At 43.5% G+C, this 54,109-nt stretch overlaps 1 protein-coding gene across 11 annotated transcripts; it reads left to right on the top strand.

The window, feature by feature from the left end:
- Positions 1 to 7,219: 7,219 nt before the first annotated feature.
- On the top strand, positions 7,220 to 37,565 carry TAL1 (TAL bHLH transcription factor 1, erythroid differentiation factor). 11 transcript variants are annotated; one of them, XM_061632909.1, is made up of 7 exons: positions 7,220 to 7,383; positions 10,806 to 10,900; positions 14,820 to 15,386; positions 16,812 to 16,903; positions 21,877 to 21,930; positions 28,120 to 28,239; positions 31,803 to 37,565. In XM_061632909.1, the coding sequence occupies exons 3-7, from the start codon at positions 14,821 to 14,823 to the stop codon at positions 32,216 to 32,218; spliced, it is 1,248 nt and encodes a 415-aa protein (XP_061488893.1). In that variant the 5' UTR covers positions 7,220 to 7,383; positions 10,806 to 10,900; position 14,820; the 3' UTR covers positions 32,219 to 37,565. The 11 variants fall into 11 exon arrangements, with proteins under 11 accessions (XP_061488893.1, XP_061488892.1, XP_061488890.1 ...); XM_061632908.1 differs by having other exon boundaries at positions 10,743 to 10,900; XM_061632906.1 differs by lacking the exon at positions 10,806 to 10,900.
- The last annotated feature ends 16,544 nt before the right edge of the window (positions 37,566 to 54,109 follow it).

Raw genomic sequence — 54,109 nt, 5'->3', positions numbered from 1 at the left:
GGCTGGGGCTGATGCGAGTTGTACTCCAACAACATCTACGTTGGCCACCCTGCCTTAGCTAAGGGAGATAGAGTTAGGGTCATTCAGATGGCTAGGCTTGACTACCTTTACCTGTGATGCTCTGACTGACTTCCATCTTAGACTGATATGCTTAGGGAAGCTTATCTGCCCCTCTTCCTTCTGACCTTTCCCTTCTTCTCTTCTTCAACTGTTTGAGAGAGAGGAGACACCTTTGTGTGTTGCGCCTCCAACTTAGTTAGAACTTTGTTTGCCTTTCCTATCTTTTATGTATTCCTATAAATAAAGTAGCTTTTCTTATTTTACTAAGTCTTAAGTCTCAGTGATCCTAAGGCAGGGTAAAAGCCTGCCACTTAGGTAAATGCATACACTGGCACATACACATCTCAGACCCTGAGGATCTCTGCTAATATCTCTATAAATTTACATAACAAAGAGGACCTGTCAGAGGAATAATCTGGAGCAAACACATCTGGAGACCTCAACTTTAGGACCATCAAAGCATTAGGTTAAAGACTAGGCGTAGTCTGAAGACATATAATACATGAAGAAACTTTGCTGAAGCAAAGCAGGCCTTGGTCTGCTCAGTGCTTGAAGGGAGACCTTTTCCTACCTCAAGTTTGTTGTTGTTATATGCCTTCAAGTCGATTATGACTTATGGCAACCCTATGAATCAGTGACCTCCAAGACCATCTGTCATGAACCACCCTGTTCAGATCTTGTAAGTTCAGGTCTAAGGCTTCCTTTATGGAATCAAGCCATCTCTTGTTTGGTCTTCCTCTTTTTCTGCTGTCTCCTATTTTTCCAAGCATTATTGTCTTTTCTAGTGAATCATGTCTTCTCATGCTGTGTCCAAAGAATGGTAACCTCAGTTTCATCATTTTAGCTTCTAGTGATAGTTCTGGTTTAATTTGGTCTAACATCCAATTATTTGTCTTTTTTGTGGTCCATGGTATCCACAAAGCTCTCCTCCAACACCACATTTCAAATGAGTGGATTTTTCTCTTATCCGCTTTTTTCATTGTCCAACTTTCACATCCATACATAGGGAATACCATGGTCTGAATGAACCTGACTTTAGTGTCCAGTGATACATCCTTGCATTTGAGGATCTCTTCTAGTTTTCTCATAGCTGCCCTCCCCAGTCCTAGCCTTCTTCTGATTTCTTGACTATTGTCTCCATTTTGGTTAATGAGTGTGCCGGTATTGATAATCCTTGACAAGTTCAATGTCCTCATTGTCAACTTTAAAGCTACATAAATCTTCCGCTGTCATTACTTTAGTCTTTTTGATGTTCATTTGTAGTCCTGCTTTTGTGCTTTCCTCTTTAACTTTCACCAGCATTCGTTTCAAATCATTATTGGTTTCTGCTAGTAGTATGGTATTGTCTGCATATCTTTAATTATTGATATTTCTTCCTCCAATTTTCACACCTTCATCTTGGTCCAATCCCACTTTCCATATCATATGTTCTGTGTATAGATGAAACAAATAGGGTGATAAAATACACCCCTGTCTCACACCCTTTCCGATGGGGAACCAATCAGTTTCTCCATATTCTGTCCTTACAGTAGCCTCTTGTGCAGAGTATAGGTTGCGCATCAGGACAATCAGATGCTGTGGCACCCCTTTTAAAGCATTCCATAGTCTTCCATGATCTACACAGTCAAAGCCTTTACTGTAATCTACAAAATACAGGGTGGTTTTCTTCTGAAATTCCTTGGTCCGTTCTATTATCTAACATATGTTTTTGATATGATCTCTGGTACCTCTTCCCTTTCTAAATCCAGCTTGGACATCTGGCATTTCTCGCTCCATATGTGGTAAGAGTCTTTGTTGTAGAACCTTGAGCATTACTTTACTTGCATGGGATATTAAGGCAATAGTTCGATAATTACTGCATTCCCTGGGATCCCCTTTCTTTGGAATTGGGATGTATATGGAATGCTTCCAGTCTGTGGGCCATTGTTTAGTTTTCCATATTTCTTGACAGATTTTTGTCACAATAGATTGGATAGATTGAGTCTCAGTAGCTTATAACAACTCTATTGGTATGCCATCTGTTCCTGGTGATTTGTTTCTTCCAAGTATTTTAAAAGCAGCTTTCACCTCACATTCTAAAATTTCTGGTTCTTCATCATATGGTTCCTCCATGAATGAATCTGTCATCCTTGCATCTCTTTTACAGAGTTCTTCAGTGTATTGCTTCCATCTTCCTTTTATTTCACCTTGGTCAGTTAGTGTGTTCCAACGGTTGATTATTCAGCATCCCTACTCTTGGTTTAAATTTCCCTTCATTTCTCTAATCTTTTGGAATAGGGCTCTTGTTCTTCCCTTTTTGTTGTCCTCTTCTATTTCTATACAGTAACTATTGTAATAGTTCTCTTTGTCCCTACGTACTAGTTGCTGTATTGTTGCATTTAGGGTTCTGACTGTGTTTCTGCTTCCTTTTGCTTTTGCTTTCCTTCTCTCTTTAACCATTTTAAGAGTTCCTTCAGTCATCCATTGAGGTCCTTCGCTCTTTTTAACTACAGGTATTGTCTTTTTGCATTCTTCCCTGGTAATGTCTCTGACTTCAGTCCATAGTTCTTCTGGTTCTCTGTCAACTATGTTTAAAGCCTCAAACCTGTTCCTTATTTGATCTTTATATTCTTCTGGGATGTTATTTAAATTGTATTTTGGCATTATGATTGTTTTGTTGCTCTTCTTTAGCTTTACTCTGATTTTTGATAGGATCAGTTCATGATCTGTACCACAGTCTGCTCCTGGTCTTGTTTTCGCAGAAAGTATGGAACGTCTCCATCTTCTGCTACCAATTATATAATAAATTTGATTCCTATATTGACCATTTGGTGATGTCCACATGTACAGTAGTCTTTTCGGTTGCTAAAAAAATGTGTTCGCAAGCAACAAATTATTGTCTTCACAGAATTCAATAAGTCTTTCTCCTGCTTCATTTCTGTCTCCTAAACCACATTTCCCCACAATTCCTAGTTCTTCTTTGTTTTCTACTTCTGCATTCCAGTTCCCAGTGATTATCAGCACATCTTGTTTTGGTGTGTGATCAATTTCTTCCTGTACTTCTGGTTAAAATCTCTCCAATTCTTCTTCTGTGTTTACTGTTGGAGTGTAGACTTGGATGATGGTTATGTTGATAGGTTTCCCATTTAATCTCATTGATATCACTCGCTCAGACCTTGCGTTGTAGCTCCTAATTGCTTTTGCTACCTCACTTCTCACTATTGAAGCAACCCCATTTCTTCTTAATTTCTCATTTCCTGCATAAAATACTTTGTAGTTGCCTGATTGAAAATGTCCCATTCCCGTCCATTTTAATTCACTCACACCAAGTATTGTAATGTTGATACGTTCCATTTCTTGCTTGACAATTTCTAACTTTCCCTGGTTCATGCTTCTCAGGTTCCATGTTCCTACTGTGTGTGTCGTACAACTCCGGACTCTCCTTTCGCATCTGTGCGCATCAGCCTCGGCTCTGGGCTTCCTTTCAGCTTTGACCCAAGGCGGGATATACATTAATATTATTGTAGTTAAAAACACTTTCAAAAGGTAGATCAAGGTGAGTGAGTAGCCCCATCAGGTTCTGGGACTGGATGTTCCTTCAGACAGGTGAAGTGGGAATTCTAATTTGGGCTATTGGTTGTGAGAAGAGAACCAGGCAGCATGACTGCACGCCTTAGCATGCCCAGTGATCATGTTCCCAAAAATGGAATGGTAGGGACGCAACTGGGATGATGAAAAGCCAGCATCAACTGATCTACTAAATTGGGAAAGCATTTGTATATGTATTCCAGTTGTGTACACAAAATGACTTCCCGTAGATCAATTGCTCCTTCAACGGTCCAATCCTAATTATAAATGCAGTCATAGTTCATCATCCATAGAAGTTTCTGTCTCTCGGGAATGTTATGAAATCAAAAGAAGAGTAGGGGGGAAGGTACTCTGAAAATTATCAGCAAATACTGGTTTGACTTACTGGAGGTATATCGCTTGATCTTTAAAAAAAAATCAAGCGGTTTCTCAGAGACTGTATAATACAATAAAACAAGATAAAACCAATACATAATAGTTGCTATATGCTAACGACCGGACTGAGTAATTGTAACAAGGATAAAAATTAAAGTTGCCCATAAGCCTGGGAGAATAAAAATGATTTTTTTTAAACCCGGGGCTGAAATGGTCGTTAGGTTGGCACCAGGCATTCCAAAGGGAAGGAGCTACTGCAGAGAGGCCCGCTCGTTTGCGGCACCTTGAAGACGAGCATCTGTTGCGCTGTGTGGCATGAGCTTTAGTGGACTAGAGTCCTCTTCCTCGGGTGCATCTGATGAAGTGGACCGGAGTCCACCACATCTTATGCCGCAATGAATGTCCTGGTCTTTAAGGTGCCTCAAGGACCTTTGTTGTTTTTTGCGGCAATGAACTTAACAGGGCTATCTCTCTGGAAACTGAAAGCGAACAGTGTCTGTTGTATGCACACCAAGGAGGAGGACGAATGATTTCAGGAGCTGTTGTTATCGTTAATTACATTTATTTGTCGCTTGCTACAAAAATGTCTCCAAGCGACTTACAATTAAAAGGCTAGCTTAGCTGAAAGGTTACTTTGGCACATTACAGGGCCAAGATCCTTCACTGTTGTCCTTGCTTCAAGAGACCGGTCGTTCTCGGGTTTAATTTTTGTGGGTTCCATAGTCCGATGCACCGGAGGTTTGCTTCCCAGCCTAGCAGGATTCGCAACATAGCGTTTGTGTAGGTGGTGTGTAGGTTTACAATGGAAGACGGAGAGGCTGTATTATGTGATGAGGTGGAACTCCGCTAAACCGATTCGTCTGGGTGCGGCGTAGTAGTTAGGAGTCCCTGATTAAGGCCTGGGAGACCCTCGTCCAAGTCGCCACCCACCCACATCCACCGCTTAACCCACCTCTCATAAGGTAGGTGAGAAAATGCGTCTGTGTTGGAATTGCTTTTTAATATGCTTTTTAAAACCTTTCCCCAGCTAAACAATATGTTTTAACCCTTTTTATTTAAGATGTTTTTAAAGCTTTTTTTAAAAAAATGTTTTTAAAGTTGTTTTGTTTTAAAGTATTTTAAGGTCTGTTTTTATGATATTTTAAAGTGTTTTTAGTGCTTCTGTTTGCCGCTCTGGACTCCTGCTGGGAGGAAGGGCGGGATAGAAATCAAATAATAAATAAATAAATAATAAAATGGGCGGAGGTGGGGCGTGCACGCTGCCCTGAGTTCTGAGGAGGAAGAGGGTGACAATGAAATAAATAGATACCTTGACCTCTCGGACATCACGTGGAAGACTCTCCTAAGAATTAGTCCCGCCTTCCTGGATCCGACCAACCCCACCCCCACCCCCACCCCCACCCCTTGACAAGAGCACGATGTAGGCAACATGCTACAACTAAGCAGAACACGATGAAATTGTCATCCCGAGCTTGTTTTGTTGTGGTCTCCGATTCCTGGACTGCTTTCAAGAGCACTTGTTTGGGAAGCAGTTGCAGTATGCCTCAAAATAAATATTTAACGCATCCTCAAATCATGCCAACTCCTATTAAACACCACTGAAGAGACTTTGAAGTCCCTTTCATACCTACGGACACCTGGTCGTAGCTAATGTTAGTCCTATTCCGAGTAGACTCATTGAAGTTAATTGACATGTCTAAGGCTGCAATCCAATACACACTTACGTGGGAGTAAGTCCCATTGAACCCAATGGAGCTTACTTCTGAGTAGACTTGGACTGCGTACAGCCTAATTGGGTCCATTCATTTCAATGGATCTACTCTGCGTAGAACTTAGTTGGATATGCCCCTCCCTGGGGCTCCTCCCCCCTCCATTATTTCAATGCATCCCTACAGCTTCAACGGGAATTCTATTATTTAGTAACTGCATCGAACCCAGAAGGAAGGTAGTTACTCCGCAGTAGTTCATCTGGAACACATTGAAATGATTTGGTGTATGTGCATTCCGGCTGACTTCCAGAAGGCTAAATGCACCGACACAAAATGACTTCAGTGTATTGCAGATTAACTATCCTGGAGTTACTACCTTCCTCCTGGTTTGATGCAAATTAGAACCGCTCTTTCCGCACATAGATGTGTGTATTGATAGAAGAGGAAATTTGGTTAAGAGACGTAGTATTTACTGCTAATCAACGTCATTATGTTGACATGAATGGAACACACACCCAGCTAAAAGATGTGTAGAATCCGGGAGGATTGGTGGGAATAAACGGATATGTTTTTCCACCTTCCACTAGCGTCTCTAAGCTGGATCTGATCAAAGCATATGCCTCCTTTTGATCTTAGATCCGCCAACTCAATTTAGTATGTATCTCCAGCGATCGTTCTGTCTCATCTTGCTTTTTTGTGAAAAAGTCTCTCCCCCAATATAGTTTTCTCCTTCGAATTCTAGCTCATCTCCTTCCCATGAAAAGATTAACATGTATTTGCCGGGTTTAAAGTCATCATCATCCTGCTCTCCCATAGGCTTTTATTCTTAAAATAACTCCCCTCCATTTCCTTAATTGCTCCCACTTCGCTCTGTCAGGGATCCAATTAAACGAGCGCATCTCACCCGTTTATGCCTGCGCTGCATTTGGGGAGGGAGGGGTTGGTATTTTTAATATCCATTTCCTTTGTTTACCAAGGTGTACTAGACAGGCCGCTCCCCCCCCCACTACACTTCTCCCGCCTTCAGTATCTCGATCCGTTTTATTTTGGCTCATTACATTTAATTAAGAGGCGGGTGGATGTTCCAGATTTAATGCTGGGGGGGCACCCAGAAGAGGGCGGGAGAATCATAACCTTCAAGAAAGCCCAAATAAAGGATCCTTATTCCAATGTGGGCAGTCCTGGTGAATATTTGATTACCCCCCTCCACAGTTTTTTCTCTGACTTTTTTTGAAGAGCATCTGAACTCTCTCTCTCTCTCTCTCTGGCGCGCACACACACACGTCTGAAAAGCTATAAGGCCTGCATTCCAAAGTCCCTCTCTCTGCATATCCCTGCAATTATTTTCCGCTTTCCTTCGATCAAATTGCCAAATAATAATGAATCATTTCATAAATAATGGGTTTAGGGGCTTATCGGGGCAGGCGGGCCCCTGCCAGCGTCTTATCTCTCTTGGCCACATGTTCCGCTCTCCATACTAAATAGGAAGCTGGACATGGCGGGGGAAGGAGAGCCCGGCGCTGTGAAGCCACCCAGAGCGGGTTTTTTTCCCCTTTTTCTTTACAGTAGAGGGAGGCGGGGAGAAAGGAAAAGGGAGGGAAAAAATGACAGTCCTTCGCCATGAATAGGCCACAAAATGGCTCCGGTCATTTTCACCAATGAAAAGCAAATGGTGAGTAAAGAGAGAGGCGATTTTGACCCGCTCAACACTGTTTTCGCACGGTTTTTGTCTTGGTATCGCGCTTCGCAGACAGACACGGCGGCCGCATTAGCAAAATGTTGCCCAGAATATAGACGGCGGTGGGGGGGCATTACAAGAAGTATGCCATCTATTAAAATAAATATATACGTATATAAATCCCCCCAAGCATTCCCAAAGATCTCGTGTGCGTGCGTGTTCACGTGCGTACACACTCACGGACAAGCACGCTAAGACAGGTAGGGAGGAAGGTGGGACGAAATATCAAATTCTATGTATGCGTATTTTTAAAATCTGCCTTGCAACGAGCTCGCATTTCAATAGCAAAACACCTGGATGTTCTAGGCCGTGTAAGGTTAGCTAACGAAACGAGGCAGGCATCTGTCCGGGCAGTTGCTCTTCGGCTGCTTGGAAGCCAGAACTGTTTGCGATCGGGAAGCTTTTTTAAAAAGTATTTTTTTATTTTTATTTGTGTTGGAGCCCGTTTCCTCCTAGGAGCGGCCTGGCCTGAGTGCAGTGGACACGAAACAAATGCGGAATAAGGTCGAAGCGGGGTGGCTCCCGGGGAACAGACTATTTTTCGGCATGTCTACTCAGAAGTAAGTCCTGTTGGGTTCAACGGAACTTCCTTCTGAGTTGCAGCTGAAATCTAGCCTTGTATATAACCTGAGCGGAGAGAACGAACCAGCTCCATCTGAATCCGGTGTTTTCAATATATATATTTATCTGCGAGAGAAAAAGAACTCCGGCAAAACAAAAGAAGCCAAGACAATCCGTAAGGGGCAAACAGAGAGAATTAGGAGGACTGGGAAGGGCGGGGAGGATTCATATTCCGGGATTCACGATCCTTTTATTTCTTCACCTCTCTCAAGATAATTCGATTTGCCGGGATGGAAATGAAAGGTGGTTGCCCCCCGCCCGTTGCTAGTCGCGAGATATTAAGGGAAGGGGGAAAGGAGGCACTTCTAGGAGGGCTTTGGGAGGAGGCTCGGCCTCCCCCTCTCTCTGCAGATTCCCAAGTGGGGGGGCTAATAGGGCCCAAAGAGAGACGCCCGCCCTGCGCTATTCTGTTTTGTTGATTGCGAAGGTAAAAGTGTGGGAGAAGATATAGATTTCTTTAATAAATGATATTGGTGCAGTGCACATTAACAACAACAATAACAACAACAATAATCGATTTAAAATGCAACATATTTCCGCTTGGGTAATATTAAAGGGGCTGATAGATTAGTGACCAAATGCGGATGTCCCTAACTTCTGCCGTGTTTAGCTAGTGCACGGCTGCACAACAAACAGGGGGGAGGGAATAGAAAGCGGGGGGCCCTTAACATTCGAAATATCGAGAATAATAATTTAAATTAGAATTTGTCAAGCCGGCCTGCTAGCGCCCCCCCCCCCACTCCTTTGTCCATTAGGATTGCTGGTGAGTTTCCTATAAAATGTTTGTATATATATATACATACATACTCCACATTCGAATTTTCACTTAAAACAATATTTCTGAAGATAGATAGAAAACCCAAGAAAAGTTGAGGAAGCCTTTCGAGGTAGCTGGGAAATATACTTAAATATTTCCCTTTCCCCCTTTTTTCTTTTCAGTTCAGTTTTCTCCAGCCAGCAGGCTGGTATGTACAGTCATATAATTCGTCTGGAGGTTAGAATAAATTAAACGGATTATAATCTGTCTACTGAGGTGTCATATATTATTCTATACGGCAGCAAATTGATATATTTGTATCAAAATATGCACACCACAATTATATACCTGAAGGTAACTGTGTGCCTCTAAGTATCTGCCCGCGTATGGGTAGAAAAGAGAGGGGAAAATGCATTGTATTTAGTCGATAGATAGATGAAATTTGTGTGGGAATGTAGAGAGGTCGTCTGGGTCCTGAACGCGGGGGGCGGAGCCTTACCGAGTAGCCCCTCCCCTTTCTATTTGCATGTAGAGGGAGGCATGGAGCTTTCGCGTGGACTGGTGTCCGCGCGAAGGATTTCCAGGTCCTGTGGAAGCCCATACTGAGGCTCCTCACGTCGGACGTTTCCACCCGATCTTTCGCCCTTGATTGCAGACCGCCAAGGAAAAGTGGTGACACCCCAATCCCGTGGAAAATACTTTATGATGTGGTACATGATGTCAATGGCGCCTTGACGCTCCCAAGAATCTTTAAGAATCCGATGACCTTGATAAATTCACCTAGCCTTGGACCTTGGTTTAGTTCATGAATCTACAGCAATCTAACCTTTAAACAGTTTTATGCCATCATTATGATGCCTTAATGATCTTTTTGTAAGCCTCTTTAAGAGTTTTTTGAAAAGCAGCCGATACATGTAAATCTAAAATAAATAAATTTAGCACTGATAAGTGGATGTTAGAGCAAAAGGCAAGAGAAGAGTGGCAGTTTATGAAGGGTCCGCAGTTAATCGCCTTTAACAGGCTTTGTCTTCTTTCATAAACTTGTGTCTCATGATCATCTCCACGTTTTCGGCGGAGTGCCTACCCTGACAGTGAATTCACTATTATATGTATAATCCGCAGGCCTACCTGCCCCAAACGCGCACCCCCCATTTCCGTTTCAGACGTTTCTCTGCCGAACAGATAATCGGAAATGCTCAGGCACAAAAGAGTGGCGACTCTGACCAGATAATTCCGGTTTCCGGCCGCCCCTGCAGAAAGCTCGGCGTATAACAAAATCCCAAACGCAGCTCCCTTCTGCAGATCCCTGCTAAGACGTGAGCCTGACTTGTTCCGCAGCTTATCTGCAGTTTGCAGGCCGCTCGCTTCTCGCGCGGTCGCGTTGTTTGACTCAAAGCTGTTCGAGATTCAGCGCTTGTTTCAGGAGTAGAGGCGAATGGCCTCCGGATGCGCCGCTTCCTCCTAAAAGAAAAAGCTGCATCTCTCCCTCCCCCCCCCCGTATAAAGGGAAGCGACTCTCGAACTAAAGAAAACAGTCGTTTTATTTGCGCCAGAGTTTAGAAAAAGCAGGGCAGAAAAGTAGGCTCCGGAGCCACACAAGAATCTTCATCAGGCCGGATGTGAAAAAAATTATATACGTGTGTATTTTATTTATCAATTAAATTTATATCCCACCCTTCATCCAAAAAGGACCTCAGGGCGGTGTTTGGTAGGAGATAGTAGCTATTCCATAACGTGCAGATTTTTGCAATCTCAAAATGGAATTGCGGAATTCATAAGGCGAAATTATGGGCTCTCTCCAATTAGCGAAATTTTGTGTGAGAAATTGTAACTCCCAACAAAGGTGGTACTGGGGGGGAGGACCTGGGGGAAGTCTTTCCCGGACCAGTAGCTGGCCCCCGGTTCTTTCTTGTAGGAAAGGCACTTCTCACATACAAAGGATAACTGACTCGCATAATGACCTGGAGATCAAAACCAGCAGGCTGACCTGGAAATAAACCATCACAACCAAGAGGACTAAGGATGCTTAGGATGGGAGCATGGATGTGAAGTGTGCCCTTGCTGCCCTTTCAGGTATCCGACACACACGCTTTGCTCTTTTGTGCCCCCGATTCTCTCTCTCTTTCCCGCCTCCCACACCCCGTTTTCTGGCGTCCATTCCCCCCCCCGCTCCCCCGCCCCGCATCTCAGTATCCCTCCCCGCACTCCACTTCCTCGACCCAGTCTGGACGCGGATTTATCCTGTTCGGAGATTTTCCGTGCTCCATGGCAGGCAGCACTCGCCCAGCCCTTAAAGGAAAGCCCCTTTGCTTCTGCCCCGGTCTCCCTTCGCATTCGCATCCTAGAGGTGGGAGGAGAAGGGGCGGCAAAGAGAGGGGCTTTGTGGAAGCAGGAGACGAGAGGTGACTGCGACTTCAATCTGACAAATGTGAATTATGCTTCCTTGTACAGTATTAGAAAGTCCAATTAAAAGTGGCAGGGAGGCGGCGGGGGTGAGGAATCCTGGCTGGTCAAAGATTGTGGTGTGCTTTTTTTTTTTTTTAAGTTTTTCTTACCCTCCAGCTCCCTCCCGCCTCCCCAAAACTGCCACCCAGATATCTCCCTCCACTGCGCACTGGGAGAGGCCGGAGAAATTCAGGTGAAAGCCCCAGCCCAAACGGGAGATTTAGAAGGAAGGAAATTCCGTTGGTGTCAAATAATACTTGCAGCATGTTGAGCTGAAAGGTCCCCGGCAACAACGGCGAAGCTTTCACTGGAATATTTGAGCCGCATCCGGGCAGGTCTTTCCACAAACCCGTGAAACTGGATTGAAATCGATTTCAAATCCGGTGGTTTAGATGGTGCTTGGTGCGGCAGTGTATTCTTAATTCGGAATAGCAATCCTGTACATAACTACTCAGAAGTAAGCCCAACTGAGTTCAGTGGCACTTACTCTCAGTAAACGTGTTCAGGGTAGGATTGCAGGGAGGGGCGCGGGTTTAAATGCTAGATACCCCATACACATTGCTCTCAAATCTTACGGACTAGAAGCACACGCGGTGGAAAACCGGGGCTCCCTTAAAAATCAAAAGGACTTTCTCGGCCGTCCTTTAGGGCTGTTAGCATCTTTATGTATTTCAGAAGCTGCCAGGGGGATTGTAGCCTTCCAGGCCAACAAACCGATGGGGTGAGTTAGGCCACCCACGGGGAGGGGGATTTGAACTTGGGTTTCCTGCGTCCAGATTCTAGCTCTGGCTCTAGCCAGTTGCCTTACTGCCTTTTTAAACGCGAGTGTTGCAGATTCGTGGGCTGCATTGTCAGGGAGTTGCTCTTCCTTCAGAGGAGAGCTCTATCGCGGACAGAAACGGATTCCCAGAGCTGCGCTTTCGGCTTGCTAACCACCAATTTAGGCTCGGTTTTTCTACACAGCCGACCGAGGCCCTGACTGGATTTATACTTGAGGCGTGAAATTGACAAAGCGCCGCTCGGTAGCGAAAGCCACACGGAAATAATTCCGTCGCATTTCAGGGATTTAAACGAGACACGGCCCTAATACAAATGCGTTTCAAATACCTCTATCTCTCTGCTTTATTTTGTTGTCGTTGTTTTAAATGGGAGCCCCGATCTACTACTTAAAAGAAAACACTACTACTTTCTTTAAATGAAACATGCAAACAAACCAGGACGGCAGTTTTAAGGCTGCAATCCTCAACACACGTCACGAGGCCCTAGTGTGTTTGGGACTAAGGAATCAGCCTCGCTATACTCGGCGCGACTCTTGAGGCAACATAGTGCCGCCGATTGGGCGGGCCAGTCCTAGGCGTGTATACTCGGACGGAAGTTCCAGCGATTCCTGTGGGACTGACTGGTGGGACTCCCAGTGCCTAAGACTTTGGTCTCAAAGGGTTCACTGGGCTTCAATAGCAAGTCTTGACGTTGAAGCTTACACCGTAATAGACGTGTTAGCCTTTAAGACACAAAAAGATTCTGGTTTGTGTGCGTGTTTGTTTGTCTGTTTTGCAGCAAGAGGCTAACATTGCGCTAGTGTTTGAGGTTAGAAACGGAGCTGAAAAAAACTAGTCTGGGATTATACCTCATTGATATCCCTGTAGTTTGCCTTTTGCCGTTTCAGCCCCAGCAATTTATGCTTCCAAATATCCTGAAAGTTCATCCCGCTCCCCAGAAATTTAGGGTGGCAAAATGTGTCCGAAGGCCCCCTGAGCTCGCGCGAGCTGTCCCGGCGGCGGCTGGAAGAGATGGTCTGAAGCGCATTTGTTCCGGCTGATTTCAATGCTCCGGCCGATCCGAACGTTTATTTGGGAGAAGGCCCACTGATGTCCTTGGAAACAAAGGCCGAAGCCCAAACATGCGACTCGGACTTGTTGCTTTCCATCGGAGCAGAACAAAAAGGATGGGAAAGTGGGGTGGGGGTGGGGGTGGGGGTGGCGTCTTGGGAGCGCTCATTGTCTCGGGACCCTTCATCTATTTGTGGAGCAAAGTGGATATTAATACATCTGACTCTGTTCTCGGAGCCGGGACAGCAACCGACCTTTGGAAAGTGCCTTTATCTCATGTTTTGGTGCAGTGACGGCAAGGCAAGGGCTGGCCCCGCGAGATACGCCAGACGAAGGTCTCGCTCTGGCATCAACCTTTCTAGAAAAGGTTGATTTAAAAGCTGAGCAGTGCAGTTCTCCGCATAGATACCATAAGAGAGTAGATTAGCCTCGGTATTCGTAATGCCGAACTCCTGAAACACTAAAAGGCTATGTGAGCTTTTACTTTGTTTTATTTTGGACCGATATAATATATTAAAAAGGGAATGTGAATCCAATTACAGCGCGATTTTTACAGGCACAGACAGGCTGGCTGAAAATTCTTTCTTTCTTAAGGCGGCTCACTTTTCCATTGTGATATGATTCCTTATTACAAGGGGGCTCCAACACACACCCACACACCCGCAGTGGCATTAACGTTGAATGAAACAGCTTCTCTTCGAGGCAGGCTGAGTGATAGCGGGCAATTTTCGTCGTCTTCTCCCTCTTTAGCAACAAAGGTGCATGTCTGGGTTTCCTTTTCCTCCCTCTTCTTCCCCGACCGCACAAAACCCAGAGGCCCATTCCCCTTCCCCCTCCCTTTGGCTGACGGGGTCAATTTGCCACCGTCCGCTTCAGCCAAACAGTATATCTGATCCTCTGGCCTCTTCCTCAACCACCCACCTTCCGCTATCACGGCCTGACCCTGGGCCATCAGCTCCATTCACACCGCACCCGCGCAGAAAGCGCGGCGTGTGTGTTTCTGGCGGCTGCCGAGTGAGCGGGATGGTGGCGGTGGGATTAAAGCAGCAAGTGGGATGAAAGGGCAGTAAAGAGATACGGGCAAGGTGGGGCAAAGAGTTTTCCCGAAAAAGAAGGGGACGGGAGTTACAGCGAAGATCCCTCCCCACTCCGGGTTTCTCCTTTCTCCTAGGAGGCGCAGGGAGGTCCCAGGACCGCTTAGGGCAGGTCCCCTTTGCTCTGGACCCTGACCCCCTTCTTCGGCCCACGTGGATGTCCCCGGACTTTCCCGGGCCACCTGGCCACCAAAGACTCGCGCTCTCCCCGCCGGCAGCGCAAATGTCCGCAGGCGCGGCGCCCGCTATGCTGCCAATGACAAGAGGGCTACGTCTGGAGGCGTCGCTTTCTCGCCTGCTCCTTCCCCGCCTTCCTTCCAGACCTTTTTGTTTTAAGCTTCTCTCTTGTCCTTTCCTTCTTCCTTTACCCTCCGCACAGTTTTCCTTCGTTTGCCATCCCCGATCCCCCTTTGCCTCTTCCTTCTAGCTCTTTCCCGGGTTCCCTCCGTCTTTCTCTCCTCTCCTTCCCTTTCCTTCATTTTCTTTCCAGGCTCCTTCCCTTCATCTTGCCTCCTCCACTTTCCCTTTCCCCCCTCCCCCCTGCGGTTTCTTCCCCCTCCTTCCTTCCTCCTCCCCCTCCCTGCGCTCCTCCTTCACCGCTCTCCTCTCCCTCTTTCTCCCCAGGATGCTGATGGAGAGGTCCCCCAGTGACCCGCCGCGGGATGCAGCGCAAGGAGCAGGGGCCGGAGCGGAGGGCGTCAGCGAGCCGGATTTGGGCTTGGGCTCCGGCAGCCACAGCGGCGGCGGCGAGCGGCGACGCGGGGGGATGGCCCTCCCGGGGGAGCCGGCGTTGCTCAATGGGGTTGCCAAGGAGACCGGCCGGCCGCCCCCCTCCCCGGGCCAGGCGCCCCCCGCCGCGCCGGTGCCTGTGATCGAGCTGGTGCGCGGGGGACGCCCTATAAAAGCCAGGGACGCGCCGGCGGGGGCCCTGCAGAGCCAGCGAGAGCGAGACAGCAGCAGCAGCAGCAACAACAGAGCACAGCGCGCCGAGCCGGCCACAGCCCTCGCCCTCGCCCTCGCCACTGCCACGGGGACCGGCACCGGCACGCCCCCCGCCGGCAGCGGCAGCGGCAGCAACGGCGACGCCCGCATGGTACAACTCAGCCCCACCGCGGCGCCCGCCCTCCCGCTCCAGCCGCCGGCCAGAGCCATGCTGTACGGCCTCGGGCCGCCGCTCACCACCGCCAGCAGGTCCGTCGCAGAGCCCTGCAGCCTCGGGACAGGGGTGGGGGTCGTTCTGCCGGTCACCCATCTCGGATTTTTGTTTGTTTTGGTTTGGGTCAAACCACAATAGGGTCATTGCTCGTATCCTCCGCGGGTTCCATTCCAGTCGGTTTTGGGACTTTGCCCTGCCTATCTATTTTTAAAAAATCATCCTTTTTACCAGTTGTTTCCCCGTCCCTTCTTCTTTTCTAAAATAATTTTCTCGGTCTCTCTCTTCTCTCGCCTTCTGTGTCCTCTCAGTGTTACACCTGGATCCTGGGACACATTAACTGGCTGCCTTTTTCTTTCCTTGCATCATCATTGCCTGCTTGCGAGAGGGAGATTATTGTTTTATGTCCTAAAAAAATAGAAGGAAAAGCAGGGGGGGAAAGCAAGTCTGTGTGAGCCAATGGGTCAGGCTGCACAGGAAGGAAGAAGGCTGCGGGGAGCACAGATTCTCCCCTTCTTTGTACCTGTAGGCGATTGTCTTGTCTTTCTTGAAGACCAGAAACAGCAAGCTAAGGCTGAGTGCCCAAATTAAGTGGGTCGTCTGTATGTATCATTTTAAAAATGTAGTGTATATGAAACCCTTTGCAATCAGAACTTTAAAAATTGCCATTTCTGAAGTGCCAGTGCTGGAAGAAAGGTAGAGCACTCTGTACATTGAAATGCTGTTGAACTGCTCACTACCAGTTGTTGTAATAGCAAAAAGCCTAAAAGTACCAAAGGTAATGCTAGCATGCTGGGCTTTTTATCTGTGGCAGAGAAGCTGTCTCTAGGCACTGGTAGACTATATCTCAGAACGGAGAGAAAATATTTCCTCCCAGAGATTATATTGAGTGTTGCCTCGGTTAGTCAGGGAATTGTCAAGGTTCCTCTTCACCGTTGGCAGAAATGCAACACAGTTTAATGGCAGTTCAAATGCACATTGTGAGCAAAAGCACTGTGATACAAGGGCCAGGCCACACGGGCTTCTTTGAGGTTAGTAGATGCTTTGACAATATTTTTTTTAGTCAAATCCTTTAACCCAGGTAAACATCCCTTGGGCTTCAAAAAGGGTATCTTGATTCTTCTATTAGAAGCACTTTCAAAGTGCTTCAGACAGGCATATAATACATCTGAATCCCAAAAGCATTTTATTTAGAAGATGAATGGGTTTCACTGGAACGTACACACAAATAAATATGGTTAGAATCTCCATGTGTGATGAGTATTTATAATATGCACATACACATTATAAATGCTTATCACACAATAAACACACACCATAGATATATAGAGGCAAATATTATATGCATATGCTCAGCTGAAGGAAAGTACATTGAGTGCTTATTGGCTTCAGCAGAGCTCTGTTGTGCTAGACCACCTGTCTTTCCTCTCATTCTGTTGTGCTTTCTGCCTCTTACTTTGCAGTGGATATTTTGGTGAGCCAGATAACTTCTCAATGTACAACAACAACCAAGTGAAAAGGAGACCATCCCCTTATGAAGTGGAGCTCTCTGATGGTGAGGAGACTTTTTAAATCCTCCTTGGATCTGGTGACTGGAACCTCAAGACCTGTTACCTGCTGGTTGATTTCTTGTAATTGCTGGGGTGGAAAAATTGCATAGAGAAGATTATAGTCTAAAAGTGGGAAATGGAACAAAATGTTGCAGTTGGAGTCCTTCTAGTAAGTGTTCCAGCCAGCTATGCCTTCCGTCATGCCTTCTCTACTACTTCAACCTCCTTAGCATTCCATAGTCACTCAGCATGCTCATTTATACTTATGTCCCACTTTGAGGGTCCTCCCCAAAGATTTTTGGTATTTCTGCAAACCTTGAGGTGCCCCCAAGCTTGCTGCCACCTCCCGCTTGTGTGTAGATGGTGCCTTTTTGGCTACTTCAGAATCCACACTTGGTGAATGATTTGGCTATTCTAATAGGCTAAGACAATTAATCAGGGGTAGTCAACATGGTGCCCTTGAGATGTAGTTGGACTACAACTCCTAACAGCTCCAGCCAGCATGGCCAATGGGCAGGGATGATGGATGCTGTAATCTAACAACATCTGGAGGGTGCCACGTTGGCTTCTCCTGCAATAAATAATGGTAACAATGATGGCAACTATGATGACAATGTGAATAATATGTTGGCATTAAACAGAGAGCACTCAAAAGGAGGGAGAGGATGATATTTGCCTACTCCTTTATGATTCATCCAGTACTGGTCCTGCATTTATTTAGGTATTTATTGAATGCCAACTGAGCAAAATGATTGTTTTGAAATTAAAAGAGCATCATCAGCCATGTTGGCTGGTGGGTGCGGTTTGGACCTTCAACAGGGGCTGGCAGTGAGCAGGTCTTCTGGTGTTCTTACATTGGTGCCCTCAGGGCTGGTCTTTAGGGCAGAAGTCCAGGGCCCCAACCATCAGAATAAGAAGGAGGGTCCTCGAAAGCAGCAGGACTGGCTTCTTACATTTTGAAATAAGTCCAGTAATAAACAGTATTACAACCTAGTGTTTGGCAGACTGGGGGCTCCAATATCACTGTAATTATCTGCTCTAAGTTTAACCCAGAGTGGATTCATTGACCCACTGACATTGCAGCCACCAGTCTCCACTGGCCAGCTATGAAAAAGGTGAATTCCATGGGATTGAGATTGAAACTGCCAATATCATAATGCCATTATACAAGTCTATGGTGCAATGCTGTGTGGAATATTATGTCCACTTCTGGTTGCTTTACCTCAAAATGGATCTCCTAGAGTTGGGAAAGGATCATAGTGTGGGGAAAATGACAAGAAATAAGTTTTTCCTCTCTGTTCGTTGGGGCCATCCAATGAAGCTGAATGTCAGAAGATTCAGGACAGGCAAAAGAAAGTACTTCTTCACACAGCAAATAGTTAAACTATGGAATTTGCTCCCACAAGAGGCAGCGACGGCCACCAGCTTGATGGCTTTAAGAGAAGATTAGACAAATTTATGGAGGATAAAGGAATCAATGGCTACTAACCCTGATATATATGTTCTACCTCCGCTGTCTTCTCCCTTGGTTTATATATACTGAGGCTGTTACTTCAGAAGTAACAGCTTTCTGGACCCTGTATAAACTGGGCACATACTATTATGAACCACCATGCTGAATGCAGCCCTTCTCAGTCATGTTCTGCAGCCTTCCAGATTCTTGAGAACACTTTTGTAGTCTTTGGCAGGCAGCGAATTAATCAAGAGGTTTATCGAGCCCCAGGTAGGCTAAACTGCATGGCTAGTGAGCTCATTTGGGAGAAAGGATGGGATAGGAATTTCAATTTAAATAAAATAAAATAAAATAAATGCATGCCTTTGGCTTGGTGGGGCACATGTTGTGCAGGTCTGGAGTCAGCAAAGCCAATGTGAGGATGAGGAGCAGATTTTATTGATGTGGAATAATGAATCAAAGTAGCAACTCTGGTAAAAACCCTTGGAACTAACTAGATGAATGAGACACAATGTGTTTATCTACACCTCATTTGCTCAAGCAACTGCTATGGAGAAATTGGCTGATTATGACCATAGTAGATTAATTATCCTAGGGTAATTAACAGACTCAATGTCATTTGAAGGTCAGAACCACTTCTCAGTGTGGGGTCACCACTTAAGGAACATGGTCAGGATATGTAATGTATTTCAAAGCAATAGAAACACCCAACAACTGTTACCTTGGTTAAATTGGAGAAACAAAAACAAAAACCCTGAAAAGAGTAAAATATCAGGTCCCCCCTTCTAACTTTGCATTTTAAAAATCAAATTTCCTCCCTCTGCTTTTTGACATATGCTGGCAAGGTGGTTATTTGTTTGCTTACTACAACAACTTTATATTCATTTATTAATAGCTGATATTCACATTAACAGTAACACTAGCTCTGTGTGCACTCCATAGCATCTGTCGATGATTTAACATTTTATCAATTTATTTATTTATTTATTTTTGCTAACTCAGTTGTTCAGCTATTGACATTTCCACAATTTACATAAAGGTTGGATATAATTTGGATACCCATAAAAGATATAGGCACATTGCGAAGCTATTTCATAGGACAATACAGCAGGACTAATCTTAAATTGAGGATTTCTTCAATTTAAGATTAGTCTTGCATCATCATCTCCAAAGGCTTAGGAAATAGCCTTCGTCTTATAAAAGAGCGTTATCCTGTGACAGTGGGAGACTTAACTACTGCCAAGGTGCTCATTAAGAGCACAATCACAACTTACATGGAACTGCTGCTACACTTAAGCAGCCCCTGGCTGAGACAAACATGTACAGTGCGAAGGGGAAACATGCATCTCCAAACATTTGGGGGACAGATGCTTGGTAGCTGCAATTGGCTATAGCTTCCTGGAGCATGCCTTCTATATGTTTTTGGATATATCCTCCTCTTGTATTATGCTTACAGCAGCAAAAGACTGATCAAGCATCATTGTATCTATTGGAGTGCATACACTGCGAAATGGCATTAAGGTGTATAAATCTGCATTTTGAGTTTGTCTCCCAATCCAGAGCTCCATGTACCCTCTAATGTGGTCATGAAGCTGCTGTGAAAGTGCATCTCTCCATTCACTTCTGACCATCTCTTTACACACAGACAGCTGTCTCCTCTATTGAAGTCAGTGAAGAAGGCTTTGTGAACAGCAGAGCTCCATTAGAACTCTCGCAAGGAATCCATAGATGAGGCCAATTATGTGAAAGTAAATTAAATTAAAATGATGGGGAAAGACCATACAGCCCTATACAACAGGAGCTGGAAGGTCATTATAATGTTATTGGTTATATTTGCTTCCTCATTTGTGGTTTGGAGTACAAGTACCAATCTAGATACACCTCTAAGGGTTTGATGGATCATAATCTTAAGGCAATGAAAAATCAATATTTTTTTCACAGCAGAAAAATGCCTTAGGGTAAAGTGAAGTTTCAAACCATAATCTTCTATCACTTTACTTTGGATTTTCACTGGTCTGCCAGTGAGTTTTGGGGTTTATTCTTGAATATGATGTTTGAGGTCCAAAGTTGCAGGTTTGGTAGTCATACATTGAGAGTGGACCCTCATTCTAAGGCCACTTATGCACACAACTAAAAGCAAAGTTGGCAACATAAGTGCTAGTGTTTTTAGCATGGCTTCTCAAGGCATTTCATGGAGAGTATGTGCAGTAGACTTTAAAATATGTGCATTAAATTCTGGGGGGGGGGGGTTGAGCGAGGATTTAATGGGGGGAAAACCCATGCCATTTGAAACAAGGTAGATGTGCAGATCTCATCGATCAGTGATGTCAGGACTGCTGGTGAAGTAAAGAGGCAAAGAGAGTGAGCTGGGAAATCCCTTGCTTTGCAGGTTGCTAGAAAATCAGTAGAGTGAATTCACAAGTGGGGGGCTATTAATTTATTTTTGCAAGCATTTTGAAAATTTGGGATGAATTTCACATAGAGGGGAAGGGCCGTAGCTCAGTGGTAGAGCATCCGCTTTGCTTGCAGAAGGTCCCAAGTTCAATCTCTGGCACGTCCAGGCAGGGCTGGAAGAGCCTCCTGCCTGAAACCCTGGAGAGCCCCTGCAGACAGTATTTCTTTCTTCCTTTATTATTTAATTTATATCCCGCCCTTCCTCCCAGCGAGCTGGGATAGCACAGTGGGGAGGAGAGCCTGGCTGGGAGTCCACAGTCTGTGAGTTCAAATCCCTGCTCGTGTCTCCTGGGTGTAAAGGGCCAGCTAAAGATCACCCCCACAGTGAGTGGCTCAGGGGTTACGTGCCCTGCCACCTGCGCAGCCGTGGGCAAGCTGCATAGCCCCAAGGAGCCCAGTTGCCCCCCAGCTGGCAGCTGCGGACAAGGAAGGGGCTGGCTCGTGCAGCTGTGGCAAGCTCAGCAGGCCCTAGCCAGCTGGGGAGGACTAACCTCAGAGGGAGGCAATGGTAAACTCCCTCTGAATACCGTTTACCATGAAATCCCTATTCATAGGGTTGCCATAAGTCGGGATCGACTTGAAGGCAGTCCACTTCTATTTTTCCTCCCAGCAGGAGCTCAGACAGTACTGAGCTAGATGGACCAATAGTTTGATTCAGTATAAGGCAGCTTCCTATGTTCCTATCTTGGGTTAGCTCTGTGTGGTATTTCTGTGTTGAACATATCAAAAACCACCTACATAAGCAAGAAAACAAAAAAATCAACCCAAACGCTCCAAACGCACAAACCCCCAATGAGCTTAATCTATTTGATTTTATTAGTTCTAAATACAGTTTTGCTTTATGTCAAGGGTCTGTGGACTGCATTGTCTTTATTCACTGTCCTCTGGGGCCATATGCCAGGGACCTAAAAAGTGTGTGTGGTGATAAACACTCACCCCCCTCCAGAGTACACATGTGTGAGCATACGTGCACACACGCACACACAAATGCTGTGGGTGGGATTTGAACCCATGGCCCCAGATGGCAATCTCAATTTTCCCCACATGCTTTTTCTTTTTTCCCCTCTACAGCAGAAACCTATGCCGAGTACTCCACCATGCGACAGCAGAGTCCCATTGCAGTTGGTGAGGACTTCATCATTATTTTTTGTGCCATTGAAAAATGTACTGCCTTCAAGTCGATTCCGACTTATGGTGACCCTATGAATAGGGTTTTCATGAGGTTATGAAGCAGTGGCTGGCCCAAGGTCACCCAGTGAGCTTCATGGCTATGTGGGGATTTGAACCCTGGGGGGCTGGATCAGGACCTTGGGCTGCTGGTTAGCCACCCCTGTTTTATGGCCTCAAAAATATGTGCTCCAATCAATTGGCAAAGTACTGACCTCTAGAATTTTGTGATCTTTGTGATGCAGTAGATTGGACTTGATATAGTAATTGGACAAGGGCTGAAATGTTGGATTTGTATCTGTGGGACTCAAGTTCAGATTCCATCTTATTTATGAACTGGAAGTTACTTCAGATGTTCAAGCAGTACATGACCTCCTCTAAGGCCAGTTAAAGTGACTGGGGTTACTGGTGCAGTTCCCAAAGCAGGCCCCCTCTTTCACTCAAAAAATAAATGCATAAAATAAGGTACCATAACATCTGCCTTATAGTTCTTAAAAGCATTGGGTCAGATCACCATCTGTCCCCACCCCCATGGGCCAGCTTTGACCCATGGGTGGGACAACATTATGATACCAGATGATTGACAGGTGGGTGCAGTGCTTCCCAAGTACCTAACAGCCAGCTGATTATTCGGTGCTTGGGAACCCCAACACAAGGGGCTTTGCCAACCCTGTGCTTGCGAAAGCACTGAATGTAGGGCTGACAAAGGTGCTTTCTGCAGGGATTGGTTGCACAATCGAGGTCCCCTCAAGGAACTCAGTCATGCAGCCAATCCAGCCCTGTGTCTACTTGCCCCCACCTGACATTACATATAATGTTAGGGGTGGGGCAGATGGGTATCATTTGGGGAAACTGGAACCCAATTTCCTGGGCCAAATTTAGTTGATGGGCTAAGAGGTTCCCCATCCCTGTCTTAAAGACTAAGCAATTTATTAAAAAAATTTTTTTAATGTGCTTATATACTGCTTTTTGACACAAGTGAGCTCCAAGGGGTTTACATTTTTTTTAAAAAAATTCCTATCATTACAAATCACAGGACACAATTAAAATAACATTAAAATATCAGCAACATCAATATCAATAAAAAGACCAGTTACTGTGAAACACAACAGACTCAAGGCTCAATAAATAGTCTAACCATCACCACCAAAAGAGAGAAAAGACAAATCCCCATTAAACGCCGAACTCTCAAGAAACACCTGGCTATCCATGCCTCCAGAAAGAGGGTGTTCCAGAACCTGGCCATCATTACCATACTAGAGTCTTGGCTCTTCCTTTCCTTTGCCTCCTTACTCATCCTGCCTGGACTGAAACTCCATTAATGTCCTCTCCATCTTATGCTCTGACTGCTGATAGCCACAGGGCAAGAATGCTTCAGCTTGCCCCCTTGCCAAGTACCAGATTTACATAGTACCTGGGGAGGTGAGAGAAGAATGGAAAAAACCCAGCCTCAATTGTAGTCAGGAGAGACATAGCCACACCTGGCAGAAGCTTTGCACACTGCAAAAATATTCTGAGCATGTGCAGTTTCATGACTCTCATCAAAACACAAACAAGAAACATTTGCCAACTTTTGTAAAAAGAACATACTCTGAGCACATACAGTTTCACATTTTACACTTGCTTAACTTGTCATTGTTTTTGCTCACTTCCTGCCTTCGGCCAGTCCCCAACCTTCAGCTTAGTCTACCTCACATGGCTATTATGAAGATACAGTAGGAGGAATAAAATGACTGCAAAAGGGAACTTGTGCCCCCTCCCACAAATTCGTACAGCTCCAAAATTTCAACCAATCTTAATCTGGTGCATTTTAGATGCATGAATCCCACTTGTGTTCAACTGAACTTACTCCCAGGCTGGTGTGCACATGGGATTGATTCCTAAGAAGAGTTATCTTAGGCCTGTAGACACTGGAGATGTGAGTCTGTGGAAAGCAGAATGATTTGCTTTCATTTTTTAAAACTATTTTACTTTTACAGGTAAAATAGCAAGGAAAAGCATAACGCCAGTATTTTTCCTAACTGCTCTGTAAAAAAATAAAACCTGCTTCCACTCTCCATTGTTCTGTCTCAATGGCAAAACTACTGAGATAACTAACAGGGTTTTTAAATGTTATAGAATGCATTTTATTTTATTAATAATAATTTAATTATGTTAAGATTATTATTTGATTTTATAACCATCTTTTATAAAATAACTTTAAACATAACAGACTGTATATATATAAGTTTTGTTTGTTTTGCACTGATCCTGATACCATCAACACAAACTCTTCAGCCCCTTCTTCATAAGAAAGACAGTGCTACAATCTTGTACACAATTACCTGGCATAAGCCCTATTAAATACAAAGAGATTTACTTTTGAGTAGACATGTAGACCATTGTACTGTAAGCTAACTTAATGAGTGCTTGGACATCAGGTCCTGCACAGCAGGAGACATGCCAGAGCCTCTCTGTAAAGTTTCACATTTTGCATTTGCCATGTGTATGCAGGGGATTCTTTAGCACCTGCCCACACTTATTGTGCAGTAATATTTGTAGAAAACAACTTCTAGGGAGTACCTGATCTCAGACGTATCCATCACAGGAAAGATACATCCTGGTTACTGAAAAGAAAAGAAGACCAAACCACAGAGATTTCAAGGACTAGAAAATGAGACAGATGCACTAAAGAGGAGGGGAAAACAGCAGGTCCTTAGTACCTCGGGGATTCCTATAGTCTGGTCTCCAAGCAACTCACTCATCAATCACAACTGATTTCACTGATTGGCTACAAGCACTGAAAGGCAGGAGCTGCCAGGCTGTCTCATTTCATACAAATAACATAGAATGGTACTTGCACATGTTGCTTCATAATTTTCCTTCTAGGAGGGTAAGATACTTTTCCTTTTTTAAAATGAAAGTTCAGAGTCTAGGCCCCTTGCTGGCATGGGCCCCAGTGCAATTACTCCCATTACACCAGTATAATCTGGCCATGAACATATCAGTCATCACATACAAGACTCTATGCCAAAAGGTAGGAGACGAATTGGGATGTCATGGTTCCTGTATGAATGATCAGTTCATCCTTTCTTAACAGACTCTTGTGGATTCTGCACTTGCAGGTAGTGAAACAAGATTTGGCTTCTATGGTCATAATAGTAAAAGTGTCCAACAAGAACCTGTCTGCAGTGTACCTTCTCTTTGCTTATTGCATAATGTTGTAAAGGGGTGAGGTATCAAATCTGGTTGGTAGGCCAGATCCCTAATTCCCCCACTCCCCACAGGCCAACTTTGACACGTGAGCAGGATTGCTCACCTGTCAATCAACTGATGTCATAATGATGCCAGGTGACTGACTTCTGTAATCCAAACCTTGAATCACTGAATCCAAACCATTCCCTTCAAACAGACTTTGGCAGCTACTGGGAGTCCCTTTAATCAGCTGATTGGTGGTAACAGCACACTCTGATGAAGACACAATTTCAGAGGTGGTCATTATTCAGTTGCATAGAATCAGTGAAGAAACTCCATGCACATTTATGCATACATAATTGTTGAAGATAAACGTTTTAGACCTGTTCATCCCTTGATGAAGGCCAAGTCACTGAGTGGCCAAAACTCGTGGGGCTTTCTTTTTAATAAAACCTATTTGGATTTCCATTTCAAGAATTCCTTTTTTCCAGCATCTTGGGGTCTCCCCCCTCTTTTTTTCTCCTGCTTATCCTTGGATGCTTACCACCCTTGTTGTTTACTGCCATCAGTGGATCAGCTGATCAGTAGTTACAGGGAGCCCCTTTGAAGTCTATTTGGAGGAAGCAGTTTGGATTAAATCTGCTGCCTCCAAAGGAAGCATTTTCCCCCTTCTGCGGACATCTGCAAAGGGGAAAATGCTCTGTTTAGAGGAAACGGTTTCAACCCAAACCCTCTTCTTCCAAATGGAGTATGAGAGCCCCCTTGATTGTGCTAGGGAGTTCCCAATGGGGAAGCCCCTTGTGCAGCCAATCCCATTGGACTCCCTGTCAGTACTGATCAGCTGAGAGCTCACTTTAACTTCTTGATTGCTCCTTTGTAGATGTGTGCATACCTGCCCCACACCTGATGTCACAAATGACATCAAATGTTCGTGAGGAACACCCTTGCAGGCCAAATTGGGAGCCATACTGGGTCCAATAAAGTATGTGGGCTAGAGATTCCCCACCACTGCTATAGGAGACTGATCTGAAGTATGGGCCCTAGGGGATAAATGGTTTTCTTGTCACAAGGGGTTGGATTGGATAGCTTTTTTGCACCTACCAAGTTTATGATCCAGTGAGAAAGGTCCAGTGCTGTCATCTACTTGTCAATGCCCTTGTGAAAGATCCCTACAGTCCAAGGGTTTTAGGGCTTAGGGCTCAGATAGTAGTATCAAAAGTCAGGGTACAAAATTTAGATTAACAAATAAATTTGGATAATGGTAGATTAAAAAAAAGATGTTTTGTTCATGGGTACTAAAAATATCCTCTCAGTTTTAGCATTTGAATGGAGGCAGACATAATACCCGCTTTCTCAGTTGTGACACATTCTTAAGATAAGTCCTCAAGAGTTTTAAGCCATGCATAAATGGCTCCAGAAGATGGCGAGATGCCGGTTTTGCTGTCATTCTTGTTGTCATGAAAAGTGATAGGCAGATGGAGTTCCTTCTATTGAACCTCCAGCAACGAAGCATACACAATTTGTATATGTGCAAGGGTGCAACCATCTCAGACAGTCACCTCTCAGATTCCTAGTCTTACCCCCATCATTCCCAGTCCTAAGAAACCTTTGACACACTTCTGCTCTGTGCTGCAATTGCCCTTCTCTATTCTTGACAAAAATAGAAAATATGTAATTTTGAATGTGGAGATTGCTTCAGTGGGGTATTTCTTCATTGCAATATATACATTGGGAAGCTAGTTCTTAGAAGCATCCTGAAATATGTATAGGGAAAGTGGTGGAAAAGATGGCTATTCTCAGTTTTTCAAAATGTTACCAGTGTAGGAAGGTGCAGGTCTTCATGAGAGAATTGGATGTTAGGATGACTGGGTAGCAGAGAGTGTGAGCAAATGAAGAAGTATTTTTTTCTTAAGCATTAATTCACCTGTGTCCAGGCTTGATGTAGGTGCCTAGCACTCTTGGGCAGTTGCTGAGACCCCAGTGCCACATCACAGCCACTGGGAGTGACCCCTACCTTAGGTTTGCCATTTTTCAATTTCCCACAATGCTCCCAATGTATCCTGAGGATCACCATTTTAAGTTGTCCTTGGGGCACTGGGTGAAATTTAAAATGGAGGCTCGTAGCAGCCCATCAATGCCACTATGTAAGTTTGAAGTGCCCACTGATGTAGGAGGGGGCTCACCAGAGAGCATTTTTTTCTTTTAAACATTTTGTATTGTTTTAAATGTGTAATTTGGTTTGATTTTCTTTTCAACACTGTAAACTGCTTAGAGGCTTTTTTCAAGTATGAAGTGGTATACAAATAATAATAAATAATAATAAAATTTTATTTCTAGGCTGCCTATCTGGCCGCGTCAGCGGCCACTCTAGGCGGCGTACAAAATCAAGTAAAAATACAACATATAAAATACACATGTAAACCAAGAACTTTGATATAAAATCAGTTACATAAGTAAGTAAGTAAAGAAAGAAAGAAAATTTATAGTGTGTTCCTTCAAACCTAGAGCTGACCTTGTCTCTGTCAACTTCCATGCATCTGGGACTAGGGCATCTGCACCAGAGAGCAGGGTACCCATCAACAAGGTTTGTGCTTTAGTACTTCTCATCTTGCAAAGTGAGAACCAAGGCCAGGTTTAAGCAATCACTTTTTTTCTTAGTATCTGTAGCTTCAGATTTCCTTTTTGCAGCACTTCCTTTTGCAGCATCCCCAACCCTCCTGACCCTAAGAGATCCTAGACATGTCATTGTCCACTCACCCCACTTACCCTTCACCACCAGCAGTTCTGTTTAAAAGTGCCAATTTCATGCCAAATTAATAATACCAATTAAGTCAAGTGTGGGTAATCTCAATTTGCATAGCACATAATTCATAAAAAAAAATGGGTAAATATTGCTTACAGAAAAGACAGGGGGAATGACATTTGCGACTGCCTTCTGCTTTAACATATGGTGATTCTTGCTCTTATACACAGGGTTGACCTGGTCGCCTGGGTTGGCATCGGGAAGGAAATTTTCCCCACAGCACATTGGCAGACACCGGGGCTTTTTCGCCTTCCTCTGGAGCATTGAGCAGGATCATCTGTTAGGATCAGGTGGGCGTATCCCACACGATCAACTTCCTGCTTTGATTTTAGGGTGGGCTAGCTTGTGGGGCTTTGGTGGGTCTAAAGCCTTTATCCCCCTGTGAGGTGACTGTGGACAAGAATTGCACTCAGCTAAACCCACGTTTTAAAAGAGTTCTACTAATACTAAGTTTGTGCAAATTACTGAAAATGGTTTCCGACTGTATTACAGTTATAGGGCTACATCCATGGTGGTTTTGCACTAGTTGAAATCACTTCTGTTTGCCCAAGATGGACCTTGTGATTTCCAGTGATCTCCAGTGGAAGCTGGTCTATTAGGGTGAATGGGGCAGCCTCAGTCTGCCCTTAGTCAGCCCCTACCTACCTGCCTGCCTTCTTACATTCAGTCCAGAAGGTGGCAGCACTGAAGGTTAGCTTCCATCTCCTTAGTCTCAGTGTTGCCATTATAGAATTTAGTAGCAAGGAAGATGAGGGTAAAACTAGAATTAGTTGGCTCTGCCTGTCATTGGGTCTGGCTCCACCTACTGTTGCCCTCTCTGCCTTCTCCCCTGTCAGTTTCAATGGGCACCAACAACTACAGCTGATTGCTCTTACTAGTCACTGCTGACTCCTTGCCCCCTGAAAAGCTGTTCTTGAGGGATAGGAGATCCTCCTGATCAGAATAGGTTATGATACAGAGGGCTGCAACAGATGGAGTTCTTTTTTTTTTTTGCCTGTGGCACAAATTAGGGGGCCTGCCTTATGCAAGCAGAAGAGTTTTCTACTAGAACAAACCCTCAATGGATGAATTCCATAGTCTGCAAGAAGCTATCTTTTTTCTGATCCTGAACCTCAGTTGTAAGAGTATTTTGATCTCAAGGGCCCAAATACTCACAGCATATGTGTCATATCATGAACATCATGTCATCCAACTGGATGGCATGAGTTTTTAGAAGATGGAACGATCTACAGTCCGCACAATAGGTTATAATTTTTTTTATGCTTAATATTTATATTGTGCATTTCCGAAATGCCCAAAACATTTCACGGACAATGTAGTAACCCTATCAGCAGCTCTTTAAAGTAGGCCAGGACAGGTTTTCCAATATTACAGATGTGAGACTGAGTCTGCGAGAATCATGGCTTGCCTAAATCTTCTGGTGAGTTCCAGCCCTGAGCAGCAATTTGATCTGGAGACTTTCAGCTCATGACCTTAATCATTACAATGCACTAGCTCTGAAGAATCCTCAAAAGAGTTGTGGGGCACAGTAACATTCACTTACTATATTATCAGACTGTATTACTGCATTATTCTCATTTGTTGTTGCCCTTTCCAGATGTTTGGCGAAATACAGTATCTTTGTTGTATGACTTATGCCATAAGTCATACAACTTGAACCCCAAATTAAAAGTTTACAGAAATAAGAATGTCCAGTTAATTATATTATATAAGTATTGCTATTTAGTCACTATAAAGGACATGAATTTGCACACTATCTCTTCTGCATGGTAGTACTAGGAATACATCTTGAAACATCTGCAACACACACACATACACACACACACTTTCCCTCTGTATCCAGAAACATTGTCTTGATTTCAATATAATTTCCTGAACATGGACAAATGTAGTATCTTAACTCAGTGAAAGCTTTCCAGTTAGAGTCCTAGTAGCTAGCCTAGGCAGACAACTGATAAGACAATTGACTTCCAGACACATTTGATCTCTGCTGAGAATCTCTCAGTGGTGACTTTACTATTGGTCACATTAAACTTCACCCCAGGAGATGGATGGGTATCTGTCTTCTGGCAGTCATGTAGTGGCAAACTGAAAAGTACAGGATCCCTTCCTGTTAGTCACAATCACACCCCTCCCCTCCACTGCCATTTTATGCTGTGGAGTTGAGAATAATGCCTTCTCCCACAACAACAGACATTGCCAGCAGCCAACAAGCATAAAAGGGAAGGGTGTTAGTTACAGGAAGAGTCTTCTCAGTGGCTGACTCACCTCCTTTCACTCTGATTGGCTCCAATCAGCAGGGAAGGGAAGGAAACATGTTAGAATAGCACACACCCCTTTCATGCTGATTGGCTTGTAGGATGCTGGAGGTATAGGGACCCTGCTGCCAAAAAAACAAAGGGTCTAAAACCTCAGATGACTACATCCCTGCTTACTGGAACGGACTAGCTTGATAAGAACTCTCAGTGGGTTACCTCAGAGAAGCATGAGTGAAGCTGTTTACACAACAGGGCTTTTCTGTCCTTCCTTTCCACAGTAGCCACAGCGTCATCCCAAAATTTGCATAAAGTTCAAGGGCTCTCCTGAAAAGGCATGGGATGGGGTGTAGAGGGACTGCAGTGAGAGGGTAGAGTCAGCAGAATTTGAGGGAGAGGAACACCTTGCATGAGTGGAAGTGACCTTTGGATTGCACTAGGTACCTTTGGATCCAACCCAATGTTTTAAAGATTGATATCAACACATCTTAAATGACCTGGAAGAAAATGTTTCTGAAGTATGAGCAATGAAGCCCCTGTCTCATAGATTAAAATCCTCCCAAAAGACAAACACTATGTATGCAGCAATGGGATATAAGAACATCTGGTTTACAATTGTGTTTGGGATAAGCTTTACAATTTAGCACCCCCACTTACAACAACGTGATGTTAGTAAAGCTGCATATTCCCTTCTGTTATGAATGATGTGATTACTATCCAGCCAAGCTGCATTGTGGGATGAGATCTCAGTCACATTGTTCCACAAGAGGTTGGATAGGAATATGGAAAGACCCTGCAGGCTAGGGCTGATTATAGTTTGCCCCATGTCTAATGGGGAGAAGGAACTGGACATCTGCCTGATTTTTATCTCCCACTCCCATGATAAAAGATGTACCAGGTTGGCTCTGCTAAAATATCTACATCTTTTAAGTAGGGATGAAGGAAAAATGAATTTTTGATGCAAACTTACCTAATTCACACTTCTAAAAGAATACAAAAATGGAAATATCACTATTCTTCAAAATGCACACTTCTCCAAATTTTGTGATACAGTAGTCCAACCAAACAATTTGTACAAAAATGCATAGGGGGTGCATAAAATGAATATATTAGTGAAAACAACATACAAAAATGCATTATGTTCAGGAAATTGTTTGCAGAAATGTGTATATTGGGCATAATTGCACATAAAATGTGAAAAGAAATGTGCACTAAAATGTTGATGAATTTTTGTGACTTTTTTTAATTGCAAACTGATGCAGAAATTTGGTGAACTGAATTTAAGACTGGAAAATGAGAAACCAAAACTTGTCCATCCCTACTTGTAAGCCTCACTTAAAACAAGTTGTTTCAATGGGTGTGCAGTGGTAGCTGGTAGCTTGTGGCTCCATGTCAGTGGGGTCATGCAATCTGCTCTGGATTTTAGTCTGAACTTTCAAAGAGCACCTTGGAAAGCTCCTTGAAAATTTGGACTAAAACATGGAGCGAATTCCACTGCCCCACTGACATAGAGCCACCACTCTTCACTGTGTGTGTGTTTCCACACCCCACCCTGTGATTCCTATATCTGCTAACCTTGCATTTCCTGTTATTTTTAGGTCATACAAAGGTAGTCCGTCGAATATTTACAAACAGCAGAGAGCGGTGGAGGCAGCAGAATGTCAACGGGGCTTTTGCTGAGCTTCGCAAGCTCATCCCCACTCACCCACCTGACAAAAAGCTCAGCAAGAATGAAATCTTACGTCTGGCTATGAAATATATCAATTTCTTGGCCAAACTGCTCAATGACCAGGAAGAAGAAGGAAACCAAAGGGGTAAAGTAAACAAAGACACTGGTATAGTGCAAGAAGACCTTCTTCAGGACATGTTGTCTCCAAACTCAAGCTGTGGAAGCTCCTTAGATGGAGCAGGGAGCCCAGACAGTTACACAGAAGAGCATGAAACGTTAGATCCGAAGCACACAAGAGCTCTCCACCATTCTATTCTTCCCATGGAAAGCAGCGCACAGCGATGATGACCCGACAAAGTGGCATAGGCAAGCCCTTGAATACTTGGAATTTGGAATTTATGCATGTCTTTTCCCCATCCTCCTTATCTCAAAAAAGAAATGGGTATTTCCCAAGTTCTCCTTTCAGCTTCAGCAAGAGAGCAGCATTAGAAAGCATCAATGGATTAAATCAAGAGCATCTTCATTGATGAAGCATAAGCGTGGAAGGACTGTCTTGTTATCTCTGTGTTTTTGAAAGAGTTTAGCACTGAAATGTTGAAATATGCGGGCAGCTCATTTTATATTAATACAAAGATTACAAGGGATTGGCCAGGCACTCTGTCCTTCTGCAGAGTATCGCTGTTTCAGTCTTGTGTTGCCTCTACTTCTCTTCCAGCTGTTCAAAGACAAGCATCTTCCATTATAATGTGTGTCCACATGGCCCCGAAAGCCCTTAAAATTATCATTCATGCAGTGTGGTTTTTCTCCAGCCCACTTTGAGAAAATGTCTGCAATTTGTCTGCCTTCACTCAAGAGCTTTGCCTTTTTAAGGAAGGAAGGAAATATCCCTAGCGAAAGAACACTTAACTTTGTGTTGTGTTTAAAAAAAAAAAAAAATCTAGGCCAACTTTGGATTGTTTGAGGTCTTGTATTTATGATGTGGAATTCTTTTTGTTTAATTCCAACACGCAGTATCTGCTGAACTAAAAAGGTACACCAGTGGGCTTTTGTTCCCAATTTCTGACACTTCATCACAGTGATGATTTCCTCTAACATGGTTGAGCAACAGTATTTCCTCAGAGATGTTGTCTTGGGGTCTCCCTGTTTTATTTTTCCTGAAACAAGTGCGATGACAAATTGTGTGTGTGTAAATATATATTTATATAAAAACTGGTATAAACAATGTTTCAGTAATGCAGTTTGACTTGTTTGGTTTTACTTACCTAAAAGTCACCAGGAGTTTCTCCTGCACAAATTCCATGGAAATTAATGGGAGTTGTACAAGAACCATGAACCATGTTCTTCCTTTTTTAAGGAAGAAAGGAAATATCATTGGTCATCAAAGTTGGGTTCTTGCTCAGATTGGCAAATGGCCAACCATGCTATGTGCCATGTGCTTTAGGGCACTTCCAGACGATCTGTTCATTGAGCATTCATCCTATTAGTTTGCAGGGAGGTTAGGCAACATTGGCTATTTAGTGAATATTCACTTTGATTTGTTTGTGGGGAGGCTAGATGATGTCGCATCAAAGCAAGTGTTATTCCACACTTTGCTTCGTCTTTCCTGTGACTTTCCTTATCGCAAAAAGTCTGATATTTGGGGGGAGCATGTTTGTTGCACAAGACCTCACAATCAACAATAATTGTGCAACCTGAATTTGCTGATATGTGATTGAATCCCACCCCTAAAGAGCGACAGTCTACAAGTGCCCAGAAAGAAGTCTTTGCAGTAGGAGCCCCAAGAGGATGATGCTCAGGGGGTACTATTTTCAGAAGCTGTATGGCATCAGAGCTAATCTGCATTCTTTTGTGTTATTATAGCCCTGTGATGGTATGTTTTCTGTAGTACATGCCCTCTCTCCCATGGCCATTTCCCCTATGCCTGCACTTTGCTCAAAAACCTGATCCAGCTTTTTTGTCATCATGAGCCACCTTACTCTTTGCAGTCTCACCAAAGTACCACTCAAGTGAGAATATTTCAGGATTAGTATGAACTTTGAGGGTTATAGCCAGATGGGTGCTATCCAATGAATGTGTCCTGTCAGGGCAAGGGTTAATGCCAGCACAATGGGACTTTCTCCCTCTCCTTCCCCAATGTGCACCCCATTCCCTCCCCAAGTCTGTTTCAGATGGTTGGGGGAACCCTTAGAAGAGATTTATGAGGCATGTGGGGGGAGGAGAGGGGAAGAGACCTGTTGCACTAGCAGTAAACCTTGTCCTGGAGGACCCTAACTTAGTGCTACGTTACAAGCCAATGTTTGTTTGCATGGTTGCTGCAGATCTAGGAAGTCTTTACACTTTTCAAGGCCAATTTACACATTGCATTTTTAAGTGTATGCATAAAAATGTAGTGTGAATATGCAAAACCACACATTTACAAGCCCCCACATCATTCTAGCATGCATGTTAGGGAGCTGTAATTGCTACTCCTATGTCTGCTTCTGTAGCTACAGAGTTTCACAGGTTCAAGGCATGACCCAGAAAATTGTGCATGCTTCCATTACTGGCTGTGAAGGATAGAGCTTTGCAAACATATGGAAGTCTTTTTCCTTTGAGGAGAAGGCCTCTTGCGTTGCAGTCTCCCAGTCTTGCTTTTTTTTTCCCCCCTGAAAAGAAAAGAAAAATCTCATGGACATCCAAACAGCTTTATAGAAGGGTTTCTATTTAAATGCTAAAGGGTTTCTGATTTGGGCTTTGGTGTTTTTTGGTTAAAGTTGATGTGTTGGGTTGTGCATATGTGTGTGGGCTTAATTTTCCCTGTTGTAGAGTTGTCCCATAAACACCCAAATATATTTGGAGAGGTTGCCATGGAATACATGGCTTACTGCTTTTAAAAGACTCTCTTTAAACATGGTTATGAACAGGAAGCAGTGATAGACGTCCATAGACAGGAAACAGAATCTGGAATTCAGATTAAATGAACTGAAACACACTAGATTCTGACTATTGACTGTAATCCTAAAAGCATATACTAAAGAGTAATGTTCATTGAACATAGGGGGATTTACTTGTGAGTAAATATGCACAGGATTGTGCTGTTTATGTGTTTTACTCATTCATTGGCCCTGCACAGCTGCCATAGGCCAAATCTTGGATATTTTCATGTGCTCTAGTTTTCCTTTCTTCTTTTTCAGTCTTTGCTGGCCTTTGTCCTAGATGGATACCTAAGAAGGAAATAGGATGCAGCCTCCAGTGAACTTTTGGCCAATGAAAGCTGTGGCCCATCCCTAAATAAAGATAAGATGGGCTTTCACTGAAGGACTACCTTTCTGGTTTTTTGAAGAAAGGAATGTTAACCGTTGCTATATTAAAATGTTTGTATGTTTTCATTACGGGGTATTTTATATAGAGAGGCATTTTCAAGTGAAAATGCTACCTTTAAAAGACTCTATTTCTGGTATAAGTGTTCTAGGGCCCAGTTGGTCTGTTTGGTTAGAACTGGTTTCCCCCTTATGCATGTTCATAGGCCTTGGGAGACATTCACCTAGATTTAATAGTTCAGAAGGCCTCTCTCTCCTTTCACTTTACACTTAACTTCACCAGTTGATATTACACAGCAGCCAAATTCCATGGGAATACTCTGACTTCAGGAGATGGTAGGTAAATGTATGTCTGGGGCTAAAGAACTGTGCTTGGGAAGGATGTGTGAGGAGATCTATAATCTACTTTCACTTCTTGCATTCTCAACACCATTTCCATGCAGCTCACCCTGAGTTGAGATTCAGCTGTTCCAAGTACATTATCCCTTCGATATGCACTTGGTTGTACTAATTCAAGGCAGTCACTGAGCAGCATCTCCCCAGAGCTGCTCATGTAACCTATATTGTGTTGAGCTTTCAGATCTCTCACAATCTTGCCCAAAGGAGTTCAGAGTTACGTTTTATAGTAATAAAAATTTGAATATGTATTGTTTGATTTCATGTACACATTGATTTGCACATTCTCCCATAAAGATGTTATAGGGTATGGGTGTATATCTTGAATAAATCTCCCTATCCGTGGCTTGCTACATGTCCTAAGATGCTTTGCACCAGAGATGAGTGCAAGAGAGTGTAAATTGACCACATATCTCCTATCAAAGTGGCTCTGTAGCAGCTGAACTTATATGATCAGTGAATGTCTGATCTCATCATCAATGTGTATCTCTTTTGTACATTTCTCTGAATGTACAAAAAATTAATAATAATGATTACAACTCAAGCTTGTACAACCTATGACTCACCAAACCTAATGCAACCCACCAAACAAGATTTATTAAGGCCCTGGTGAACTCTCATACTTGTATGGCAGCTCCCCAGGGATTCAGTGCATCTATATTTTTGTAGCCTTCCTTACTACTCACAATACATGGCTGGTGCTCAATTTACTGGATTCTGTCCCATTCTCAGATCTTTTTGTATGGGAAACAAGGCAAAATAATGGTGTGCAAATTTCTTCAGACATGCAAAACGCCATTCTAGGTTGAATCCGGACTAAGTTGGGTGAGTTTTGTTTCCAATGAAATCAATAGAATTAAGTCACGACTTAAGTCACATTGATTTTAATGGGAACAAACAGTGCAATCCTATACATGTCTGCTCAGCAGTAAGTCCCAATGAGTTCAGTGGAACCTACTCCAAGGTAAGGATTGAAACTAGCTTAGCGTGCGCCCAATCTTCTGTGATTAACTTAGATGCCAGCTAACCAGAGCTCCTTGGTAATGCCTGATAGAATGCTAAATAACTGAAGAAAATAACAATATAATATCTATTTCTTTGATAAAGTCTGTTTTAAAATTATAAATTAAAAGTGGTGGGGAGGAAGCGTAGAGTGGGAGCTATAAATAATTATACACCTGAGTCGCAGATGATAATGTAGGCAATGAAGGTGGGATGATGGGGGTGGGGGAGAAGGTCTGAGAATGGGGGAAAGAATTGCTGTGCCTCATCTTGAGTTTGAGATGTGCATGGCCTATTGAGATACAGTTCAATAGACATTTACTACAGCTTATAGATACAGTATTGCCTGCCTGTTTGAGCAGATTTCAGACAGTGCATAGGTCACAGGATTGGGCCTTTGGCCTCTCTCTCTTCTCTTCCTTTTCCTTCCTTACATCCCATGATATCTGTGTAGTGTACAAGTGGGGAGGGTCTATATGGATTAATGTGAGCAGCTTTACATTCATGTTTACATGGTGCTGCTGCCTAGGAGTTGAGGATAATAAGGATCTAGACCATTTCACATGCATTACTCACATTCTTCCATTGTTTTAATCCATATGAGAGAATGGTACAACTCATATCATTTTCAGAACCATAGTCTATTTGTATTCTCCCAGCACAGTACAACTTTGGTATTTTTTAGGTCTGTCAATGTGTACTTTAAATTGTGATTGGAATGGTACATCTCTGCTCTCCCATGTCTCCTCTCTTGCCTGCTCTGTGTCTCAGTATATACCACACCCTCAACAGTTTAGGTTCTGAAGAAGCAGCACTTTCAATCAGTGTTGTACTGTGTGATGAATTCTCTCTTTGCCACTTTTTTCCTTTTCTGCATTTTACACCAGAACCAGATGTGGTACCTTTTTATTCTGATTACCTTCGTAAAGCCCACAAGGCGATATGCTTTTTAGAAAACACATTTGTTGTAATGTGTATGTATATATAAATATATAAATATATATATAAGGACTATATTGAGGATATTTCTAAATAAAGGTTTAAAAATCAACATGGTCTCCATCCCATCTTCTTTTGTCAAAGATTTTACTATACTTCCACATAATCTGGATTAACTCAACAAGTCCCCCCGTGTCTGTTAAGGAAGACAAAAACAAACAAGAAAGAGAAAAAATGACCAATTTACTCCAGTTGCCTAAACTAGGGGATATTTGGTTTTACCAAATTAAATCCAATTTTCATAGTCAGTTGTGGCTGACGGGCTGAGGGGAGAGTCCAACAAAATCAGTAGGGCGCCATGTCAGCTACCCCTAAAGTTAAACAATGGAATGATAGGCTGGTACCCTGTCTGTCTTTTCCATTCTGTTCAAGGTGGATGATTATTGAGACACATTTCAATGTGACTTTCATTCAGGTTTTGTGATCTCTCTAAAGACAAAGGAAGAAACTCCTTATTGAGAAAACAAGAAGTGACTAGTTCCTCTCTGATTAAGTGTATGGTATATTCAAAATGTGTTGGGCAAAAAATAGGAATGCTCCTTAGCACATTTTGAGGTTTGCCTCCGTCCTTCCCCCATTTTTTGTTAAAGTGCTGAGCCTTCCTGTGGAGACTGTCTTGTGGGGTCCTACAGGCAAATTTCTTCTGCCCTCCATGAGGAACATTTCTTTTAACACAGAAGTCAAGGAATGGAAAGTAAAACTGTCAGTATCATAATACTTTATAAAATGTGTGGTGTGATCACACTTGGAATACTGTGTCCATTTCTGGAATGATATTCAAAAAGGATGTTGGAGAGCTGGAAAGTCCAGACAAGGGAAACCAAAATGAAGAAGGGGCTGGAGCAATTCCACTATGAGAAAAATTACAATGTGGGATTTAGCTTAGAAAAGAGGTTTGTGTGTGTGTGTGGGGGGGGGACACGACATGATACAGGTATATAAAATTATGCATGCTGTGGAGAAAGTGAATATGGAGAAGTTTCCCCCCTTCCCTCAATCTCTCATAATGAACCAGGCTTCATCAAATGAAGATGAAGAATGGGAGACTCAGGATTCGGAAAAGGTAGCACTTCACACAGTTAAATTATCAAAGTCTCTACCACAAGATGGAGTGATGGCTGTCAATGTGGACACCTTGGATTAGACAAATTTATGGAGGAAATGTTTATCAATGGCTAGTCATGTGTAGTGTGCATTACTTCCAGAGTCAGAGGCATCATGCCTCCAAATACCAGTTGCTGGGCAACACGAGTAAAAGAGCTATTGCTTGTGGGCTGCCCGTAGGCATCAGGACTCAATAGGCCGTTGGTCTGATCCAGCATGGCTGTTCTTGTCTAAGCATAATTTCTTAAGGCCAAGAAGAAATTATTGTTCTTTTTTCTCAAAATAATAATAATAATATTGAAACAAAACATAATTTTCCCAAGCAGTGCCAATTTGCATTAAGTTTTCCTTATCTGTTTCATTAATGGAGCTATTATAGTCATGCAATCAATTAGGCATCCTGCCTTGAATCAGCCCCAATCATAATGATTCAATGCGCTTCATCTCCTCATTAGAATACAGGCTTTGCAATGGGAACAGACAGTTTATTGCTTTCCGAATCTGCTCAGCACATCCCTCTTGCCATATGCCAGACAGAGACCTGCCAGTTATAGGCCTTGCTGTGCTTATTCTCACAGAAGGACAAAAGCTGCTGCCAGCCACCACCATGCCCTGGGGAGAAATGGTGAGTGATTTCCTGGCTGAATCTAGAATATGAAAGAATTGATATTCTGTACTACTTTTATTCAAGATAAATTAGCCTGCTAATAAAGAGTGGCTAAAAGTACATTATTTGGTTTTATTTTGATTTGATTAAATATTTGACTATTCCAGCCTCATCTCGTAGCTCTAAAAGGAGTTAAGAGTGCTTTCCTGGCTAAGAGCAGTTCAGCCCATTGGCTGTGCTGCCACCTGGGCATTCATATCTTTGCCCCACCTTTGGCCATTCATTAGCACTACATGCTAAATCTACACTGGGTGACTTTACCTGTCTGAGTTTTTTTGTAATGACGCTCACCTTTATGGAGCACTTTCACCTCTTTTTTTGGCTGCCAGTGCCAACCATTTTGTACTGGCACCTACAGCAGTTTTATCAAGATTTGAGTACCTGCACCTCATTGTTTTACCCCAAAAGCACTGATCAGGACTATCCCCAGTAGTCATCTATAGTTTAGCTAGTTCTTAGCTAGTTCTTTGATGTTTTCTAGAAGTACTATCCTGCTTTTCCTTTTCAACTCTTAGTTATAATAAATTATTTATTATTATTATTTATTACACTTTTAAACCGCCCTTTAGCAACAGGCTCTCAGGGTGGTGTACAACAGAATAAAACCACATTTAAAAGCCAGCGAATGTGGATTACAACATATAAGTATAAAAACACAATTAAAAACAGATTAAGACAAAATTAATAGAAATTATAATTAATTAACTATAAAATAAATTTAAAACTAGAATTAAAATGCCTGGGCAAAGAGGTAGGTCTTTACCTGGCACCGAAAAGATATCAAAGAAGGCGCCAGGCATATCTCGTCAGGGAGGGCATTCCATAATTCGGGGGCCACCACCGAGAAGGCCCTAGATCTCGTTATTGCTCTCTGGGCCTCCTTGTGAGTTGGAACCCGGAGAAGGACCTTCGACGTTGAGCGCAGCGAACGGTTAGGTTCATAGTGGGAGAGGCGTTCCATCAGGTATTGCGGTCCGGTGCCGTTAAGGGCTTTATAGGTAAGAACCAACACTTTGAATCTGGCCTGGAAACGTATTGGTAGCCAGTGCAGTTGGGCCAGGACAGGTGTTATATGATCAGATCTTTTAGTCCGAGTGAGAACTCTGGCCGCAGCATTCTGCACCAGCTGAAGTTTCCGAACCGTCTTCAAAGGTAACCCTATGTAGAGTGCATTACAGTAGTCCAATCTAGAGGTTACCAGAGCATGGATAACTGAGGCAAGGTTCTCCCTGTCCAGATAGGGTCGTAGTTGGGCTACCAGCCGAAGCTGGTAGAACGCATTTCGTGCCACCGAGGCTACCTGAGCCTCCAGAGACAGGAGCGGATCTAATAAGACCCCCAAACTACGGACCTGCTCCTTTAGGGGGAGTGTAACCCCATCTAGGGTAGGTCGGACATCAACCATTTGGGCAGAGGGCCCCCCCACCAACAGCATCTCAGTCTTGTCAGGATTGAGTCTCAGTTTATTAGTTCTCATCCAGACCATTATCGCGACCAGGCAGCGGTTTAGTACATTAACAGCCTCACCTGAAGAAGATGAAAAGGAGAAATAGAGCTGCGTATCATCAGCATATTGCTGAAAACACACTCCAAAACTCCTAATGACCTCGCCCAGCGGCTTCATATAGATATTAAAGAGCATGGGGGACAGAACTGAGCCCTGCGGGACCCCATATTGGAGTACCCAGGGCCTCGAGTAATGCTCCCCAAGCACCACCTTCTGGAGACGGTTCTTGAGGTAGGAGCACAGCCACTGCCAAGCAGTGCCTCCAACTCCTAAATCCGCAAGTCACCCCAGAAGGATACCATGGTTGATGGTATCAAAAGCCGCTGAGAGATCAAGGAGAACCAACAGAGTTACACTCCTTCTGTCCTTCTCCCGACAGAGGTCATCATACAGGGCGACCAAGGCCGTTTCTGTACCAAACCCCGGCCGAAAGCTGGATTGAAATGGATCCAGATAATCAGTTTCATCCAAAAGAGCCTGGAGCTGGCGAGCGACCACACGCTCTAGGACCTTGCCCAGAAAAGAAACATTTGCTACCGGTCTATAGTTGTCAAGATTGTCGGGGTCCAAGGAGGGTTTTTTTAGGAGCAGTCTCACCACCGCCTGCTTTAGGCAGAGTGGGACCACTCCCTCTCGTAAAGAGGCATTAATCACCTCCTTGGCCCAGCCGGCTGTTCCATTTCTGCTAGCTTTTATTAGCCATGAGGGGCAAGGATCCAGAGCAGAAGTGGTCGCCCGCACCTGTCCAAGCACCTTGTCCACATCCTCGAGCTGTACCAACTGAAATTCATCCAATAAAACAGGACAGGACTGTGCTCCGGACACCTCATTGGATTCAACTGCAACAATATTGGAGTCAAGGTCCCGGCGGATGTTCATTATCTTGTCTTGGAAGTGTCTCGCAAACTCGTTACAGCGGGCTATTGATGGTAAACTTTATTTAATATGGCTTAGGGGTTTGGAATGCATTTGTGAGGAGTCCAAGAATTTGCTGAAGCTGCTCAGAGTTGCACTATCTACTAGTGCAGGGGTAGCCAACATGGTGCCCATCAGCCCCAGCCACCATGGCCAATGATCAGGATAGTCTACAACATATGGAGGATACCACATTGGCCACCCTTGCACGATGCCTAGGGGGAAGCAAGAGGCAAGCAAGTTACCCCTGGTCCATGGAGACAGGACGGTGTTATCTGGGGCTACCTCGCCGAGGCAGATAACTACCTTGTAGCTCTGGACTTCCTTCCTGACCAGAGTTAGAGGAAAAAAGGAAGGTGGTGACAGGGATAATAATGATATTTGCACAACTGGCCTCCCTCGCAAGTCAGTTGTGGCAAAGTGCACAGCATTGCAGATGATTTCATATCCACAGCACAGCAAAGGCTCATGGGGAACCTGATGTTAAATCATTCACCAGTTATCTGATTCTGGGTCAGGTTTCAGTGTTTGCTTTTTACCCTGTTTTTCAAAGAAACCTTTCCAGGGTGGCTACAGAACAATGCTACTGGGTGCCCAGGATACCTTAAGGACCACCAGAGCCTTTATATTCCAGCCTAATCATTGAGAACATCCGAAAGAGCGCTGCTGGTTGTCTCTCATGTTACAGCAACCTAGCTGGCCCCCACTAAAAGTCAGACATTTAGTCACTGGCCCCATGTGATGGAACGCTCTTCCAGCAGAGAGTTGGCAGGCACCTTTGCTTTTGATTTTCAGCCATTTCTTGAAGACCTTTTTATGTAGACAGGCCAATGCAACTGTTTTCAGTTTTTTTAAAAAATCAGGCAGTCATTTTAATCATTCTGGTTTAAGAACAGGTGAGACATGTTCCTGTTGCCTTGTCCCACTTATCTAGTCAGCAAACTAGTGGCTGTAATTTGTATTAATAGACGTTTCTGAACAGTCTTCACAGAGCAGCATAAAAGTAACAAACTCATATCAGGGACTCCAGAAAAATTATATATATATAATGTTTTCTTAAGGTTGTGTTCTGTTGCTTTTGCAAGTGATTGAGTGTCGGTGACTGGTGGGATCCTGGCAGAGCTGACATTTCCACAGCTCTCCAGGGGTTGGCCTGCCATTTGTCAAAGGAGCTTCAGTTATCAGTTTGTTAAACATGATGGCCTGAGAATCAGCATATGGGGACTTGCATCCTGTTTCTCAGCAGGGCAGGGGGATGGTGGCATATGATCTTCTAATTAGTAGGACTCTGCAGTCCTGGAGGCCTGCCCTTCTCTTTATACTCAGGCCAGGGCAATCTCCCAACGGAATGTCTGTTCCCAGGCCCCACTTGACAAAAATCTACCCCCTCATGCCTTCATCCCATGCCACCTCTCTTATTCTTGGGATGTACTCAATTTGTCTTCCCAGCAAGGAACAATCTTCATTGTTTTTTGTAGGTTAAAAAGCTTCCTCTATAGGACTGCTGCATCCTTAAAACACCGTCACAATGACATTTAAGCAGGCATCCTCACTATACTGTTTTAGATAACTGCAGGCAATATTTCTGTTCTGGGAAGCTTGTCCAGACATGTGATTTAGTGACCTATGTTTGTTTTAATTTTTAAGTTGATTTTATCTTTGTTTTAAAATGACAACGGTTTTATATATACTTGTTTTTAATTGGTTTGTGGATTTAAGCCATGTTTTAACTATAATTTTATTTGTACATCACTTGGAGAATTGTTTCTGGTTCAAGCAGTCTTGAAATTTTTGAAGTAAATGTAAAAAATAATAAATACTCCTTGGCATCCATACAAACCCCATCCTGTAGTTCTGGTTCCTTGCTGCCATCCTGACTGCTAAAGGGTATGTGCATGTCCTTGTGCACAGTTTCCATCAGTACCTGCAGCTGCTCACTTGGGCTTTGGCCAGCAGTACAGAAACTAAGGCAGTTCTTGTGTCTCCATCTGATTTCTTTCTCCTGTCTCTGTGTTGTTGCATTGTTAAAAAAGGGAGCCAATCAGTCCAGTTGTGGTGGTGCTCTCGCCTGAGTAGCCGGCCAAATCCCATCCCAGTGTTATGGTAATACAAGGGGCCTGTTGCCACTGCTCAGCAGATGCAGGAGGGCAAATAAAGAGCTTGTTTAACAGACACCAAAGAGGAGAGGAAATCTTTTGTTAGGCACTTGCCGGGGCTTTGAGTGCACTTGTAAGGGAAACAACAGTGTGGGAGCTTGTTGAATGGAAGTGGAGGCAATCAGATGCACTTCCCTGGCTTCTGATGGGTTCTTCCCTCCCCCTTCAGCTTCTTTATGGAAGTGACTTGGATGTAATGCTTTGACAATCAGTTCTCTGGTCTAAAAAAAGATGACGACTGCCTTTCAAATACCGGCTTGGGTGGCTGCTGCTGGGGACCTAAATGGCTGCTAATGCATACATGCCACTAGCTGGATATATGAAGGAATAGAACTCAAAATCTTTGTGGCTGAAATCCGACAGGCCAGGCTTGTTGTGTAAATGCCTCGTGTCAAATGCAGAAATCCTGAACTCCCTTCCCCCCCAAGTGTGTTTCAAAATCAGACTTCTAGTTCTCATCATGATTTTGGGGTGTGTGGGAAGCTTTAAAACATATAAACATTAAACAACTTAGGACCTTTGCAGATAACCCCTCTGAAAGCATTTATCATTGCACTGACTACAATATGAGTCCTGAACCTCCATAATGGAAGGTGATGGCCCAGGGGACTGGTAGCAATGCCACCAGGGATAACTTTTGTGAGAGGATATTTTAAAAACAGATTGGGATATACATGTAGTTCATTTGGGAAAGGGTGGGGTGGGGATAAAAGTGATTCCTACTCAAATGTCAATGGAGAAGGAGTAAAGATTTGAGGTGAACTGCAGAGATGGTACAGGGAGGATTGACTGGTTGCTCAAACTCACTGCTCTTCACACAACACAATACTCTCATTGTCACACAATAGCTGTGGTTGCAGGGACCAGACAGTGTTGAGGTAACAGCATTTCCTCAGCAATCACACATTTTGGTTTCAGTACAGAAAAATGATATATTCTTTTTTATTCAGAAATATATATATATATATATACAGCTTATCCCAAGAATGAAATACTAGTTAAATGGGTAACAACTATGCATTGCACATACAAAGCCTTAGTTTTGAATGGTCCCATAGAAGTTGCAAGAGTTTTGTAAGAATAATCAAGGTGCTTTGGAGTTCAACACTTTGCCCATACCCACAATATTCCCCCCCTTTTTTTTACCTTCATGCTCCCTCAGGATTTCCTCTTGCTCTTCACAAGTATGCCCCACTGGAATGAGTCCCATGTAATTCTTTCCCTCCATCGCCTCACCTGCAAAAAGATGCCAAAATTCTACATAAATCCAAAACTTTCACAACTGGAAGACATGAAATAGAGTTCAATATGATGAATTTGCAAAGTATATTCTGATAACAGAATCTGGGTTTCTAGCTGCAGAACTTGAAAGGGATTTCTGTGCAGAGTCCAGACAGTGAGAATGCAGCTCCAAGTCACTTCTCGAGAGGGGAAGGAAGCGCCATAACTCAGTGGCAGAGCATCCGCTTTGCATGCAGAAGGTCCCAGGTTCAATTCCCTACATATAGAAGTAGGGCTGGGAAAGAATCCTATCTGTAATCCTGGAGAGTCATTGCCAGTTAGTGTAGACAATACTGAAGTAGATGGACCAATGGTCTGACTGGGTATGACAGCTTCTTATGTTCCTACGATCATGACAAAGGAAATAACTGCTACTTAGCACTTTGCATCTTAAAAAGTGCCATAGAAATGATTTTAAAAAATACATGCTGAACAATAAAAAATAAATTAGAAGGGTTTCAAGTGTTGGAGGTGCTTTGCCTAGACCACATGATGTCATGAACTTCTGCACAAACCTTATTCACATGCTATTGCTGAAACAAAGGGTTATATCGTTTAGTATCTGTTACTGTGTGAATATCTACCTGCTTACAACCCAGTTTGTGGGTTGTTCCAGCACTGGTTGCCAGGACTTAAGCACAGGGGAGAAAAGGGGGACATTCTGCCCAGAACTCTATTATCAAAAGAGAGGAAAATGAGGCTAAATTGACAATGTTTATGCAAACATTTCTCTGAATCAGTGTTAGAACTGAACTAGCAATATTCTGAACAGTGAGTGTCTGATTCTGAACCTCCCCTAGATGAGAGAAAGAGGGAGTTGAGGAGAGAGACTAACTCTAGGACTTGTATTCCTTTATGGGACTTGTAGACTGAAAGACACAGAAAAGAACTACAAGTTCTTTATCACAAGGACTACAAGCACATAGTTATGTAGTTCAAATTGGCATTTTCTATGGCCAGGGAGGAGGAATCAACTGAATGTGACATCCAACTAGCAACTGGAAGTAGGGTGAAACACCATCATGATCTGGGACGTTAAGATTCCAGGGACCACAGGAACCAATGGTGCTGATTGGATTTCCAGGCTCTAGCACATATTTGAGCAAAAGAGAGAGACCAGATCATATTGTACAGAATGGCATACTTTTTCTTTGTCGTTCAGATTGAGGCTAATTCCTCTGGGAAAGTGTTTAAAGGGAATGTTTTACTCAAGTATATATAATATGCATGGATGCCATACTGCTTTGTCTGACAATACAAACCTGACAGCCAGAAATATGCATTTAATCCAGGAATAGGGAGTCTGTGGCCTTCTTGATGATGCTAAACTCTAATTCCCATCAGCCCCAACCAGTGAAGACAGTTATCAGGGGTGACGGGAACTGTGGTCCAACATCATCTGGACTGGGTTACAGGTTCCCCATCCCTGGCTTAATCAACGGGATTTAAAGAAGATAAAGGAGGACATCAAAAATCCTCCTGGTTTTCAAAATGGGAGAGACAGGGCATGGGGGAGATGGGGCCCATTCTACAAATTTGTATTAGGCCCAGAGAAATTATGCTTGGGCTCTGCAAGCAACATGCCCAACCTAGGGCACTGGGACCCAATACAGGCACCAAAACTGCTGCATTTGTGCCATCAGGCTCTGCAAAATCTGGAAAGGTGCTGCTGCCCAGTTCTCCTGCTTTCTGTCGAACATGTAGAAGCCGTTTAATGCTCATCTGTTAAGCTAAGGAAGCTAAGTCCTTGTGCTCTGCTTTATTCCCAATGATTCCCCTTTGATTCCATCCTTCCATCTGCAATGTAAACAAAGTAAAATATTAATTGGGAGTGGGGAAGAGGATAAATTAAGTATTTCCTCACTGCTTTACTTTCCAGGGATCCAAAGAGAACAGAACTGGCTTGAATGGTGCTGTTTCTTCAATAGTTAATGGGCTGAGTATATCCAATAGAATAGGGAGATGTTGTTTTTCATTTATCCCTCTCCTTTTCTCTACCACAGGATGGCTCCATTGAGCAACAGAAAATAAACACCCTAGTTTTCTTCTATGACTATGTGATACTAATACTTCAAATTACCGTAACTCTCTCTCTCTCTCTCTCTCTCTCTCAGCTTTTCTCAGCCTGGTTCCCCCCTCCCCCATGTCTTGGATTACAGCTTCTATCAGCCCCAGCCAACCTGGGCAATAGACAGGGGTGATGGGACCGGTAACCCAACATCTGGAGGACATCAGGTTGGGGAAAACTGGTGTAGCTCTATTGAGTAGTAAAAATACAGTATAATAGAGAAGCATTATCCTTTGTACTTCTGGGGATGAGCACATCCATTTAAAAACATTTTTTTTAAAAAAAATGAAATGCATTTTTGTAGCATTGAGAGGATACTCCAGTCAAGGAAACGTAATCACCGTAGAGTTCATATGGGCAAGGAGTGATATTGGAACTGAAAGCTTTGTGCATCATGCTGCTTTGTAAGGGGTTCTGATTTCTCCACTTAAAAAAATACTACACTGGAAATGCAAGGAGCCTGTAGGCAGATATGCTTTGTGGAAACTGATGGTGGGGGCTGAATTCTCATCTGCCTAAGATGCAGAAGAGTGATTAGGAAAAAAAAACATGGCTCATAGACCAATCAAGTCAGTGGAGGGACAATCAGTAAGGGATAAGAAGAAATGGCATTGAGGCTTTAGGCTATATCAGTTTTGCTGATTGCTTGATCCTTTGCCTGGCTGCCTCTCTGCAGTGTCCACACATTATCACTGTATACTGTCAGGCACCAATACCCTCTGTTAATGTAACCAAATGGCTAAGAACACTGGCCAGCCAGCATTGCTCACCTCCAATGGAAGCACCAACAATTAAGCCAAGTTTCGCTTGGCTGTGTCATATCTCATTAATTATTTTCTGTCCCCAATTCAAATAAATAAGAGCTAACTCTTCTTTATTTGAATTGGGAGTACAAGATAATTAATGGGATTTAACACATCCATATGTGAAAGAGTACATTTCATCCAAAAGATTAAGGCAGCAATTCCGAGGGAAAATGAGAGAGAGAGAGAGAGAGGCCCTTTATCAGATGTTGCGTGCTCTAGTTCGACTTCCATTGCCACAGCTACTGGTCCCTCTGCACTCTTGTTTTACTTCCAGTTTGGTAACTAGGGCAGCACCTGCAGATTGCCAGATGCATCCCAAGGGCTGCTAGTTGCTTATCCTTACCCTGCAGATAACATTATTGATTGATTGAATTTATTTCCTGCTCTTCCTCTTGAAGGAGACCAGGGCAGCAAACACATACACAAAACAATTTTTCAAAAAAACATTCTAAAAGCAGTTAAAACATTCTAACAACAGTTACAGTTAAAAACATTATTTCATCCAATGATCTCCAGGTTGCCAGTAACAGTCTCCTTCAGCCATCAAATGGCTGGGTAAACAGGTATGTTTTCAAATTCCTCCTGAAGGTCAATAATGAGGGAAACAGATGCAACTCATTAGGGAGGACATTCCACAAGTGGGGAGCTGCCACTGAAAAGGCCCTATCATGGGTCAACACCAACTGGGCAGCCTCCCAGTGGCAGCACCATTCACCAAGGCCTTCCCTGCTGATCATGGGGTACAAGATAGTTGATTAAGGTGACAGCACAGTCAAGTGATTAGTGGTGTTCTTTGGGTTCAAAGCAAGATGACCTTCTGTCTAATAACCTATCTATTGCTTCTGCTCCAGAGAAGTGAGCTACACAAAATTATATTAAATTAAGAGAAAACAAACAATGATAATAATTTGATGGTTATCAACCATCTCTTGTCCCAATGGCATTAAATTTGCATATGTTAATGAAACTTGGGGATCTGTCCTTATACTCAGGGGAAAATAGAGCAGATCCAAGAGACTCACTGTGCCTGAATGCCCACTCCTTGTCTTTCTTCCAAATAGATGACGAACAATTAGCCAGAGGCGTTGTTGACCATGGGAGTTATTGGAAGGTAAGTTCAGTGTTGAAGACAATTAAGTAGAGTAAGTTGAAACCTGGGTATATTTTGGAGAGCAAGTATTGAGGAAAATATTCTAGGTAATCAAGATCTGGGATGGCTGAATTTGTACATATCAGGAAAATTTAGAAAGATGAAAAGATATCCTGATAAAAACAACCAGTTGTATTCAGGCACAGTGACTGTCACTCCCCTCCTTTTCTCCTGTGGGCCTGTGTTCAGAGCCCTGTCTAGGATGTACATAGAACCCTGTATAATAAACCTGTTGCATATGTATGCCATGTAGAGCCTGAATCCAGAGCTTGGAAAAGTTACTTTTTTGGACGACAACTCCCATCAGCCCAATCCAGTGGCAATGCTGGCTGGGGCTGATGGGAGTTGTAGTTTAAAAAAGTAACTTTTCCAAGCTCTGCAATCAGTAGTCAAAGCTCAACACACAACACATAGGCAGCAATTGCTATATCTGTACTGGACTACAAATGAAAATATTGGTCTAAAAATAGAAATGTTGCAGTAGTGGGAAAGCAGCAAGACAACTAGAAATCAGTTCTCTGAGGGAAGGAGGTTGAGAGTCTTGGAACTACAAAAACCATCAAACAGTTTAATATGGGGAATATCTACCGATGATAGGAAATTCCAAGAGGTTGTGATATTTTGACATGTGCCAGAAATGCACCTAGGAAAGAAGTTAAAATGTGGGTTTATAATACACCCAAATTCCAAAAAGCCATTCCTTTTGAGGGCAATGAAGATGGTCAGGGGCATGAAAAGCAAGTTTTATGATGAAAGGTTGAAGAAATTAAATATAGGAAAGGAAGACTGAGGGAGGGATGATAGAACCCTGCAAATACCTAAAGGGCTGTCACATAAAAGGCTAAGACTCATTCTCTGCTGCTCTAGAGGGCAGGACTAAATCAAACAGGCTTAGGTTATAGGAAAGTAATAAGCAGATTTGGGCTGAACTTCAGGAAAAATGTCTTAATGCTAAGAAGAGGTTGACAATGTAACCATGTGTATATGAGTGTGTATGTTCTCACCTGTTGGAAATCTTAAAGCAGAATCTGGACAGTTGTCTGTTGAGGATGTTCTAACCCTAGGTTTCCTGAAACAAGCAGGGGACTAGGCTAGACTAGATGGCCTACAAACCCTCATCCGTTATTAAGATGGCCCCATATATAAAATCCTAGAGGCTTTTGCACAGACAGAGTTCTTCACACCAAATACATCATAAGGTATCATGCAAGCTTTCTTTGAAGACCAAAAGTCTCCTCTGCAAGGCATGGACTTGGCTGGCCCCTGTCTACCTCCCTCAGTCCTTGATTACCACCGGCTACAGCCATTCAGCAGGTTCAGATCCCCTCCCTCTACTTTGATCACAAGACTAGCCACTACTGTTAAAAAAAGTGGCAGAAGAAGCTTTAATCAAATCAACCTACCATCCCACAAGCCACGTTAAAATAAGTTTTCCAAGAGGGCAATGATCCTACTAGTTCCCAGCCTTGTCACTGCGGACCACTGCAGGATTAAGTACAGCAACCTAATCTACAAGCACATTAGAATGTGAAAAAGCAATAATCCTGCAAAGGAAACACATTATCAGGTCTTGTTACTTCACAAAGTAATTTGAATTAATTTTTCCCTAGAGTGGTGAGGGACCACTGCTGCCTGCCCTTGTCTTTTCTCTTTGGCTAATGAAGCTTTACCAGTAACTGTTAGTGAATTTCTATTAAGACCTCATTTTAGAGGTTATTAAGGGGCAAAACAATTCCTGCTCCTGGGAAAGATGCCTATGAATTTGTAATTGTAAGTCCATGTCTGGGAGGGATTAGCATTTGAAAGGAATAGAATTTGTGTGTGAACCCAGTTGGGGTAAGAGAAGATAATTTCAGTTAGCAGAAGGAAAAAAACATTGTAATATTTGATTATAGTTTATGCATTTAATTTCCCCTTAGTCAGGCCTCCTCTGAATAATTATTTTCACAAAATATTGTTCCTCCTGCTCCTGTAAGACCAGTGACATGCATATTAAAGTGTGTGACGAAATGACAGACTTTTGACCTCTATTTGATCCTTCTAGATTACATTCACACTTTCAGTATTTAGGGGAAGTGTATGTATGCATGTGTGAGTGAGAGAGAGAGAATTTGTCAAAGGTGACAAAGTTAAGGCTTTTGTTTTATGCTTAACTCATTGTTAGGGAAAGGAGAAACTTGTAGGGTGCCTCTAGGGGTGTTCACACATTACATTAAATGAGTGCAATCTGTGTGCCTGTGCACCCAAAGAGTTAAGCTGTACAAATCAACTAGTGTACACTCTTTCACACAAACACTTGTACATGTATAGAGAAAGCTTGTACCTGTATTCAGTGTAACATATGAATAAGTCTTTTGTTGCAAGATTCTGAGTAAATTAAAGATTCTGGATTAGGACGCAAGAGTGTCATGACTGGGAATTCATTGGGAATAGGGTTGCCAGGTTCTTGGCTTGAGGCTGATCCTGTATCTTTAGGAGAAGAGAAAGTCAGCCAAGTGCAGGTGTTCTTGCAACTCTGTAATGGGAAAAACCACAAGGTGGAATTCTCCCTTCCCCCTGCACAACTTTTAAAGATACAGAAGACTTCTTGGAGGCCGGGCCTGGCAACAGACTGAGTCCCCATTTTCCAGATATGGGCAGATAGTCTTTTATATGCCATCATCTACAAAGCTTATGATAGATAGTCCTTGATGCCACTGTACAGTTTTATCCTGCATTGAAAAGTAAAGTGATTACTCTACTTGTGCATACAGTAATCACAGGGTCCCACTTTTTATAAACTCATCAACAGCTGGTGAGCCCACATTTCTGCCTATTTTCCAGCTTTTGTGCCACTGGAAATTTGTGTATGTTGATCTCTTCTTGAATCTTCCTTTCCAATATTTTGACTACACTTCTCCGGATCTGCCGTTATGAGGGCAATATCATCCACCTAAAATATCTGATTTTGTTATTGTGAAATATTTCGAGAAACATTATGATGGAAAAATGATATACTTTTTTAAAAAACAAAACAAAACAGCACAAACCACACCTTTACATATCATAAAACTGGCCCACAACTTTTCAGGATTGGCCTGAATCTACCCATCATTTTTGTCAGTGCTCTTTCCTAGGACCAGCCCTACCATTAGGCTGAGCGGGGTGGACCGCCCCAGCAGGGCTGTGACCAGACTTTGGGGAATCCTTGGAAAAGTGCTTGATAATGCCCCCCCAACACTTCCCCAAACAGTGGCAGCGATGGGAGCCATCACCACATGTTTTCTCTGCTGCTTCCTGCTTTCACAACAGTGACACCCTGTGCCTTTCATTGGGCCCATAAACGTGCTTCAGAGGTGGAAGGGCAGTGGCTTCCATCCATAGTAACCACCTGCCATTTAAAGTTACCTAAAATGCAGTGCCCCAGACCATAGATCTACAAAATCAATTATACAGCCACTCTACTATAGCCAGTGTGGATTTTTCACATTCCGCAATGTTAAATTGAAAATACCCCCATGCCATTCTGATGCTTCCCATAAACTCATTTCAAAACAAAACCTTACAAACCTTATAGTCCTGAAGTCAGAAATGCTTGCTTAACAACCCTCTCAATTTTCATGTCTAGAATTCAAAGTCTAAAGAGAGAGAAAAACCCCAGACCTCTTTTGGACTTTTTTCTGTCAGAGTTGTCATAATCTGCTGAAATTCATTAAAAATCAGCCATGTTCACAGAGTACCTGTAATCCTGTAAACCTTGCCCAATACTCTGACCTTCATCTTCTGCAGTAAAAGTTTTAAAAAATCTGGCTGATTTTTAATTAATTTAATAAATTTTGCATTGAACTCCATGATAAGTCCAGGCATGCTCAGTAAGAACCAACTGTCAGTGTTCTAAAAGCCAGACTCACGGCCACTGGGCTTGCCTAATCAGGGGACCACACCCACACCAGACTTTGATTTTAGTGAGACAGTCAAGGCTTCCCCCAAAGAATCCTGGGAAGTGTAGTTTGTGGAAGGTGCTGAGAGGAGACTCCTATTCCCCTGACAGAGCTCCAGTGGCCAGAGTGGTTTAATAGTCAGCTGCTCTGATTGAAGCTCTGTGGGGGGAACAAGGCTTCTCCTAGCAACTCTCAGCACCCTTCACTAACTACACTTCCCATGATTCTTTGAGAGAAGCCGTGACTGTCCAAAGTGAAATAAAGGACTGGTGTAGATGTGGCCAGTGAGAGCTTTGGTTTAAATTTGGGTGGGAGGCTACACGTGCCTGCTGTGGAACAGCCTGCTGTGCTTGCTGTAGAATAAAAAGGTGGGGAAAACCCTGAAAAGCAATGATACTGTTCACAGTGTTTTCCTTTTGGAAAGGAAAGGGGCTTACCCTCCTCCCCTCCCTGCCCCTCCCCCAGGTCAGTGTTGGACTAAGACCTGCGAGACCAGGGTTCGAATCCCCACACAGCCATGAAGCTCACTGGGTGACCTTGGGCCAGTCACTGCCTCTCAGCCTCAGAGGAAGGCAATGCTAAAACCACCTCTGAATATCGTTTATCATGAAAACCCTATTCATAGGTTCGCCATAAGCCGGAATCGACTTGAAGGCAGTCCATTTCTATTTTCAAACATGGTTGCACAGAAATAAATCCCATTGAATTCAAAAAGTATGCAACTGATCAAATCCACCCACCTATCCATTTCCTCTTGCTCCTTCCTCCCCTCCCCCCTCCCCCCTAACTACTGTTGATGGACAACTTCAAGGCCCCTCCTAGTCTCCTTTTCTATGGTCCATTATTTTTAAACCAGACTTAGACTGGACAGCTCTCAGATGACATCTTCAAAAAGAGGGCTGTCCTCTGACAGCCTTTCAAAACAGAGAACAGCCCTTGTGGCCACTGTACCCCCATCCCAAGAAA

This window comes from Rhineura floridana, chromosome 6 (assembly GCF_030035675.1).
Source record: "Rhineura floridana isolate rRhiFlo1 chromosome 6, rRhiFlo1.hap2, whole genome shotgun sequence".
In the NCBI taxonomy this organism is placed as follows: Eukaryota; Metazoa; Chordata; class Lepidosauria; order Squamata; family Rhineuridae; genus Rhineura; species Rhineura floridana.
This window is presented reverse-complemented; position numbering and strand designations above follow the sequence as displayed.

What these genes read in the sequence shown, in the direction of transcription:
- TAL1 (XM_061632906.1), top strand. An exon ending in TGAAGTGGAGCTCTCTGATG is followed by an intron (nt 16,904 to 21,876) that starts GTGAGGAGACTT and finishes TCCCCTCTACAG; the next exon opens with CAGAAACCTATGCCGAGTAC. An exon ending in GGATCATCTGTTAGGATCAG is followed by an intron (nt 28,240 to 31,802) that starts GTGGGCGTATCC and finishes TGTTATTTTTAG; the next exon opens with GTCATACAAAGGTAGTCCGT.